Source organism: Danio rerio, chromosome 10, assembly GCF_052040795.2.
Source record: "Danio rerio strain M-AB ecotype USA chromosome 10, GRCz13ab, whole genome shotgun sequence".
NCBI lineage: Eukaryota > Metazoa > Chordata > Actinopteri > Cypriniformes > Danionidae > Danio > Danio rerio.
In genome coordinates, this window is record NC_141030.1 from 11,154,575 (window position 1) to 11,226,663 (window position 72,089).

At 37.4% G+C, this 72,089-nt stretch overlaps 2 protein-coding genes and 1 long non-coding RNA gene across 3 annotated transcripts; all 3 read left to right on the plus strand.

Moving 5' to 3' along the window:
- Positions 1-314: 314 nt before the first annotated feature.
- ptgdsa (prostaglandin D2 synthase a) lies at positions 315-7,659 on the plus strand. Its single transcript, NM_001199991.1, has 6 exons — positions 315-506; positions 3,714-3,853; positions 4,857-4,933; positions 5,020-5,130; positions 6,977-7,078; positions 7,441-7,659. Exons 1-6 carry the CDS (start codon positions 423-425, stop codon positions 7,497-7,499), a joined length of 573 nt encoding a protein of 190 aa, NP_001186920.1. The 5' UTR covers positions 315-422; the 3' UTR covers positions 7,500-7,659.
- A 5,569-nt stretch (positions 7,660-13,228) lies between these two features.
- ambp (alpha-1-microglobulin/bikunin precursor) lies at positions 13,229-35,298 on the plus strand. The gene is made up of 10 exons (NM_201118.2): positions 13,229-13,488; positions 14,789-14,931; positions 27,251-27,327; positions 27,410-27,526; positions 28,614-28,715; positions 29,154-29,200; positions 31,918-31,993; positions 34,648-34,815; positions 34,905-35,081; positions 35,169-35,298. Exons 1-10 carry the CDS (start codon positions 13,384-13,386, stop codon positions 35,195-35,197), a joined length of 1,041 nt encoding a protein of 346 aa, NP_957412.2. The 5' UTR covers positions 13,229-13,383; the 3' UTR covers positions 35,198-35,298.
- Positions 35,299-56,963: 21,665 nt separating this feature from the next.
- Positions 56,964-66,269, plus strand: LOC110438845 (uncharacterized). The gene is made up of 3 exons (XR_015500843.1): positions 56,964-57,093; positions 65,955-66,014; positions 66,136-66,269. It is a non-coding gene; the product is annotated as an uncharacterized LOC110438845 (long non-coding RNA).
- Positions 66,270-72,089: the final 5,820 nt, after the last annotated feature.

Here is a 72,089-nt window from a genome sequence, read left to right on the forward strand (position 1 = left end):
GAAGGGTGTGTGTGTGTGTGTGTGTGTGTGTGTGCGTGCGTGTACTTGTGTGTGTTTATGTAGAGGAGGTGTGTGAGGTGTGCCGCGTCACACTGAAGTCCTCTTGTATGAAAGACTAGCTGTAAATCATGCTCTTTCAAAACAATGGTATCCATGAATCAATATTAATAAAAAAATAAATAAAAATCTTTGATTTCTCGGATCTTCATTCCTCTTTACTGCATCTTGAATCAAACATAATGTTGTGGACAAGCAAGAAACTGAGCTGGAAATTGTGATGAGTTTTAGTACCTTGAATGGTCTCTCTGTTAGATGTGTTCTTGCAGGCGATTGGCTGGATTGCTAAGGAGGCGGAGTCGACGTGGCTGGCAGACCCTGAGTAGTCCACAATCCCTGGCTGTGTTGGTCTCTACAACGTAACTATGAAGGTCACCATCTTTTTGCTGATGATTCTGAAAGAAGTCCATGCCAATGTCCAACCGCAGAAAAACTTTGATCTTCAGAGGGTAAGAACAGTATTTTGGAGACTACAGCTTTATAAAAAGATCTTCAGATGTTTTTATTTATAAGACTGGTAGTAAAAACACATGTAGTTTGAAAAGTGAGTATATATTTTGTCTGATTATAAGAAGTAGTTTTCCCAAAGTCAAAGATCTGTCAGCGTTTACTAAAACTATTTCTGTCATCTGTTGAACGCAAAAGAAGATATTTTGAAGAATGTTGGAAACTGTTAAGTTACTGTTTCCTAATTTTTTTTAAATATCTTCCTACTTTTTCAACAGGAAGAAAATAAACCACTTGATGTGAATAAATGTTTAGTACAGTTTCATGTTTGTGTGAACTGTCCCTTTAAACTAAAAGCTGAATGGTGTTTTATATGACATTAGTTAGATGTTAAAGATGTTTGTGATTTCAACACTAACATTGACACACTGTTAGTTTGCGTTGAGATTATACTATGTAAAAAATATCCATAGTTATTTTGGGGACTCAATGTTTATATTTGTTATTTTTCCTTGACTAATTATACTTTTGAATTGCATTATGGGACCTTGATCTTTATTCTGACAACTTTTAATCTCGAAAAGATTAAAATTACAGTTATATATTGTCAGTGTTGGTGTTGTATGTATGTAGTAATAAACGTCCTGTACGTTTTCTGTTTACTAACTTATTTCTCTATAATTGAACAGTTCAGTTGCAATTTATTTATTATTTTTTGTCATTATAGTCCAATAACTCAAGAATTAGAATTTTTAGCATCAAAATTCGACATTGCAGAGATTAAGGTCCCATAATGTAATTTAAAATCGTTAATAAATGGACAACACTTGTGAATTACAAAATACAAACAAAATATAACAGATATTTTTACAGTGTAGTAATGGACTAGATAGCAGCTTGAGGGAACGACATCAGAGATTACATTAACAGTAGAGACAGAGCCAACAAACAGAGCTCAGGCCAAGGGTCACTCATTCAGTGTTGCAACAAGAAACGCCTGATTTCTGGATATTGAGACATTTTATAAAGGGGTCTTGTTATGCCCTTTCTAAAATAGTAAAATTCATAGTATGTGTCTAAAAATAGGCTAATGGGCTACTTCTCCCCAACCACTTTAAAGGAGGTAGCAGAGCATTCACAGTTTGTACTTTGGTTAGTTCAGGAACTTTCATGTATATATTTTTTCATGTAAACAGAAAATGTAGATGTATTTTAGAGCCTGATATGCTGTTTGTTTTATGAGCACACGTTGGATTCAAAAACAGATATAAAACTAGGGGGATAATTAAACAACTAAATATTGATATGAAAAAAAACTGTTGAAAAGGCATTTCAAAGTGCATTTTTTAAAATTACAGCATATCGTTATTGACTCTGCATGAACTACAAAAAAGGACATTTGTGAAAACAGTGACATCACGGATGTCTACTACTATGTTTAATCTAAAATCCTGCATGGGAAAACAATGAATTTAATATTTAATTTATCCAAAATTAAATTCAATTTATTGTTGGAAGAACAAAAATATCTTGGTTGGAATAGTTGTAAAACTTTTATATTGACTAGAAGGTATGTGTTGTTTAATTGTATTTTATAGTAAAGTTTAGAATTTGTAGATATCTTGCTATTTCAGTTTATTTATATAGATTTTTTTGTTTCTGTGCCCGACGATTGGGTTGTCGTGGTCATAACATTCCACCACCACCCTTTCCACAATGCACTGGCCCCTTATGGCTCCCCCTGCAGGTGGTGGGCCTGTCAATGTATCAGTCCGTTGTGGTAAAGAAGCAGCTGAGTCGAAAGGCAAAGCTCTTGATTTACCAGTCAATTTATGTTCCTACTCTCACCTATGGTCATGAGATTTGGGTCATGACCAAAAGGACAAGATCTTGAATACAAGCAGCCAAGATTAGTTTTCTTCGCAGGGTGGCAGGGAACACCCTTATAGATAGGGTGAGGAGCTCTGTCACCTGGGAGGAGCTTGGAGTAGAGCCGTTGTTCCTCCACATCGAGAGAAGTCCGCTAAAATGGCTCAGGCATCTGTTTCAGATGCCTCCTGGACGCCTACCTAGAGAAGTTTTTCAGGCATGCCACCAGGAGGAGGCCTCGAGAAAGACCCAAGACACACAGGAGGGACTATGTCTCTTGGCTGGCCTGGGAACACCTCGGGATCTCCCCAGAGGAGCTGGAGGAAGTGTTTGGGGAGAGGGAAGTCTGGGGTTCTCTCCTAAGACCGCTGCCCCCCTGACCCGGCCCGAGAGAAGCAGACGAAAATGAGATGAGATGAGATATTTATTTATTTAAGCCCAATAACATGGAACTACAAAATGAAAATTATCCATTGAAAATTTCTGGACCTTGTGCCTTTTCTACATAAACTAATATACTTTGGGCTTAATTAAAGGGCCCCTATACCCTTTTTACGAGATGTACAATAAGTCTATGGTACAGTATCTGCAGAATGTGTCAGTGAAGATTCAGCTCAAAATATCCATAAGACCACATATAAAATGTTGATTTGTTTGAGTCAGATGGAATCTTAGCTGTTTTAGCACCTGTGCCTTTAAATGCAAATGAGCCTGATCTCCCAACCCACTCATCAAGCATGTCAGGTAAACACAGCACACATGGATAGCAATGCACCAAATGTGGAAAGATGCAATTGGAGCAAACTTCCACACATTCGTCACATATTTCGGGTCATTCGCACACGGGACGGTAATCCCCTCTCTGTTCTCACAATTGCATTAACCTACTCTATATGCTATTTACTCGTGCAAATACTTAACACCCCATTTGGTGTGGACCCAGCATCAATGTGTGATTAACGCCACCTGTTAGGCATGTGGACTGAGATTATTTTTAAAGGAAAGTTTGTAAAAAATACCCATGTACGTGTGGACATGCTCATCTACTTGTGGCAAATGGGACAAAAACTGTTGTTTTGCAGTGACACCAACAACCAAAAGCCTTGAAGTGACTGTGTTGTGTAACACTGAAGATATTTTTAATTCTCAAGCAACAAAGTTATGCTCTAAATGAAGCTGTATGTATAAAAAAGCATAAAAGGACTCGTGAATAAGGAGAACAGAACATAACCAGCTTCTTTATCTGATACTGTTTGGACATTGTCATCCAAAACATTCTTGTCAAACATAGTCTTGAGATGTGACATCGGTGTGCAGTAAGCTGTGATGTGTTTGTTCAGTTTGCAGGGAGGTGGTATCGGATCGGTCTGGCCTACGATTCTCCAGGTTTTGTGCCACACAGAAGCAAAGTCACCATCTCTATGGGCACAGTGGAGCCACAGGACAACGGGAACGTCAACATGACCATGTGGAGTTTAACGTGAGCAAGACTCATTCACATTTAGGAGTGTTTTCTATCAATTCCACCCTCGTACCTCATAGTTTGTGTTTTATTAGCCATCATATTGTATTATATTACATTATGTAAAGAATAATTGACATGGCTGTTGAATTATTCGGAAAAAATCCATACCCGAGGTGGTGGAAAGGTCATTTAGGGTGCAAGTCATTTATAATATATGAATAAAGGTCAACAGTGACTTCATTTTCGGTAAACAGCAGACTTCATTTTCGGTAACACTTTAGCTTAGGTCACAATTCATGCTATGAACTATTAATAACTGAAGATTATTAGGATTTTAACAGTTCATTAGTGGTTATAAAGTATGATTTGCATTAATAATCCTACCAATAACCTACACCCAACTTCTACCTTTTTATTAATAAATTGCTAAGTAATAGTTTTTTAAGCTAGTAGCTAATGGTTTGTAAATACCGTGAATTGTGACAAACCAAAGAGTTACCCTTTATATATATATATATATATATATATATATATATATATATATATATATATAACATGGCAATTTATCAGGAAGTGACGATTTTGTTCCTTGCAAATGTTTTATGTTATGTGATGTTCCCGTTTTGCGCATCAGTCTAATTCTCATATTTTGATGTAAACATTTTGTTTAGATGTTCCATTTCAAAACATTGCTCAGGTTCTTATCCTCATACCATACTATACTAGTTTCTCACACATCTTAGCAATAGCCTTTTGTTTTTTATTTTTGATTTATTTATTTATTTTTATTTTTTTTTGGGGGGGGGGGGTGCTGTCAAAAAATAAACTAAATTATTCAGTGTAATGATATGGAACTGAAATGAACCACGTGGCTGTGCATTTATTTTATACGCACATTAGAATGTTAATCAGCCAATCAGAATCATGCATTTGTCATTCACGTAGTATACGTTATAAAATATTATATTCTGATATTATATGATGATAATGATTATTTCATTTGTGTTATTTTATGCAGTTCGTCTGGTTGTAAGCAAAAGATCTACATTTATGAGAAGACGTCTGTGTCCGGCGTATTTAACTACTACAGCACTCGTGAGTCCACAGAACATATGAGACATTGTAACACAAATACGCATGAAAACAGAACAATACAGTTTAGTTTCTGTTGTAATTTGAAGGTCATAGAAGGATGAAAGATGTTACTGTGGTGGAGACAAACTACAGTGAATATGCCATGGTCGTCAAACACAAGAAGATGAACAAGGAATACACACAAGTGTCCCTTTATGGTGAGACTGTAATAAATACCATGGTGCACCACTATGGAGCATCACACTTTACATCAATGATTTAGTGGCTCACTCAATAAATCTTTACTTGTTTCATTATTGGATGAATCAGCATTTTTAACTTATCTCTTGAACTCATGTGAAGTGTACTCAAGTGTATTAATGAACTGTTCTACAGTAGCCTTGGGTGTATTTCTGAACTGTGTTTTACACAACCCTAAATCAGAAAAAGTTGGGACAGTATGACAAAAAAGAAAGTAGCGATTTTCAAATTTAATTTGGCTTGTATTTCATTGCAGACAATATGAACAAAACATATTAAATATTTTGTCCGGTCAACTTCATTTCATTTATAAATATACATTCTATCCTGTCATTCAGACCTGCAAAACTGAACCGGAGCAGTTTTAGGGCTAGTAATTAGGTTAATTGGTTAAATAATGATGTGATTTGAAACAGGTGATGTCAACATGTGATTGTATGTATGTTTTTGTACAAAAACAGCATCCAAGAAAGGCCTAGTCCTTTAGGAGCAAAGATGGGTGAGGATTGCCGATTTCCCAACAACTACATGAGAAAATGAGAAATTTTAAAAAGAATGCTCCTCAAAGAAAGATAGGAAGGCACTTGGATATTTCACCAACACCGTATAACATCATTAATAGATTCAAGGAATCTGGAGGAATTTCAGTTTGCAAAGGACAAGGGTGCAAGCCTAAGCTGAACTATCAGGATCTCCGATCCCTCAGGTGGCATTGCATCCTCATTTATCTATAATATAAGCGATTTCACCACATGTGCTAAGGACTATTTTTGGCAAACCTTTGTCATGTACCACAATATATAGCTACATCCACAAATGCCAGTGTAAAATGTATTGTGCCAAAAAGAAGCCCTATGTTAACAGTGTCCAGAAGCAGCATTAAATTATCTGGGCTCAAAGGCATGAGGGATGGACCATCAAACAGTGGAAGCATACTGTGGTCAGATGAATCAGTATTTCAGTTTTTTGGGGGGAGAAATTGATGCTCTGTGAACACTGGGCAAAAGAAGAAAATGATCATCCAGACTTTCACCCGCAACAAGTCTAAAAGCCAGGGTCTGTCATGCTATTTGGGTTTGTTTCAGTGCCCTTGGTAATTTGCACAAAGGTAATTTGCACTTTCGGGATGACACTGTTAATGCTGAAAAGTACATAGAGATTTTTGTGCACAGTATGCTGCCTTTTCAGGAATGCCCATGAATATGTCAACAAGACAATGCAAAACCGCATTCTGCACACATTATAGAGTCCTGGCTGCGGATACAGGTACTTGACTGGCCTACCTGCAGTCCTGAACTGTCTCCGATAGAGAATGTCTGGCGCATTTTGAAGCACAAAATGTGACAACAAAAACCCCGTACTGTTGCCCACCTCAAGAAGGAAGAATGGGAAAAAATTTACACCTGAAACACTTCATCACTTGGTGTCTTCAGTCCCTAAATGAGTGTTGTGAAAAGGGGTGACAGCGTTACAAAGTGGTAAATGTTTTACTGTTTAACTTTATTTAAAATGTGTTGGAAATTGGAACATGTGTTCATTTAGAAAGAAAATCATGAGAAACAAATGTACTGTTTTATTGTGTGCAATGAAATAGAAGTCAAAGTAACTTTAGAAATCACTTCTTCCTTTTTTTTTCTTTTTTTTTGTTGCGTTTTCATCAAAACTTTTTCTGATTTGGGGTTGTAGTAAACTTAAGCATATTTCTGAACTGTGTTTTTTAGTACATTTAGGTGTGTTTCTGAACTGTTTTATAGTAAACTCAAGTGTACTTCTGACTTTGCTCTGTCTTTAATATGATTTTAGGTCGTGCTAAGAAGCTGAAGGCTGATTTGATGGAGAAGTTCAGAGCGTATGCAACAGCTCTTGGATTCTCCAAAGAGTCCATACTGACTCCACCAACTGCCAGTAAACCAGCCAAGGCTATTTGTTTTACTTTTATCTGAACCAATTACAATGTATATATATATATATATATATATATATATATATATATATATATATATATATATATATATATATATATATATATATATATATATATATATATATATATACTTTTTGTTCATACAGTGTTTTGTGTTTAACAAGAAAGCAAAAATGTTTAGAACTTGAATGTGAGTAAATGGTGAGAAATCTTTAATTTTAGGGTGATCTGTTCCTTCAAATTGAGATCACAAACATTTGAATGCTTGTTTATTGATTAGCGCTGTTGTAATTTCAACAAACTTCTCACTGAATTTCTAAAGTTTGTTTATTTTCTTTTTTAGGAAACTGTCCTCCTAAAGAAGCAAGCCAGAGTTTCATTCAAGTAAAAGCCGGTTATTAATCACATGGTTTTTATCGACCATCCTTTTTTTTAACTTGTTTTGTCTTTATTCTTTATCTCCTGAAAAGCATGAGAAATACAAGTTCATTTGTAAATATGTGCAAAAGTTAATGTGCAGTACATTGATCGTTTTTGAAAGCAGACTCTGGGCTTTTTCAGAAAAAAATGGCAACTGATTTTTAATTGATTGTACCTGAAAAATAATCCTCATTCTGTGTGCTTTTTTGTGTCATATGTTCAATAACTGTAGATAAAAAATACTTTAATGTATGGCATTTGTTACAGAACTGCATTTATTTGTGTATTAAAAAATGTCACTTATCAAAAAATGAAATTTTTTAGTTTTTAGTAGTTGTAAATAAAACTAACTTTATGAGGGTATAGTTTTATGGTATTGCTTAGCTTTGTCAAAAAGTTTATTTTATATTCATTCACTTAAATAAAGAGAGAAAAGGATACTTGGGGTTGTTAAAAAGGTACATTCACTAAAGAGCATATAAAAATGTACTAAAGTTTCAATGTTTGATTAAATGCAAACAAATCTTTGTGCTTATATTCTGATTTTGCATGATGATTTTGGCAGCTCCTGATGTCACGGCATTGACTTACTTTTCAAAATGACTTCTAAAGCATAAGTGCTCTTGGAAACAGGGCTGGCTGGTTTATCTGTTTTTCATAGCATCAAAATATGACCATTTATGAAGACTAATAATTATAAAATTCGTACAGAGTTAAATACTGTGATGACAATTTGCAATTAGCATTGCATTATGAAAACATAATTTTCATGAAAATTCTCAAGAGAGCTCAAAGGAAATATAAAATAAATGACATATTAAGTAATTATGTGTCAACATAATCAGCTAATGTCTGCATGCCTTTCTCCATATTAGTTATTTCTATTAATGTTGTGCATTTTTTTTGTTTTTTTACTCTCATTTCAGAAATAAGCACCATCCGGCTCATTAAAATACTATAGTAGTAATTTATAGTATTTTACTTTTTGAACTATAGTGAAGTCCTTTTAGAAATAATGTGTTAGGTACTTCTGTATTTGCTTTGGTAATACAACTATAATACAAACCAATAAACCTATAGGTTTCATTCATTTATTCATTTTCTTTTTTGCTTAGTCTCTTTATCAATGTGGGATCGCTACACAGGGGAATAAACCGCCAACTTATTCAGCATCTGTTCTACACAGCCGATGCCCTTCCAGCTGCAACCCATCACTGGGAAACATCCATACACACTCATTCACACTCATACACTATGGATGATTTAGCTTACCTAATTCACCTATAGTGCATATCTTTGGACTGTGGGGGAAACCGGAGCACCCGGAGAAAACCCACACCAACACGGGGAGAACATGCAAACTCCACAAAGAAACACCTACTGACCCAGCCAAAGCTCGAACCAGTGACCTTTTTGCTGTGAGGCGAACGTGATACCCACTGCACCACCGTGCACACCTGTTCTAAGTTTACTATATATATATTATATATTACACTATTATATAATTATTATATATGAATATATAATACACTACAATACACCAGAGCTTACTGTATTTAAAAGATAAAGCAACTTTACAATTATTTATTACAGTTTGTCAGTTCACTAGGTATTACTCCCTTATATTCATTAACAAAGTGTTGTTTATGCTATAATATACATTGTACAGTATAATAAACGTTACTTTGGCTCATAAACAATATTGAATTTACTGCAAAGTACTGTTGCATTCTTTCATTTGGGTATAAAAGAAACAAATAGCAAAAGAGTGTAGTAACTTAGGGTCATATTACACTATTTGAACTTGAGAAAATTATATTATAGCAATACTTTTACTAAAGCACAAATTTAGTTTTACTTCTGATAAGATAGAACAAATTTAAATGCAAAACAAGTAATTTTCATTTCAAGATGAGTGAGTAAAAAGTATTGTAAAAGTCGAAATCAGGTTTAATTGCGCACAAATCCCAGAAAATAATGCTTAAATCCGCTAATCAGGCAAAATTGCTGAAGTATTTAACAGCCTGTGTTCAACATTTTCTATAATTCTGAATTTGTCAGAGTCTCACCCAAAACAATAGTGTGTGTGTGTGCGTGTGCGTGTGCGTGTGTGTGTGCGTGTGTGTGTGTGTGTGTGTGTGTGCAGACTGATTATGACTCAGTTATTCTTTCATTCATTCATTCATTCAATCTTTCCTTCATTTATTCATTCATTTTCTTTTCGGCTTAGTCCCTTTATTAATCTGGGGTCACCACAGTAAAAAAAAAAAATTGTACTAAATCATCTTCTAAAATACAAATCATATATCAGATAAGAGTCCCACCTATACTACCCCACCAAGAAAAAAAATTTGGATTGCATTTCTTAACTTTTAATGTCGCTAGTTAACACACTCAATGCATTTTTTTTCAACACATCCCATAATTACTAAAGTATCAGCCTCTGTTAAATGGTTGATATGTCAGTTTATGGTAAAAGTACCTGGCTCAATACATGTACCATGAAACATATGAAAATATGAATTGTAAAACCAACTTATTTTTAAAAATATTTAAAATAAAACATTTTTGAATACTAAACCATCTTTATTTTTTGAAGTATGACATGAAAAAATATGTCAGATTCTCATTAAACGTGTCTTCTTGTTTATTTTTTTTACAATAAAACCAAAGTCAAGTGTAGCAGTGCAACAGGATTATGTTAGTTTGATTTTTTTGTTTTGTTTTTTTTATAAATAAACAATGCTGTGTGTGTAAACCATCAATTGAAACTTTAACAGTCATTTATTAAAACTGTAAAAACATGGTTAACAATTTGGTAGAGCGGGCAGTCAAAGGGTTATATTAAGTGGCCTTAAAAACAATGTACTTACATGTAAATTAATTGCTAGGTATATTGCAATCATGCACTGTAAAAAAAAAACAAATTTTTCAGAAAATATCCCTAAATTTGATACAGTAATTTTTTGTCATTTAAAATTATATGTAGAACTTAGTTAAATGACTAACAATCTCTCTAAATTAACAGTTTGACTTTCATTTTAGGTACTTTATTATTAAAGAAAAATTACTGACATTTTTGTTTTTTTTATACAGGGAAATTACAGTATTATTTATACAGTATTTTTTCTGTTATTTTAAATTATATTCAAAAATCCGTAAAAATTACAAACAATATCTGTAAATTAACAGCTTGACTGTTATTTTATGTACTATATAATTAATGACAAATTACAGCAGTTTGTCTGTTTTATACAATAAAATTGCCATATTATTTACAGTGTTTTTTCCTGTTTTTTTTTTTTTTGAAGTACATTTAAAATTACGTAAAATTAAAGTAATAAATTGTAATTACTTGCTCTGTAAAAACAAAAAAAAAAAAAAAAGGTCAAATGACTGGCAGCTATGGCTTCCAAGCAAAAACCATAAAATTATGGTAAAATTTCTTTGTTGAAATAAAGTGCAAAAAATAATAGATATTTTCATTAAAATGTTTACAGAAAAACACTGTTATTTTACAGACTTTTCCTAGATTATTACAGTCAAATCTGTTTAATAAAGTTACACACTATAAGAGCGCTCACATGCACCTGTTCCGGATTCCGCTGATTGCACACACACAGTCGGAGGATCGTTATGAACTGATTACATGCGCTTTAAAAGCAGCATAAACCAATTGCTTAGTCTTGTTATACGGTTACTGTGAACATTATGATGCAGTTCTCTTCCTTTGCCTTGCTTTGTTTGTTAATTGTTTGCTGCCGGGACTGACCATTTGCCTGTTATTTGACCATGACTCTGGATTCCCTGCATAATGTTACATCTGTTTGCCCCTGTGCAAACTGCATGTTTGCCTAACCATCTCTGTGTAACAAACTTGCATTTGAATCTGCACTCCTTTGTCAAAGTCCCCTTCACATTACAGTTCCATTTCATTTAAGATTTGGAACTGAATCATTCCAAATAACTTAAACCTCTATGGTTTTACATAAACACTATTCAATAAAATTTAACAACTGTAATTTTAAAGTTGTGAGAATTTTAATCAGTTTGATCTCGTTTGTTGTTTTTTCCAAAAATTTTTGATCCAAAATAAAACTGTTAAATTACGATCATGAGCATGTCTTGGCATTTTATTAAAGGTGTTTAATCGTAATGATTTAGGGAAAATTCTTTTAAATAACATTGTTATCTCTTGAACTTTTAGTGCAGTCACTTTATTGATGGTGTTTGATCAAAATAATCTAGGAAAAGTCTATATAATAACAGTGTTTCTTTGTAAAACTCTTAGTGTGTAACTTTATTGAACGGATTTGATCGTAATAATCTAGGAAAAGTCTTTAAAATAACAGTGTTTTTCTGTAAACATTTTAATGAAAATATCTGTAGATTTATTATTTTTTGCACTTTATTTCAACAAAGAAATTTTACCGTAATTTTATGGTTTTTGTTTGGCAGCCGTAGCTGCCAGTCATTTGACCTTTTTTTTACGATTTTTTTTTTCTTACAGTGCACCTCAATAGCACCTTGAGTGTTAAGAAACATAATAAGAACACAATAAGTACATAGTACACTGAAGTTTTTTTTTTTTTTTTTTTTTTTTGCAAAATTGTTCCAAACAATTAATATGGGTTAAAATTAAATTAACAAATTAAATTTAGTAATGTTCAACCTGACTTGTTTAAATTTAGTCCAAATAAATTGTTTACAACTTATACCTCAAAAAAGTGTAATAATCCAAGCAATCTCCTTTGAATATTTTTTTTTTTCAGTGTACAATGTAAGTACCTCATGTAAGTAGTTAAACTCACTTAATATAAATATGTGCACTAATTATTGAATGGGTGTTAGTAGCTAATCATTTAATACTAGTAAGCAGTAGAATCTATTTAACAGTTATGAGTGTAATAAATACATATAGTATGTAATATTGAATTGCTACTTTATAGGCAGGGGGGGATTTAGTGATTTGGGGGCCAGCCAATTCCAGCCATGGGGCCCAATAGTTCTAAAATGCACCCTTTCTACTTTAATTTATTTGTATTTATTTAACTGTTTGTTTTTTTCTCATTTTCCTTTGCTGCATTTTATCTTAATGCACAATAATAACAACATGTAAAGCATTGTGTAACATCTTGTAAAACATTTCAAATGATTTGTTTTCTTAAAATTACTTCAAAAATTAATAAATTAACTGTTTCATTATTAAAACTAAATCTTCACTGATTTGACTGCTGGACTGGTCCGTGATTGAGGGTGGGGGACACATTTGTGCAGATGTAATAATTACATTAAACTTAAAAAATTTAGACCCTCACCATACAAAATACAATAAAAAACAATGTTATTTATAATTTATAGTTATAACTCTAGGTATTTATTTGGGGGCCCTGTAAGCGAGTGCTTATCTTGTTTACTGGTTAAATCCGCCTCTGAGTATAGGCCTATAAAAACATGCTCTAATCTTGAATGCTTACAGTACTAGTCACAACTGAACAGTTTCCATTTAGTAATTGCAATTACTATTGTGCTATTTGTTGTGTTGCAATAATAATTTTTAGATTAATTTAATTTTACATAGTCACTCAAAAACAAAACAAAAACTGCTGATTAAGCTAAACCTTTAAAACTCTTAGAGACTAAGTATTATCCAATTATATAATGAAATCATGCGATTTGTCAGAGTTTTAGGCAAATTGTGAGCAGCGTTCGGCACAGATTGGTTTGAGTCAACAGGCAGATAAAAGGACCTTTGCTCTGTTTGTTGTCTGGCCTGGTTTTGGGGGTGTTGTTCAGTAGGTCAGTGTCCTGTGGACAGTCCGGCATCTCCTTCAGAGCTTGATTGGGACCTCAGACGAACAGAAGGATGCGTGTGTTTTTGCTGTTTCTGCCTCTGCTGGGGCTCCTGGAGGCTGGACCTCTGCCGGATGAGCCCGTCCTGCAGACACAGGAGAACTTCAATGTCAATCGGGTAAGTTTGGGATTTTTAGGGATTAAAGTAAATGTTCAGCCAAAAATGAATATTTTGTCATCATTTACTCAATCTTCACTTCTTACAAACCAAGTTTATTTCTTCAGCTGAACAGAAAATAGGAAATGCTGAAGACAGCCTTTGACTTTGATAATATGTTTGTCCTACTATGGATGTCAAAGGTTTCCAAAATATCTTCATTTGTGTGTTTCTTCCTTTTTGAGACACTGCTTGTTTGCTGAACAGACCAGGATTAGTGCTACCAGATATAACCAGAAACTGTTGCACATTTCCACTGTTATTGTCAAGAAAAAGAGAGTTCTTTGAACATTTATTGATTTTTTTTTCACTGATTAAACATGCCGCAGAGGTCATTCTTCTCACTTGTTGTTTATTGACTCAAACTTTTGAACACATATAATTTCAATATATTTATTTAGACATCTTATTTATAGTTTACATTGTAATAATTTATATTAAGAATTTAATGTGAAATACAAAGCAAAAATTATAACAATAAAGTCTTTTAAAAGCAGTTAACGAAATTAGTAGTTTTACAGTGTAGCCTATTTATTGTCATTTGTGCAGAATTTCATATTTTAATATTTAATACAAATATTTTAAGAAAATATATATAAAATTGAATAGAGTAACTATATATTTAACATTTAACAAATACTAAACAAAAAGCACACTAATAGTAATTTTCAACTGAGACAATCATACAGCATTTATAATAAACTAATGTATAACTGAATAATACTTAATGAAATAAAAAAACATTTTAAACAATTATGCAATTAATTTTTTTATAATAAACAAAACATAAAATAGCATATGCGGCTAGAAGGGTATATGCTGCGTAGGGACTACGCTGAAGAAAAATGAATGAATGAATGAATGAATGAATGAATGAATGAATGAATGAATGAATGAATGAATGAATGAATGAATGAATAGCATAATAATAAATATGAAATAAAACAACTAAAAAATAGGTAAAAGGCTAACTTTATTTAAAAGGCTATGATTTTTGTGTATTAAATGCACTTTATTACTATTCTTTGGCCTGAAAATTACAACAGCTATTATAAAAAAAAGTAAGTAAATAATTGCGCAATATAGTGTTTCACCATATTTTGTTGAGTTTTTATTCTTATTATGAGAAATGAAGATATTTGTGTTTCTATTTTCATAATTATTAGTATCAGGCCAGTGATGTGATTTTTCTAACATGATTTAAGACTCTCATAGCCTTTATTTGTCATGATCTGACCTTTCCACCTTTGTCCTCTTGCAGTTCATGGGGAAATGGTATGATATTGCGGTGGCGTCCACATGTCCTTGGATGAAGCGTCATAAAGGAGACGCAGCCATTGGTTCTCTGGAACTGCAGTCCAGCGGGTCACCACAAAGCCTCAGCATGACCCGCATCGGCCTCAGGTACAAACACAAACATCAACAGCAAATTAATAATCAATCACAAACACACTCAAATGGCTCTCAATGCAATTAGAGCTAAAATGTCAATTCAATCCCCATTTCCTCAACCTCTTCATTCTTCTGCTAAACACAAAAGAAGATATTTTGACAAATGTTAGAAACTTGTGGCCATTACCATCTACATTAACTTGATGGCTACTGATTTCCATCAATCTTCAAATTATATTCGTCTTTTGTGTTCAACAGAAGAAAGAAACTCATAAAGTTTAACAAAAAGTGAGGGGTAAATATATGATTATCATGTTTGGGTGAACTTTCCCTTTATTCCCTAGGTAGCCTAAAACCCACTTTTAACTTTGAGTAAAGGAACTTTTCAGTCTTGTAATCTAGGTCTTGTTGGCACCTGTTATTAAAGGAAGTTAATTTTATTTCAATCCCCAGAGACCTTTGTTCATCTGTGCAACACAAATTAAGATATTTTAAATGAAATTCAGGAGCTCTCTTCCTCCATGGACAGCAATGGTCCTGAGACATTCAATGTGCTAAAATGGAACCAAAAACATTGTCACAAAATCCCATCTGACTTTACTACTTCAACTGTTATTATTCAAAGCTCCAAGAACATCTTTGTGCACCAAAAAATCTTTAAAAGCTATTTTGTTCCTTAAAATATGCTGACTCTAATAGCATATCTCATGATTATTATAATGATTATATAAAAGTATAATGCAAATAGGCATAAACAATTTCAAGGTTCTTTCCTAAAGCAACACTTTCTTATGCAACTTTTTTGTTCAATCCCTGTGGTTGATAAGCACATTTGCCTGCTAGGGATGGGGGGTGTCTTACTGTTTGCAGTATACTGTACTCGTAAAAATGTTCCCTGTGATGAAAAAAATCTACTTATTGTAATAACAATAATACCCATAACTAGTCTGTGCAATATGTTATTATTATAGTAGTGCGTTTGATAGTTTTTATGTGATTGAGCCTGTTTACAAGTAGAGATTAACTGACATACTTTCACTCTGAATTTATTTCCTAACACCAGTCGAGGTTAAAGTCTAGAGGGGATACAGCTGCTTATACGCACATCACTTAGTAATTACAGCCCAGGGGCCTCATGTACGAAGACTTGTGTTGAATTAATATTAACATTCGTACAGACAAAGCTGTAAATGTGCGTACCCAGTAAAAAAATCTGATTTATGAAACACTGCGTGTGCGGAATCCCACGCATATTCTCTTTGTACATTCGAACTAACATTAAACTGAGAGCACGTGATCAAACCAAATGAAAAAGTAATGGCAAAAGTAAGAGAAGAGAAACTTCACAAAATGTGAATTGTTGGTGCTTCTTTCGGAAGTAGACCAGAGAAAAACACTTATTTGCAAGTTTGTCTTCCGGAATTAATAACAAAAGAAAAAAAATAGAGTAAGAGAGTTTAGCTGACACGATTAACGCAGTGAGGTAAAAACATCGCACTTTGAGTGTATTAAAAAAGAAATGGTCTGATGTGAAGGTGCAGGTTAAGAAGAGAACAGCAGCGGGCCGTCAAAGTGTGGACCGAACAGGTGGGGAAACAGGGGATGCTGAACTAACACCCTTTAAGAAGAGAGTTGCCTTAATTGTGGGCGACACTTTACTGTCTGGAGTAGTATCCATGTCTGTGGGAGACACAGATGTATTAGAGGAACACTTTGTTAGGGTGGTATAGCAGCACCCCTCTGTTCTTAAGGCAGCACCAGCAGCATTTTAGCTGCCCAGTCACCCACTCTACAACTGAGGAGTGCGAGAATGGGCATCATTGTATCTGCGCTCTTGATCAGTTTATGGGTTGTTGAGGGGGGTTAACAGCCACATAATTAATGAATAACCCCGGTCTCCAGATATGCAGTTAAATAATTACGCTCAATAAAAAATAATAATAAAAAAAAACTTAGCTGGAATAATATCTTTAAATACATCATTCACCGAAAAGCATCCCATTGCGCACCCTGCCACCTTGGAGCCTTTGGATTCGACTATTGACAATGTCCTCTAATAAGGCCAACACTGCCATTGCCATAGACTAAGGGTTGTATACATTGCAAACGCTTTTATATGTTCTATATCACATAATTGGTATATATATATATATATATATATATATATATATATATATATATATATATATATATATATATTGTGTCGATTAACCCATTTTATTAATTATAAATGAATAGCAAGTTTTTTCACGTGTTGGTGCAATACTTTGTTGTGTGCAATTTAACATAATTGCATCTAGGAGTCACCAATGGAAATAAAACAAACACGCACAAGAAATACACGTACGCCAGACATGAAGTTGGCACAGACCAATGCACATTCTTGCGTTAATTTCATCGTTGGTAAATCCAAATGTTAGCGTGAAACCTGGCGTTGATACATGAGGCCCCTGGTCCTGAAATGGACCCTTTCTACCTTTACTTAATTTTACTTATATTGTTGTTTTTCTTTCATCACTCAATCTTGTTTTCTACATTTTAAATGAATGCAATCTCTACATTTTAAATGATTCGTTTTCTTAAAATAAATGTACAACTGAAAATAACATTTAATTCAATTTAACTCACCTTTGTTTGTATAGCGCTTTTACAATGTAGATTGTGTCAAAACAGCTAAACATAAAAGATTATAGAAAATTGAAATAGTGTAGTTCAGTTTTTAAAGTTTAAGTTCAGTTCAGTTTAGCTCAGTTCGGTGTGGATTAATAATATATAATATTAATATATTAATAATATATATATATTAATAATAACACTGAGGAGCAAATCCATCATGGCGCAGCTCTACAGGTCTCGAACCATGCAAGCTAGTGGCGACAGCGGCGAGGAAAAAACTTCACCAATTGGCGAAAGTGAAGAAGAAAAAAAACTCGAGATAACCAGGCCCAGATTGGTAGGACCATTTCTCCTCTGGCCAAACGTCTTGTGCAGAGCTGCAGACAAAGCACTGGAGACTGGAAGCTGGGCCTCAGCGACTCGTCTGACCCTAATAAATTTCATCTTATGGTTAGTTTTTGCTACAAGCAAAATATGTGATTTACGTCATAATGCAGATTGTACTGTGCCACTCATAGACTACTTTGATAGCAATGGCAGAAAAATTCATCTTGTTCAGTATTGTTTTAGCACTTTAGAGTCATTGGGCCCTGTCATACACCCGGTGCTATGTGGCGCAAGGCGCGACGCAATTGTTGTTTGCTAGTTTCAGCTTGGCACAAGAGTCGTTTTGATGTGTTGCACCACACTGTTTGAATTCTGGGGCGTTCTGGGGCTGTTCCAGAAAGCAGGTTATGTGACATACCCGGGTAAGTTTGAGATTAAGTAGGTGGATAACCTCAGCTTTGGATCCAAAATCGGAGGTAACTTCTGGGTATGTTAAGTGGCCATAGCAACTTACTCTCTGAAGATAACAACTTACTCTCTGAAGATAACCTGCTCCGGAGCAGGTTATGTTCAGAGAGTAAGTTGCTATGTTCCAGAGTTTGTCTGTTTCAGAGAGTTTACTGAGCATTGGGTGCTCTTTTGATACAAGATACAAGTTTTTTTGTTGTGAGAGGGTTATAAGTGCATAGTTTTTTTCATAACAAAATTTATAATGTTAATGTATTAAACAAACCTTTTTAAAATCAAATGTGACAAACCGCGGGTCTGTGCTTACCATAAAAAACATTCAGTGCAGCTCTTTGTATTCGCGTCAGGGCATTTTAGGCAACTGTACAATGCGGCAGCATGACCACCTGTACAGTATGCCTGGCACTGAACGTTCGAGGTTTCTAAAGTAACCCTTCGTTCCCCGAGGAGGGGAACGGAAGCACTATAAGTGGATTTGATTGTAAAATCCACGCATTGGGAGGTTCGGTTCAGAAGCTACTCGTCTGAAAGAGTATTGAACGGGCCAATTAAGAATGAATTGGCAGCGCAAGCCTGCGCAGGTGAGCGGCATAAGCAATCAACTGAGTATATAAGCTCACCTGGCGCTAGAAGACGCTATCCTTTTTAAGCTGAAGAGACTTTCAACAGCTAAGGGACAGTCATTATGGCGACGGAGTATAGTGCTTCCGTTCCCCTCCTCGGGGAACGAAGGGTTACTTTAGTAACCTTGAACGTTCCCCTTCGGGGGGAACTTCAGCACTATAAGTGGATTTGATTGTAAAATCCACGCATTGGGAGCCCATTGAAAGCGCCATAATGACTGCACCTTACCAACACCCCCGATGAGGAGATAGTCAAGCAAGCGTGACGCACCCACATCATGGGGGGCGCGGTCCTCCAACGTGTCCCTGGCCCAAAATTATCCTACTTCAACAGAAGTTTTACGGATTTATATATATTTTTTGGGAAGTCGTGAGCATCTAGATAATTCTAGGAAAATACGACAGGGAGGATAGGGAGGACGCTGCTCCTCCGATAGGGAGGACGCTGCGGAGGCCATCCGTTACCCAAGGGGGGATAGATGGCAGAATTTACATATGGACTAGCCCTAAAAAGGGGGAGTACGCATAGCAAAAGAGTGGTTAGCGGGGAGGGAAGACACGGGTCCGCCCAGGGGGGGGACTTAACCGTGGCGGAATAAGCATATGGGATTGCCTAGTGGGGATCACGCATAGCAGGCACCTTTACCCAAAACGCGGGCTGACCAGCGGGCAGACCTACAACATAGTGGGCCAGCAAGTGACTCCTCCGCTGAGTCAGTGCTGGGGGCCACGGAGGAATCTGCAGGGCTCACCTGACGGGGAACTTTACTGACAGATAAAAAGGCGCACGTATCTCCGTGTTAGGGAAAATGGCGCAGCAAGCGTGTTTCAACACCCTACCGAATTGTTTCCTCAATCACCAAGGGTTACCTAATACCCTTGAGGAAACCGGCTCCACTCGCAGATTGTAAAACCTTGCAAATGTGTTGGGTGTCACCCAGCCCGCAGCTCTACAGATGTCTGTTAGAGGGGCGCCGCGTGCGCTCGCTCGAGAGGATGCGAAGCTCCGAGTGGAGTGCGCACGCGCTCTCGGGGGACGCGGCTCATCTCGGCTTGTGAAAGAAAGGCATCCACAATCTAGTGGGAACTTATTTCGGTACGGCACTTCCCTGCTGCCGACCGCTATAACAGACGAAGAGCTGCTCAGATGATCTAAACTCTGAGTGCGGTCCGGATAATACGCAAAACGCGAACTGGACAATAAAGAAGGGCTGGGTCTGCCTCCTCCGAGGGCAGCGCTTGCAGGCTCACTACCTCGTATTAATAGGAGTGGTAGGAACCTTGGGCACATATCGCTGGCGGGGTCTCAGGACGTGAGAGAAGCCAGCCCAATTACAGGCACGAGTCACTGACCGAAAAATGCCTCCGGGTCCCCGACCCTCTAATCGATATCAACGCCACCAGCAGAGCTGTGTTCAGGGACAGAAAGATACTGAGTCGAGGATCGAAGGGATCTGACGCAGCTTGTAGCGAGGGCGAGATCCTAAGAGGGCATGAGAGGGGGCGGGGTGGATTAATTCGCTTAACGCCCCTGAGGAACCGGATGATGAGGTTATGCGTTCCCATGGTGCTGCCAGCCACCGCGTTATGAGAGCGGAGATGGCAGCCACGTAACCTTGAGTGTGGAGGGCGACAGCCTGCTCTCCAACTTCTCTCGGCGTAAAGAAAGCACAACGCTGATCTGGCAAATTACGGGGGTCTTCTCAGCGAGAGACACACCATTCAGTGAATAGACTCCACGTCAGGGCATAGGCGCGCTCGGGGAGGGGGCTCTAGCCCGAGTGACGGTATTAGCCACCGCAATCGGAGGTTACCTAAGTCTTCCTCGCGTCTAAAAATCTCTTCAAAGATCGGCGAGGGTGCCAGGTGGTGCCCTGTCCCTGAGAGAGTAGGTGCTCTCTCGAAGGGACTGCCAGGGGAGGGCTATCGCGAGGGAGAGCTCTGACATCCAGGTCCGGTTGAGCCAGAGGGGCGCAACCAGCAACCTGTTCCTCGTCCTCCCTGACCTTGCACAGTAACTGCGCGAGCAGGCTCACTGGGGGAAACGCGTATTTGCGCGTGCCCCGAGGCCAGCTGTAAGCCAGTGCATCCGTGCCGAGAGCACTCGGTCAGGGAAAGAACAACTGGCAATGAGCGATCTCGGGGGAAGCAACAGATCGATCTGGGCTTCCCCGAATCGCGCCCATATCAGCTGAACAGACTCGGGGTGGAGTCTCCATTCTCCAGGACGCAAGGCTGCCGTGAGAGCGCATCGGCTGCACGGTTGAGCTTGCCTGAATATGAATGGCGTGCAGCGATTTCAGCCGCGGATGACTCCAGAGGAGCAGACGGCGGGCGAGCTGAGACGTGCGGCGAGAGCGCATACCCCCTATACGGCTGATATACGCCACCGCCGCCGTACTGTCCGTCCTGACCAGCACGTGTTGCCGCTCCAGCACCGGAAAAAAACGGTGGAGAGCGAGGAACACTGCCAACAGCTCCAGGCGATATGCCAATGCAACTGGGTACCTTTCCACAGGTCCGTAGCCGCATACCCGCAACGCACAGCCCCCCAGCCCGTGTTGGAAGCGTCTGCTGAAACGACAACAAGACTGGACGCCTGTTCTAGAGACACCCAGGCCTGTAGGAACGAGGGGTCGCTCCAAGGGCTGAGGGCGCGGCGACACAGCGCAGTAACAGAGACTCGGTGTGCGCGCGCGTGCCATGCGCGTCTGGGGACTCGATCGTGATCAGCCAGTGCTGAAGTGGTCTCATATAGAATAATCCGAGCGGCATGAAGCGGCTGCGGATGCCATATGCCCCAGGAGCCTCTGAAATAGTTTCAGTGGGACCACTGTTTTACTGTCGAGCTCTCTCAGACAGTACAGCATCAGCTGAGCGCGCTCTCCGGAGAGGCGCGCTGCCATGGTGACCGAGTCCAACTCCAGCCCGAGAGAAGAGATCCTCTGCACGGGGGCGAGTTTGCTCTTTTCTCGGTTGACCTGAAACCCCCACAGGTGGAAGTGCCAGAGCACTTTGTCTCTGTGCATAATCAACTGCTCCGAGAGAGGGCAAAAATCAGCCAGTCGTAAAGAAATCGAGTATGCAGATGCCCGCGAGCCGAAGGGGCGCTGAGGCACCCTCCGCGGGCTTGGTGAGGACCCGCGGAGACAGAGAGAGCCCGAAGGGGAGGGCTTTGTATTGCCAAGCTCGACCTTCAGAAACTGTCGGTGGCGAGGAAGAGTGGAGACATGGAAATACGCGTCCATTAGGTCTAATGCTGCAGACCAACCCAGAGGACGAACGCACCGGAGGATGCGCTTCTGCGTGAGCATTCTGAACGGCAGCTTATGCAGGCAGCGGTTCAAAACGCGCAGATCTAGGATTGGCCGTGACTCACCGCTCTTTTTGGGCACGATGAAGTGTGGGCTGTAAAACCCGCTCTCCATCTCGGCTGGAAGGAGCGGCTCGATTGCATCCTTCGCCAGGAGGACAGCAATCTCCTCTCGCAAGACAGGGGCGGACAGGGGGCTGACCCTGGTGAATACACACCCATGACTTGGGGGGCCGTTTCGCGAACTGAATCGCATAGCCGAGTCTGATTGTGCGTATGAGCCACCGCGAAGAGCTGGCCCGCGCTAACCAGGCAGGCAGAGCTCTCTCTAATGGACTCATCGCTACAATCGCTGACGTACCAGCAGTGGGGCAGCGCGGAGTGGGTGTGCTGATCCGGGAAGCTCGCGGGTCCCACGGAAAAGCTGGAGGTGAGATATTTGTTCTCACTCCAAACCCGAACTCCGGAGGGGAGGCTCGAGGGGTGGGAGAAAGGAGACCGTCCTCCCAGCGCTCGTGAGCCACTGGCGAAACGCACCGAATCTGCAAGCTAGAAAGCATAGCGTCCCAGACTGGCAGATTTCGGGCTGTCACATCTGGGGAAGTGAAAAGTGCCCTTTCATAATGTTTTCATGGCAGTAAAAAGTGCCGTTGGAAATGGGGCCCCGCCCTCCAGCGGGGAAAGAGCAAGTTCCCTCTTCTCCAGATGGCCTGTCCCAGGGGCGCTTCGCGGTCCGTTGCCGGACTTAGCGCCGTTCTGGGCAGGGGGGCTGCCTGCTTCCGAGGTGCCCGACGCGCTCGCTTCGCCGGAGGCGTGTGCGGGGGCGGAGCAGCTCTCGTAGGCGGGTTAGGGTGGAGGAACACGCAGCACGAGCAGAAAAAGGTGCTTTACAAGACCGCGTGAGCCTACTGTGCACCTCCGGGAAGAAGGGAACGCCCCTCTAGTCGGTCCGGCCGCGGAGCTGGGGGATAAACCATCTCCAACCCACGGCCGAAGCAGCCCGGGAAAGCACGGCTAACATGTCCGTTTCAGGATCCGTAGTGACAGCGCTCACCAGCTCGAAGGGGGCGAGCGGGTCTGGATCATCATCGGACAATGAAAGCCCACCCTCCGATGCCGCGGTGGACATCTGGTCTCCGGTGTCATCGGGCGTAAGGGCTACCATCTGTTAGACGGTTCGCTTCCCCCGCCCGAAGCTTGGATGGAGCGCTTAGAGGAGCGGGAGGTCCGCGGGCCCGTGGGCGACGGATTATCTCTCGCTGAAACCCTCAGATCTGCCCGAGTGCCCGCTGCAGAGCAGGGGACAACTGGGGTGGTTCGCCCTTTTGCAAAGGCTAACCGCGATCTTGCGCAACAGTCATGGCATCGCAATGACGACATGAACTGCCCGCGAGCAGCGCATTAACATGCTGGACCCCCAGACATGTAACGCAGTGCCCGCGCCCATCATCCGAGGACAGGAAACCACCGCATCCAGAAACGCACAGTCGGAGCGCCGTCCTGATAAGGACGTGCTGCACGACAGTGTTGCTCTTTCTGTGAAGTTTGCAACTTTATACGCACCGCTCTGGAGGACCGGACCCAAAGAACGCCAGGCAAGGGAGAAACCCAGCTCGACCGTCTGCCACTGCGTGTACACACTCTGGACCGGGAGAATGCTCTCGTTCGCTCAGAATCGCTGGTCACAGCAGGAGGAACCCTCATCGACTCGATCAGAAGTCTCTGAAGCGAAAAGGATAGCGTCTGCTGGCGCCAGGTGAGCTTATATACTCAGTTGATTGCTTATGCCGCTCACCTGCGCAGGCTTGCGCTGCCAATTCATTCTTAATTGGCCCGTTCAATACTCTTTCAGACGAGTAGCTTCTGAACCGAACCTCCCAATGCGTGGATTTTACAATCAAATCCACTTATAGTGCTGAAGTTCCCCCCGAAGGGGAACTGTTTTTTACTTGGTCATAAATCACTGCGTATCATTACACAGTTGATTCAGAGCACGGCAATAGTGTAGTGGACAGTGCATCGTTAATGATCAACGGAGCTTACAGCAGAGCGAGTTCGAATCTAGTAGGAAAATATATCTATAATTTAAGATGTAGGACGTCGTTTATATGTATACATTCATGCACATACACCTACATTTTTAAATATAATATTTTTTTCAGGGTTTCCAAATGCTTGTGTGCATTAATTGCAGTCAATTTTAAAGCTCCATCAGTCACTAAAGGTCACTGATAATATGAAATCTGTCCATAGTATAAATGTGCAGGTACAACTTAATTTTCTGTCCTTAATCTTTTGGTGTTTCAACTATTAAACTCATTACTGCTTCCACCTACCAGTTCATATGTGATGACCCCACCTTTTCACCTTATGTTGAGGCTAAATGGCTGATTTTCAGGATGTAATGATTCAAGTGTATAATACAAATATAGTAAAAAAAAAAAAACATAAAGCAAATGTTGCTTTACACAATGTTTATTTTTATTATATTTGTATTACATAATATAATCATTACTGGGCACTACATTGTTACTTGCTGGAGGACAAAAGATACCCTTTTTCTGCCTTATACGATGACACCCTACCTGCAGCCTGACCCAGAGGAAATCTCAGTGACCCAAGCTGACAAAAGAGATGGAAGAGTGCTGAGAAATGTAATTTGTCAAAAAACTATGTTTAACTAGGTCTGTTAATTTCTTAATTTCCTGAAATAAAATGAATGATTTTTTACACTGCTTTATACACGCACCTTTCAACATGTAACATATTTTTTCATATACATTGCTCACCTTAAGGTGATGCTCATGTGACTTTATTTATATTTAAAGATGAACCTTATACAGCTACTTTAGAATTTATATATATATATATATATATATATATATATATATATATATATATATATATATATATATATATATATATATATGTATATATATATATATATATATATATATATATATATATATATATATATATATATATATATATATATCAAGATTTTGTGATTCAAGAGTAATATTCAAATATGGAAAAGTGCAGACAAATTCTTACACTGCTTGTTAGTTGAAGCAGAAGGAACTTCGTCTGCATGCAAAATAAAAAGCATAAAAAGAACCTAAAGCTACCTGACAACAATCACCTACAACAGTGACAGATTGTGTGGTTTAAGTCAAAAACTCAACCACTGATGAGCCTTTATTAAAGGACACAGCAGCTCCTCTAACTGGTGGCCCACAGCAGTAAGACAGGCCTCTTTCTATTAGCTGCATGACAGAAAGAATATTCTAGAGTGTTAAATACAGAGCTCCAGTAATTCAATATTACCTTTTAGGAGAACGTTTCTGTGTTTAATGACTTTAGACAGAGTTCTAGCTCCAGAAAGATTACAATTTCTATAAGCCTTATTAGTCAATACACATATTGTGACCTTAAGAAATTAATGGCAAGAAAAATAAATGCATGAATGGTTACACAACATACTCAAAAGGATGTTAAAGAGAAGTTTAATTGTTCATTAAAGTGAATAATATGGAGGGTGGCATGTGTAATTTAATGAACTAACAAACTTTCTTATTATTTATTTTTTCTTTTCTTATCTATTTCCTATTCTGTATTTCTTTCCTTTGTTGAAGCAGATGTGTAATCTCTGTTTAAAACCTCCAGCTCTGCCTCTGTAAAGTGTGTTGCCCTTTTTTTCTTACCGTACCGTATACGCAAATATCTTTACAAATGAAAAAGAATTAAAATATTAAGGATATATATAGGATATAATAAGAATATATATAGGATATAAATATAAAGGATTAAAATATTACAAATTGTTATTTTCTAGCCTGCATAAATATAAAAACCACTGCCTTCATGCCTTATTCATCTTAAGGGACTTTTTCAGTTTATTCATAATTTGCTTTTGTATAATATTATTATTATTAGCAGTATTATTTATTATATCCATATGTATATGTATATATATATAGCAAAAGTGGATTCTGACACGCCCCTAATACGTTTGTGCCCTGCGCTTTGCACTTTGGGCATGGACCGTCAAAATAAACCCCATTATTTTAGTCGTTGCTTTAAGGTTATTTTAAATTCTGTTATTTAATGTTTGAAAATGTAAAAAGACTGAAAATAAACTTTTACATCAGTGATGAATGACGTAAATGTCCTTGTACAATGGCTTTAATTTTATTTGTAAGTGCCATTTTTTGACTTATTTAGGGAAGTGGACTGCAGCTTTGAAGCAGAGCTCATTTGGAATTTTTTTATTAAACCGTCAGTAGTTTTTAGAAAAATATGAAAATTCAGCTATTCTTCACCTGTCAGTAATCATTTCTAAAGGAGTTCCCTGAACTCGCTGACACCTCCAAAAGAGATTAGAGGTAACGACAGAGACCGTAATCAGCTAAAATATTGCAGACATAGTTTTTATGTAAACATTCATTTTCTTTTCAGCTTAGTCCCTTTATTAATGTGGATTCGCCACAGCGGGATTTTCGGGCACATGTCTTACACATGTCTTGCACATGTCGGGATGCCCTTCCAGCTGCAATCCATCTCTGGGAAACATCCATACACTTTTACATTACGGACAATTTGCCCTTCCCATTTAGCCTGTACCACATGTCTTTGGACTGTGTGGGAAACCGGAGCACCCGGAGAAAACCCACATGAACGCAGGGTGAACATGCAAACTTCAGACAGAAACGCTAACTGACCCAGCTGGGGCTCGAACCAGCGACCTTCTTGCTGTGAGGCAACAGCACTACCTACTGCACCACTGTGTTGCCCCTTATGTAAACAAAATAGGTGATATATATTGCGCCACCAAAAATGATTAAGGTCATGTCCATGGATAAGCCGATATATTGATTATTGCAACAGGCCAATGGACAATTCAGTTAACCGTATTTTGAATGACTCAAGGTTAACTAGATCTTTTACAAAAGCATATGAACAGCATCATTGATTTATTTTGCAGACGTGGGACCTGTAAGTCCATCAGTGGAGAATATCAGCTGACCAAAACACCTGGAAGATTCCACTACCACAGTGCCAGTGTGTACAACACCACAGCTGTCAGATTGCGCTTCATTCATTTCACTGTTGTTTCACTGTATGTGTGTCTTTCAACCTGTAGAGTGGAATTCTGATGTGGACGCCTACGTAGTGCATACTAACTATAATGAGTACGCTCTGGTGGTGATGTTAAAACAAAAACCAGGAGGTGAAAAATCAACATCTGTCAAACTCTACGGTAAAACATTTGTTTTCTTCTGGATGGCATTTCTTTCTTTCTTTCTTTCTAATTAGTAATTTAAGTAGGAAAGCAATGAAATGAAAGTTTTGTAAGACTTTTTAAATTGTTTCAATAAATGAATTATTCAGATAAAAAAAAAAAAACAGACAATAAAATAACCAGTAAAATTCAAGACAGACAATAAAATGTTTTGTTTACAGTGAACGAATCAATGAAGCTGATTTTATTTATATTTATGCCTTTATTTACAAAACAGTAGCTAGACAGAAAGTTGAGTGGGAGAGATAGCGGGAATAAGATCGGTAAAGTTTCACAAGCTGGGAGTCAAATTTAGGTCGCCCGAATAGTTTAATGCACTATGCAACTTCTACTAGGCTAGAATCCCTGACGATTGACTCTTTATACCAGCATTGCCATGACAGGACATGAGCACTATTGCAAGCAGCAGGAACAAATATACTAAACAATGTCTTGTCAACATGTTATTTGGGCAGACTTTGCTTTCCCAATGAGTATGTGGTTCATGCATATATAAATATATGTGTACATTAGAGGAATATCTTCCTGAGACCCCGCCCATTGACTTGTGTGGAGATTGTGTTTTCATTAATTATCTTTGAATTTTTTGAGCTACTCTGTCAAGGCCTGTTGTACTGTTCAGAGGACATCCTGGGCTTTCTAGTGATAAGTCATTTGATTGGCTGACATGCTAGGAACCACTTCTTACACTGCATCCAAAATGGCCGACATACAAAAATAAAAATAAAATGTAAAAATTTTCGAATTTTTTTAACCCAAAAGATGTAGGAAATCACAGAAAATAATTATTTGGGTCTCAGAAGGATATCCACAGTCAAATATTGAGCTAATTTGGATTTAAACAGCAAGAGGAAGAGTAAAACCTGCACAATGTAGACTTGCAACATGGCACAGGCATTTTTCAGCTCATATTTTTGATCGATTTTTCTCTCTGGGCCAAAATCTGAAAATGACATTATCAGACAATCATTTTTAGTAGGCGAAAATTTAGTGCATTGTTTTTGTGCTTGTCATCAATAAGTAACTTGTTGTGCTCCCCCTGCAGGACGTACTATGGAACTGCGGCCCACACTTATTGAAGACTTCAAGACTCTGGTGGCAGAACAAGGAATGAGTGAAGACACTATCATAATTAAAAAGAACAAAGGTATCCTCACAAAAACATTCATTCATTAATTCATTTTCTTTTTTAGCTTTGTCCCTTTATAAATCAGGGGTGGCAACAGTGGAATGAACCGCCAACTTATCCAGCACGTTTTACGCAGCGGATGCCCTTCCAGCTGCAACCCATCACTGGGAAACACTCATACACTGTGATTCACACACATACACTGCAGACAATTTAGCTCACCCAATTCACCTATAGCGCATGTATTTAGACTCCCATGTATCCAACACAAACATGAGAATATGCAAACTCCACACAGAAATGCCAACTGACCCAGCCGAGGTTTGAACCAGCGACCTTCTTGCTGTGAGGCGACAGCACTACCCACTGTTTCATCATCACAAAAACAAACTGTAATTCCCACTATGTGCCATTATTTCAACATTCATGTCTTTTTCTCCTTCTTCATGTCATCAGGTGAATGTGTTCCAGGTGAAGAGACCACACCAGAGCCACAGATTCAGGTCAAGGCTTTATGATCCCTGACAAACACACATGATAGACACCACACAACAATACTTTACAAAAATAAAGAGTATTTTATAGAGGTCTTTGATTATGATTTAATTTTTTTGTTTGTTTTTGTTTACTGTGTAATGATGCAGTTTGAGCATAAAGAACATCTGCAAATTTACAACACTCAAAGTTCAGTGCAAGAGGAGATCTTTTCTTTTTCGGAATAAATTATACAGAGAGATTGATTTGTGACAATTTGCAAAATCCGACCCTTGACATGACGTTTCCTGCATTTAATCAGAAAACATTGTGCCAATGGAACAATCAGAGCCCATTCTGTATTTCTGAAAGGGCTTCATAGAACTACATAGTCAAGTATACTTTAGGAGAACAGAAACAGCCTATCCAGGCTCATTCTAAAAACATACCGCTATATATATTTCTGAAGAGTGCCAAATACATCCCAGGAGCTACTGAACGCTTTTTTGACGTTTTTGTTTTCGCAAATCCACAAGAGGTTGCAATGTACGCTTTTTGATATCTCAGATTTCTTTTGCGAGGGCTATTTGTTTCTGCTGTTCTTGTGGAATCCCACGAGAAGCTGTTGTCGACTGACTGAATGATGGACTGACTGAATGACTGACCGATCAACTGAACCACTCTCCTCCTTCTGCAAAAACTCCCAATTGTATGGATTAACCCGCTCACATACTTCCCTAAACCCAACCAACAGTTTTCAGAAGCAAACCAGAAAAAGAAAAGCCCTCATCTGATTTTTGCCACAATTTCAGATTTACCACATTCTAACCCTGTTATTTACTTGTTTATTTTTTTGGCCTCTGTTTTTGTCTTACTCGATTTTGAAACCGTTCTTGACCAAACTCGAACCCCATCATCTTAGTCATCTCCTCTCTGCATCTCAAGTCTGTCAACGTACATGACGAACTAATGAGACAAACTGGTAACAGCGGAAAACGTAGGGCTATGTTTTCAGAATGAGCCTATGTTGGAAATAGCATTGTGGAATAAAGTATGTGTTTGAAAAAAAAGAGATTAAAAAAGAAACAAGCATGAAAAAATTTTTCTATGCAACCCAAAAACACAATCAAGCCTTTGAAATTGATGATTGGCCTTACTTTTTAGGTTGAAGTAGTACTTTTAAGGGATAGTTCAGCTAGTTCAACTCCTTTCATCAAGGGCCTGTTTACACCTGGTCACTTCATGTGTTTTCTCTGATTGGATACCAATCTAATTTGAAGGCTAAACAGATAGAAATCCGATCTTCAAATCCTGTGCTATTTGCAAATTTAACTATGTGACTTTGACAAAAGCTTTAGATATACAGCATTTATTATTATTATTATTATTATTATTATTATTATTATTATTATTATTATTATTATTATTAACTTTTACATAAACATAAGCAATAAATTATGCCATATAATGGTTTTATATAGCGAACAAGGCAGGGTCCAAGGTTAATTTATGAATTATAAAATATATTTTTGTCATTCAGATACATGCAAGACATCATTTAAAACTGTAAGGGCTTTACGTTAATTTCTGTATAACCTACTCTTTCAAAAATAAAACACTGTGCCTTTGTAAATAAAATAAATTATATTTTTCTATATTGTATATTACCGCAGGTACACGATATGTATCTTTTGCTAAGTGAAGTTATTTATAAACTCATTTCGAGAGGATCACCTGCTTATGATTGCTTGCAGCTGGTCCCGCATTATCCAATTCATGATTCACCAATCAGACGATTCCTAAGCCACTATAGACTATAAGTTCCATATAACAGCCATATTATTTTTGAAGAATCCCCACTTCAACCCTTACTCCTCCTCCTTTCCTAGATGGGTGGCACGGTGTCCCATGATTAGCACTGTTGCCTCACAGTAAGAACATCACTGGTTCTAGTCCTTACTAGAGATCTACCTGAGCTCAAACTCCCCTCTCGCCTTGCAAACGGGAGGGAGCCCCAGGCTCAAAGATCTTATGAGCTCAGGGCTCTCTCCTGGGACAGCATGCCAAACAAGCTTTACAATCAATCATCAGCTAAGTGTGAACTCTTAAATGCTGCCATTTGATATTATTTTAACAATCTAATTTTATTACTTAATGCTTAAAAACCGATCAAAAATTAAATTAAATGAAAAGCCAAACAAACATCCTAAACAGCCATCTGTGGTTTTGTGTGTTGCATATTAGCAGATTGTTATATCTGACTGTGTCTCATACCCTATAACAGGCTGTTACAATATAGTTTTTCTTACATTTTCGGATGAATTAAATTTGCATATGTGATTTCAACAACCAGATGCGTTTATACATAACCAGATGCATTTATACATGTCCAGCTTTCTCTGAAACGCATCCAAGACCACCTCCTGAAGTGGTCTGTGCAATCATTTAAATCTCGAATGTGTTTCAAAGAGCATTTACACCTGTCCTTTTTTATAACCAGTTTGCTATCCAATCATAAACAACGAATAAAGTGACAATGTGTAAACAGGCTCTTGCTCACCCTCACATCACTCCAAATCGGCATTTGATGATAAAATCTTAATATAATTTGTTAAAAAAAAAAAGAAAAGCTATTGCATCTGAAGCCATGTGTGACAAACAGATGAGGGTGGGTAACTAATGATAGAAGTGTAACCCTTACTGAATTATTCATTAATAATCCTGTCATGTGTTTCAATCTCAATAGCGGGCGAGGAGGAATGTGGTTGTGCCGCCTGCTGAGGAAGGATCAGGTGACGACATGCCTATGTTCAGAGGACCTGGTGAGAAAAAGGCCCACTAATGTGCTTACATACTGTTTTGAAGGGTGTGAAATGTGACTACACTGTAAAAAAATCCTGGTTGCCTTATATTTTTAAGCTGAATCAAATAACCTTGTGAGTCCATTGAACTTATATTTTGTTGAACTGACTTAAAACAGCTTGCATAACTAATAAAATTAAGTTAGAACATGATTATTTAGTTTGATAAGTTACAATAAACTAAAAATGTGCTGTCAGGACTAATTGATCATAGATCAGAGTTTTTTACAGTGTAGTTGACAAAATAAAAAATTTTCATGTTAAAATATATTTTACATTTTGATTCTATAAAGGAAATTGTATATTTCTAAAGTCTGTTTGTTTTTTTTTTTTGTGTGTATTTTTGTTGATTTTTTAAATATATTATGATTATTTGTCCTGTGGTGTGACAGACACTCTAAATGTGCAAATATGTCAGGAGGTCATCAAAGGAATTTATGATAATTACACAAAAATGTGAAAAATGCTGTTTAAAAATATGTTTCACAATATACAACCAGTTTTCCCTGACTGGCTGCTTAACTGCAGTTAAACTGGTTTGATATTTCTTTATATATCTTAATTCATTCATATTATTTGAAATAAATGTAAACATTGACTTTTCATCTGTTAACATATTTAACATATTTGTAAGATTTAAATGTTTTACAGTCACTTTTTGATCAGTTTATTGCATCCATACTCAGTAAAAGTAAACATTTATTTGTAACCATTTAAATCGTACTGACCCTAAACTTATAATTACCCACATAGCAAAATTACTTTAGCCCAGCACTGGCAAAGCTTTTGCTTGGCCCAAATACCACAGTAAATTAGGATACAAGACTGGAGCAAGTCTGGCTTCCAGACAAGGGTCAAACATGGACCACATCTGGGCCAAGTCTCAGCCAAGTTAATAACTCATAACTATGATATGGCACATTTGCCCATTGTCTGGAGGTCAGACTTGGTGTGTCACGACTGCAATGAACTTGATAAACCCATGAAGAGTTGCATTTTTATTTGTATTATTTTAAATTTGTGCTTATAGAAAATAAGACAATCACAATAATATATACAGTTGAAGACAGAATTATTAGCCCCCCTTTAAATTTGTTTTTCTTTTTCAAATATTTTCCAAATTATGTTTAACAGAGAAAGGAAATTTTCACAGTATGTCTGATAATATTTTTTCTTCTGGAGAAAGTCTTAATTTTTTATTTCGGCTAGATTAAAAGCAGTTTTAAATTTTTTAAAAACTATTTTAGGGACAAAATCATTAGCCCTTTTAAGCTAATTTCTTTTTTGATAGTCAACAGAACAAACCATCGTTATACAATAACTTGCCTAATTACCCTAACCTGCCTGGTTAACCTAATTAACCTAGTTAAGCCTTTAAATGTCCCTTTAAGCTGTATAGAAGTGTCTTGAAAAATATCTAGTCAAATATTATTTACTGTCATCATGACAAAGATAAAATAAAACTTTCTTTACACAATTCACCTTGTCTCTGTTTAAATTATTGGTTGCGCTTAAAATTCTGCCTTGACAACTGTGCTAATTGGTCTAAATTGAGTTGACCAAACGTGGTCTCTTCGTTGAATCGAGGAAACCCACGCAAACACAGGGAGAACATTCAAACTCCACACAGAATTGCCAGCTGACCTAGCCGAGGCTCGAACCAGAGACCATTTTGCTGTGATGGTCACCGTGTCACCCCTGCGTGTTTAAATATCTACTTACTAATTTAACTATTTTCTTTTGTCAGATGGGTTCAGGTAGTGCCTCTGTCCTGCTGCGTTTAAGCAAAATTCAGCATCACAAGCAAAATGACCACCCTGTGTCATAAAATAAATTGTCGATTTAGTCGATTTCCCATTACTCAAACGAACTGAGGAAATCACTTTCCTCAAATCATTTGAGTAGTTTCAACTTATTAGGGTTTACAGTGTAAAATATGTATAATGTAGGTTACATTCAGTTTTTTTGCAACATACAAGAAGTAGTTTAGTGATTCAAATAATTAAATCTTGATTGTTTCCTAGATAAAATGAAGGCATTAGAAGATGCAAACAGGAAGATGGAAATGACTTTGTATTAAAATACGCTTTAAAAATCTTTTAATGTATTTTTAATGTGGGTCAATCTTATGTGGCCCACATATAAATCTTTAACATCTGGGTCAAATACTACATTTGACATCTGGTCTATGTCTTGTGTGCCACCTTAAAGAGAGTGCCACTTCTGTCAAACCAGGGCCATGTTTGGCCCACATGCTGTATGCCAGTGCCGGATGAATGCCTGTTGTGCCAGCTTTATGCCAAATCTGGGCCAGAATTCTTTGCTACCTGGGTACTTTTCATTTAATTCACATTAGTGTACGCTGTGTTACTTTTTTTACCTAATTTTATTATAAATGAAAAAAAGAGAGGGCTTAGTTTAGAGGCTTAAAAATCTTTGGAGAAAACAATTACTGCTTTGAAATTATAGAAGATTATGATTATGATTATAGTACAGTGTGTGTGTGTGTGTGTGTGTGTGTGTGTGTGTGTGTGTGTGTGTGTGTGTGTGTGTGTGTGTGTGTGTGTGTGTGTGTGTGTGTGTGTGTGTGTGTGTGTGTGTGTGTGTGTGTGTAGATGCATGTAAGTCGGAGCCAGATTCGGGTCCATGTTTCGGGATGTTAACACGCTTTCATTATAACTCGTCCATCATGAGCTGTCAGATGTTCACCTTTGGAGGCTGCATGGGCAACCAGAACAACTTCCCCACTGAGAAAGACTGTCTGCAGAGCTGCCGCACTGAGGGTGAGTCTGAGTGTGTGTTTATCTGTGTGTGTGGTCCAGCTGAGTGGCTGATAGTGAACTGTTTATCTGTCTGTATTTTGTCTATCCAGCTGCCTGTAGGCTGCCTATGGACGCCGGCCCCTGTAAAGCATTTGTAGACCTGTGGGCCTTTGATTCGTCCTCTGGAAAGTGCTTGTCCCTTAAGTATGGAGGCTGTAAGGGCAATGGTAACAGGTTTTACAGCAAGAAGGAGTGTGACGAGTACTGTGGGGCCATGATGAGGAACGGTATGACTGAGCATGTTTTTAATGGTCAGATTTTTTCTTAGTGCCATCTTTAATATTAGAAACTTACATTTTGTTATGGGTTTGCAGGAGACGATGAGTTTCTTTCTGTGAACTGAGAAGCTTGTGAAGCATTTACTTCAGTTTAAACAAAAGAGTAACGTGGATCCATTTGCAAAAGGCATTAACTTAAGTCCACAATAAATAGAGTCCTGATTCATTGTTTGGTTGTTACTTTTTTAAAACATTATTACGATACTCTGCTACATTTATACAACAGTTTTGTCTGGTTCTTGAATCTGATTGGCTGATAGCTGTGCAATGTTCTGCAAGTAACAGAACTCATCTTGCCTCTTCACCCTTGTGGATAACTCTGCCCACATACAGCAACAAGCAGAGGACACTCTTCAGCATACCTGTGAACATTGGGATGTAAAAATAAGAGATACCCCCACCCCCCACCCCCCAACTTAGTGTTTGCGTTGCTTTGGCTTTTTTGGGGTTAATTATTTTGATCTCCTGATTGCAACAGAGAAATACTGGGAAATCTCTGTAAACTGATGGCATGTCATGCTGTTCAGCCTTATAATCTTAAAATGTGAGCAAATCACCTGTATTGTCATCACTTCAGACATTATGCTAGAGAATCATTCAATTACTAGCTCTAAGGTGATGTTGGTGAAGTAGCAACGATTTCTGCTGTTCTGGCATCAGCTGCAGATGTGTATGAATGGCGGAAGAAAGTAGTTTCTAATACAAAAGGATTATGAGACTCTCCGTGTTTTCAAATTTACGATAATGCCATCAAATTGTTGTAAAACGCAATATCACACGAGTAGCAGTACAGTGTGGCTGTATATCGTCACTGGTGGGACACTAAGGCACTCTGGTCTAACACTAAGGCTTTATGCCAACGCATGCCTCCCACCAATGTCAATGTACAGCCAGTGCTACTCGTGTGATATTGCTCAAATATATATATATATATATATATATATATATATATATATATATATATATATATATATATATATATATATATATATATATATATATATATATATATATTTATAATAATATATATAATTATTACATTCAATAAATCAAAAACATTTATTTTTTAAGCATGTTCAGTATTTTCCTCTTATTTTAATATTTTGTTCTTTTTAGTCTTTTTTTATTTAAACTAATTAGTTAGTTATATTTTATTTTGGTAATTCATTTATTTAGTTATGATTTTCTATTATTTAAATTTCGAAAGCCTAATAGTTCTTCTAAATAAAATATTTTATTTGTTTTTCCCTTTTATATTATTAGATTTTTTTATTAATATTTGGTGATGAGCTTTATTTTTTTTTATTAGTTTATTTAGTTTTTTCGTTTATGTTGTATTTTATATATTTGTTAAAATATCTTATTTATTAATGGATGCCCAGTATTTCCTTAATAAGCTATGTCATTTTTATTTTTTTTTTGATTATTTGGGATGTTGAGAACTTTTTTATATATTTTTCATTCTAGTTATTTAGTTCAACATAGTTTATAACTATCTATATATCATCTATTTTTCTATTAATGATCTTTTACAAATTAATCTATAACAATTGAAAAAAACTTTATTGATGCAAATTTTTTATTTGAAACATTGAAGATTAATTGTTCAGTAATATCCTATGTTTTTTTATATATATATATATATAACTCCATTTTAATTATTATTTTGTTGTTATTATTTTTAAAATACCACTGGTCTCCACACTGACAGTGGCCACGAGAGGTCAGTGTTGTCTACTGAAGAACATCTACTCTGGTCTCTGCTATTGTGTGGAACAGCCTGTTGATCTGATTCCACTGCTGATCCAAGGCCAGTTTAGGGCTCTTGTGATAACACTAAAGCATTGCATTTAGCCTTATGAAGCTGATCCTGTGTGCTGGCTAAAAGAGTGGACTCAGAGCGGCCGAGCCAGGCTTCCTGCCGCTGTTTCTCAGCATTCAGCCTGCTGATGGAGTGGAGAATGCTGGGAATATCCGGAGAGGAAAAAGGAACTGACGGCTTTCAGTGACCTTCCGGCCAGGGCCACATCACCTGCTCACACACACAACAAACACAAAACACACAGCAAATCCATGCTAAAACATCTGAATGTCATTGCTTTAGTTAGAGAATATCTTAACAGACTTCAGACAAAGACAAGCATAACAATGGACAAAACGCATGCCTGAATAACTAAAAATGTCTAATTGTGCTCAAGTGTTAAGAGTTTTTTCTCATATCTGCTGAAAAAATGGTACTAATTTAGACTCAGTGTGCTGTAATTTCACTGAAAATCATGATCATAATGTTTCTATCCACAATCTCAGATGATCAGACAGTATTCATCTTTTATAAATAATTAAACACTGGAGTCTGGGATGCAGCAAGTCCAGAGACTGTGAACACCATGCTTTTAGAAAAAATTGGCTTTAATATGTGATATGACTAAACCTTGTTTATAAACTGCTATTGAGTTTTCTCAGTTCAAATGAGTAGAGGAAACAGTATTTCACGTCACAACTTAAAGTGTCAGTTCAGCCCAAAAATGAAAAGTCTGTCATTAATTATTCTGCCCCATGTCATTCTAATCCCCTCAGACTTTCATTCATCTTCTAAACGCAAATTAAGATAGTTTAGGTGAAATCTGAGAGCTCTCTCATCCTTCATAGACAGCAACAGACCAGAGATGGCCAGAGTTTCTTCTCCTCAGGGGTACGAAGGTGTATACATCACTGCACAGCGCTTAATAACACGTACTGACACTTGAATAAAGAAGAGCTGTTTAATAAAGAAGAATCTGTTGAATAAAGTAATTCATTTCGTTTTATTTGCGCATAAATATTCTCCTGCTTGATAATATTGAACTGTGGGCATATAGTCTGTTTTGAGGATGTTGTATTGGTATTTTTTCTAAAATGTTGAATGAGGGGGAGGGATGGGGTGTTGAGTATGGGTTATTTTACATTATAAATATATTCTAAATACATATTACAAATAAAAATGCATAACTCAATTAGCATGAGACATTTTATTGCATCATTTCTCTTGAAATACCTTTCTACCTAACTGTCTGTCAGTCAATCAACTCCTCAAAATTAATTCAATTTAACTGCATAAGACTTAACAATGAAAAGGAGACTGCCCAGAACACCTTAGCAACAGTATAACAACACCCTAAATACCACCCGAAGCATCACAGCAAGTGCATAGCAATGCCTTAAAAACCTCTGGGTGCTTTTTGAACATTGTGGCCTTAGCCATCAGAAAGCATTGCCCTAGATATTATCCAGAACATCTTAACAACTGCAACATCCAGAAAAATACTCATAAATGCATACTATTAATAAAAACCTTTATGAGAAACTCCAGAATCCTAATACAATGCAATTGTTCAAAATGTCTAGCAATGCCCAGCAAACTATCCAGAACCCCTTATCAACAGCATAACAACAGCCTGGAAACCACCCAAAACACAACTGCATAATAATCCCCTGGAAACATTCATTTTCTTTTCAGCTTAATCCCTTTATTAATTAAGGGTTGCCACAGCGGAATGAGCCACCAACTTATCCAGCATATGTTTTACACAGCGGATGCCCTTCCAGCCAACAAACACTCATACACACACAAACACACACACACACACACACACACACACACACACACACACACACACACACACACACACACACACACAACGGCTAATTCAATTCACCTATAGCCCATGTCTTTGGACTGTGGGGGGAAATGGAGCACCCGGAGGAAACTGCAAATACAGGGAGAACATTCAAACTCCACACAGTAATGCCAACTGACCCAGCTAGGGCTTGAACCAGCGACGTTCTACCCACTAAGTGCTACCCACTAAGCCACCGTGACCCCTGGAAACAATTCAGTATAAAAAAGCATAGCAGTGTCCTAGAAGCCCAAGCCACTTAAAGGTGCAATAATAATAATAATAATAATAATAATAAATTTTATTTATTCAATGTCACTTTACAACATATATACAATTATACAATAAAAAACAGTATAAAATAGAAAGGATGATAAAATTCAAAACATTTTATATAAATGAAAGAGTGACACTTAGTGGTTGAACTAGGTATTGCAATCAAAAATCAAAGCACTTTTTCACCCCTCCTCTGACAACTCTATGAAAGCACAAATTGCCAGATTGACAATACCAACGTGGAACTAACTATAGAGAATGTACCATAACTAAACGCAAGAAAAGGAATCTATTCCTTGTTACTTCTTATGTGCCTTTTTAATTGTTAAATGCTACCAGTGTGAGCTGGAATAACATTTTATGTGACATCTATTGCCGTTTTAAAAACAGCAGCAAATATAGTTTACCTCAAATCTTGAAAATTAAATAAATACATTTAATAAATACATACACATAATAAATACATTGGAAAATGTATGTTAGAACTGTGCAAACCAACAAATATCAGTCACTCAGCCTGTAGGCCACTTTTTACAATGTACTAATTATATTCTAAACCTTACCATGTCATTGAAGTGCAAATGAGTGCACTATTCTGTGATTCTGAATGTCTGTGTTTTATGTTTCTATCATGCTGCATCTGGGGCAGTCAAATTACTGCCAGTCAACAGTCAAATTACTTGTCGTGGTGCATGTTGTTAGGACATGGTGTTATAACCTATGCTGCTCGGCTAATGTTAACATTTGTAATATTAATGTTATTTGCTAATTTAAATCCACCTAATGTGGATTTTGTAACTGAATTTGTGTCTCATTTCAGAGGCTGCTACTATCCACCGGAGGTCAAATTTTTGGCCGCAGTCATATACATTGAGGCAGTCTTCATTACTGAAATGAAAAACAATGAGGTTGCATCCAAAATCGCCTACTACTCAGTAGTTACTACATTTGAATTTAAACATACTACTCGCCAGTTAGAAACAAACGTTCTATAGTGTATTACATCCGCCATTTTGTTATGATCACGTGACCTACCCACGTGAGTTGCGTCTCTTCACTCCCATTCACAAATTCTTTTACAGGGAATAATGGGAAAGCGCAACATTCATGGGATGCACACTTCAGAATCTCGCCCGAAGTAGTAGGTCATCCAGGTACTTCTTGCATGCTGATTTTTGAATTCAATGGCTGTGTCCGAAACCGCCTCAGTAGGTACTGCATTTGAATTTGAACTTACAACTGGGTTGTTAGAAAAAAATGTTCTATACAGTATGAATGTGAAAAGTATGAAAGAAATTCGGACGTACTACATCTGCCATTTTGTTTTGGTCGCATGACCTACCCGCTTCAGTTGCTTCGCTTCACTCCCATTCATCAATTCTCTCGCGGGGCATCATGGCATAGCGCAGCATTCATGGGATGCGCACTTCAGAATCTCACCAGAGGAATTAAATCATCCAGGTACTTCTTGCATACTGATTTTCGAATTTTATGAAGTCAGACATGCTACTCTGCTCAAATACTTATTTTAGCGTTTTATATAGAATGAAAGTATGCAATTTCAGACACAGCTAATGAATTTGGACATACTATTCGGTTTGCATACTGTTTTAAGAGTACTATAATAAGGAAGTATGCGATTTCGGGCACAGCCTGAGTCTTCCACCAAGTCAGCCCTGAGTGCTGAAATATAATTGGGTAAACTGGCAGTGGCCGAGAACAAAACAAAGACAGAAATTCCTTCATGGAAAACACATTTTCAAACTGACTTTAGATATAGAAGAAATAGTTAGAAATATAGAAAAACCTACATTCAGCCCCTGCATTAGTTTTACACCAGCAAGTGCCACTCACATGTTCCTCAAAAAATGTATAAATCAACATTATATGGTATGTCTCGTTGGTGAAATGCTTTAGCACAGCTGAAAGGTGTTACACATAATTGAGCCTTCTTATTTTATACATGTTGAGTCATGAACTCAGATGAGTCTACCAGCTGTAGAGTTCCTGCAAAGCTTTGAAGTGCAATGTTTCCCACAGTGGTCTGGGCAAAGGAAGGATACATAAGACATCTTCTATGTATGTGTGTGTGTATGCGACTGGGGCCAGTTAGTGGTGTGTCTTTGCTGTGGGAAGACTTCTAGTGTGCAAATATGAAAAGACTGTGTGAGCGTCTCCGTGTGTACATGTGTCATGTCTGTTGGCAACTCAGGAAAACAGTTTCAGACCGCTGAACAGGATCAAAGCGAGTCCGCACAGACACAAGGGTTCACTTCTTCTTACAGATACACACATGGTCACACACATATACATTTTCACACGCGCATTCAATCACACCCAGACTTTCCCACAGAGGCCATGAGCACACAGCTATGCAGAATTTAAAACACATGCACACACCCTTCAAGGTATAATTCACACACGGCAAATAGTCATTATTTAACCTCATGTCATTCCAAACCTGTGTGACACGAAAGATGATATTTTGTCTCGCTGGATTAATATGCAGGGGCATGTTTTACCTTGATAAAAGCCATTTCTATAATTACCTTCACAACTAAATGTACTTGTTTTGTCATATCAAACACATATTTTCAAACAATTACTTAAATGACCTATTGTGGCTGTAGTTAAACCATAGTAAGCACAAATTTACAGCGCTTTTACTGTATTAACCACAGTTTTACCATGGTGCTTGCAATCAACTGTGATTACAAATTACAGTCAATATCAAAAAAAATTCACGGTTGCTACACTTCTACTGTAATAAAACGATAAACATTTACTACAATTACCAATTAACAACTGTTTAAAACTGTATACAAATTATAGAGTTAAAAGCAAAGATAGGCCTGTAAAGATTATTATTGCACTGATTTTGCTCTGGTCAATGTTTATTTCTGATGTTCATTAATCCATATGCATTGCACTGAGTACACAGTAAAACAGTATGTTATGTTTTGTAGGATACTCTGAAAAAATATATTACTTTTACAGGCCTGTAGCCAGAGGGGATTCAGGTTGTTCGAGATGAGCTCATTTGTGCCATTTTTGACAGTACAAAGTTAACAGATATTTAATTGTTTATTTTTTGTATTGATGGATATTATACTTGCATTTTAAAAATAGGCCCTTTTTTCAGATTTTCTTAATTCTAAATTTTGAATTGAAAATTCTCATAACATTATTAATAAAAATGTTATAACTTACAGTATAAAATGCACATTTGCAAATGAACATATGTGGTAAAATGGTATGGTAAGCACCATAAAATTGTAGTTATAATATTTTTGTTGCATCAAAAGTGTTGTTATGATCACCTAATCCAGCAAAGATTAGTGCTTAATATGTTCCTAAAATGCAGTATTTAAACATCATGATTTAATAGAAAATGAGACGAAAAAGGGTCTGCAAAAAGGTCCACTTTTTAAAGAAAATGAACCACCCCTTTTAATAGGCTGGCTACGACACAAAATCTGCGAAATTACACTCTTTCTAAATTATTTCACCAAAACACTAGTAAATCTTTTGAACAATTCTCTTAAGTCATAACTACAGTTTGTTGTTATGAATATTTTGCGCGCATGCTGCATCCTTTCAGTTAAGCGTGCACTAATTTACAGGCCTCTAATTGGCCATTGACTTTATAATTTCATGCTGTGTTCACACCAGACGCGGCATAAGCGAATAAATAATGCTATTCGTGCATAAATAGATACGTAAACATTTTGAGTTCCCTCACTCCATCCGCGCTTCAAATACACTTCATTTGACATCAAATTCACTTCACAATAAACGCAGATTCCCATCATGGGCAGAGCTTCTGTCTGCCCGTGACTCTAGCTTTGGTGCTAAATGGCTAACATGGATTTTATTGCGAGAATAGCTGTGTTTATGTGCTTTATGAAGGCTGAAAAATAGCATATATTTGTTTGGCGCCGTGTCTTAATCCACTTTCAGAGGTGCATCAAGCTCAGTGAGTTCATCAACTCCTTCAGAAACTACACCTGGATGATGGAAGCTTTCACCACTGCTTCAGACTTAGCCAAGCTCAGTTTGATGAACTGTTGCCTGGTGTCGACAGGAGGGTTTTTCTTTGAGACACCAACAACAGGCACTGTCACAATCACTCCCCCAACAAGAGCAAGCTCCTGATTGGTTAATGTGGCGCGAATGTCCGGTGAAGTTCAGATTCATGTGATAAATACGTCAAAGGAGAAAAACTCGCGCCACGTCATTCGCAATGCAGGATGTCTATTCGTGTCTTTGCATTGACAACATGTAAATCACTCGCGCTTGACATTACAGAATCGTGTACGATTAGTTAGAATGCTGAGAAAATTCAACATCGAAAATCAGATGTAAGGTGATAAATTGATAAATGCCTGACAATGGGATGACAAGGTTTATTTAAACTTAAATTAAACCCTTGAAATGAACTATTGTTTGATTAAAGTAAAAGTGTAGTAATTCTTTTTGCAGATTGATTATTTGTATAACAACAGTTTTAGGCAACATAGGCTCATTCTGAAAATGTTGCTCTATATATATTTCTGGATTACGTATTTTCTAAAACGATACGAGGCAGTATGACAACATTACTTTTCGCACTTACCAGCTGATCGCTTACTTCCCTGTGGATGGCTTTTACACTGTAAGCATGATCAAACACCCAATGAGAGGGGAGAGCATGCTCAGAGCCCGGCGGCTAATCAGCAGGCCAATCAGAAATAATAAATAACACCTGTTTATCCTAGTGATTGAGCCGGAGAGACACCCTTCTTAAGGAGAAGAGAAGGAGCAGCCAAGAGAGGAGAGAGCACACACACCTCAACTGCTACACGTGTTGTGCATTTAAAAAAATAAAAGTATATTACTTACCTGATATCACCGACCCTGTCTTCTTCTTCCCAAACAGCAACGAACAATATTACAACGGGTTTGGAGTCTGAAGAAGAACGGTCCCAGAAAACAGGTAAGACAAAAACAAAAGCCAAAAAATAAAATAAACAAGTAAATGACAGGGTGAGGATGTGGTTAAATCTGAAAACGTGACAAAAAACAGGCAAGGGCTTTTCTTTTTCTGGGTTGCTTTTGAAAACACTGTCGGTTGAGTTTAGGGAAGTGGGTGGGTGGGTCAATCAATCAGTCAGTCAGCCGACATTGGCCTCTGATGGATTCACGCAAGAGCAGGTAAATATTCTCAGTGAAACAAACTGTGATTACCACTGATTAATAGTTGAAATAAAACTGGTTAATTGTGCATTTCTTGCCCCCTATGCATTGGTGACATTTCAGTTTCAGAACGTAGTTGTTTTTATATTGTTATTTAGTTCAAATATCTTCTTTTTCTTTATGTTCCATGGCAGAAATCATAAAGCTTGGGAACTACCCCTTTGTCCCCATCCATTAAAACTTCATGGAAAAACTATTTACAATTTCTTGTGCTCAACAGATGAAAAAAGTCATGTGGGTTTGGAACAACATGAGGGTGATTAAATGATGAAAGACTTTAATTTTGTTTGAACTAATTCTTTAAGCCAGTTTCACTATGTCAATACACGCATCACCACAAACACTCATAAACCACACAGGCCATGATTGACTTGAGATGAAATGCGGCGCTCTTTTTTTCTTTGGCAATTAAACGTAAATTCAACTAAAAACACATATCCCGGGTGCTTGGATTCCTTTCTTCGTGTCCCCTTACAGGCTCTGTGCTCGACCGTGACCACAGGAAGAGCAAAGGCACTGATTGGTCATTATTGAGTCTCCACTGGAGCACATTTGTCAGATCTCTTGTGTACATAATAAAGCCCTCAGCAGGTTAGAATTAACATTGTCAAACACTTCCCTCACATATGATCAAAGCTATGCCCTCCTTACTGCCTTCCTGTGAAGATTTGACCTTACTTTCATTTGGAACTGCCTCTTTTATTAAACATAATAAAGCAGCAATGATGTTGACAGATATGGTGCCTTAATTCTTAACATTAAAGTGTTTAAAGAATCTCTACAGTCAAAAATAAAGTTATTTTATTGCCATTTATGGTTCGATGAGGAATCATTAATTCCACTTTAATTCCCTAGTTTGTTTGTAATGGAAGGTTCTTGAGGGTATGTTTGCATGACAACATACATAGTACAACATTTGTTATGTTAAGATATGCAAATGACAATATTTTAACAGACTTTTGCATGCCAGGCCAGTAGATGGCGGTGTTACTTTGTAAAGAAACACCTGCACACATACAGTCCTGTAGTCCAGATGTCCTCAACCACCAAGCCGTGAACCAGTACTGGGCCCTGGATCAATTGAAGCCGGGATGCACAAAGAATCATTAATTATTTTCTGTTTTATGTATCTGAACAATCTTTTATTATGAAAAATCTTCTATTTTGAAAAATGACCGCATTCTCTCGCTTACATTTCGATCACTTGAGCATCCAAATTTAACCCACAAGCAGCAAAATGAGTAAGAAACAGACGGCTTTGGAAAGTTTCTTTGTGAAAGGGGGAAAAGGCCCAGAGAAGGACTCGCAAACTGCCAAGAAATAGATCTCAAACCCATTTGTCAATAAATCAGTTGAATCCATAGAAGATCAACAGCTGGAGATCACAAATGATGGCAGCTTTAGGAGCCATTCGCATATCGCATCTTTTCTAGAGTTTGCACAAGTTATTTTCAGTGGAGTTGCGCGACTCGTGCCTTCCAGACGCACCCAGTTGAATGAATGCCGTGAGTCATGTGACCAAAACTGACTGATCAATCAGCTTCAGCTTGTATGGAATATACACATTTCAGTAGACTAATTATCTCTGACAAGCACAGAACAACCAAACACTGCAGTGCTGTGTAATTCTCTCTATAAAACTTTTATCAGAGTAACAGCAATGTTTTGTCAGCTTGTTATCCTTTAAAAAAAGGGTTGATGGTCAGCTAACATCCTTTGAACCACCGCCCAGACCCCCCAGTCCGCAGAAAAATTGTCAAGCATTGACCGGTCCAAGTTCATAAAAAGGTTGGGGACTATGACTGTAGTCCAATGCTGTGGTTTTGGTCGTCAAATACTTGCGCATACATTCAATTTGTGTCACAGTTTACAAAATTACACTTTGTAGTTTATGCGAAGCTTGCACTTTGAAACTAGTTTGCAAAAGCTTGCATTTTCAGGCTTTTATTATGTAAATGGGGACGCAGTGGCGCAGTAGGTAGTGCTGTCGCCTCACAGCAAGAAGGTCGCTGGGTGGCTGGTTCATACCTCGGCTCAGTTGAAGTTTCTGTGAGGAGTTTGCATGTTCTCCCTGTGTTTGTGTGGGTTTTCTCCGGGTGCTCCGGTTTCCCTTACAGTCCAAAGACTTGCAGTAGAGGTTAATTGGGTAGGCTAAATTGTCCGTAGTGTATGAGTGTGTGTGTGTGTGTGGATGTTTCCCAGAGATGGGTTGCAGCTGGAAGGGCATCAAAAAAACGTGCTGGATGAGTTGGCGGTTCATTTCGCTGTGGCGACCCCGGACTAATAAAGGGACTAAGCCTACAAGAAAATGAATGAATGAATATTATGTAAATAAAGACCAAAACACATTAAAATATCTGTTAAACATATATATATATATATATATATATATATATATATATATATATATATATATATATATATATATATATATATATATATATATATACATATATAGTAAAATATTTAGTTGAAAATGGTTTTATGTAATTCACATTGTTTAGTTTAGTTAATTTGTTTACAGGGTCAATGCACATTAATAAACATTACTGTAAAATGTGCCAGAATTAGCCAAGAATGGCTAATTTTCATCTGTCGACCCCTTACAGTATGTCAAAATGGCACACTTAAAAATAGAGGCACAGCAAAACACAGAATACACTATCATATACAAAATACAATAAAAAGTAAAAAAAAACAAAAAAAAACAGGCCGATAGCAGCAGAAGAGGACAAAAAAGCCAAACAGTACAAATAAGTGTCAAGAATACAGTACTAATGCTGACGTTGCTGATTTGTCAATAACCAATTTTTAACATGAGACTGAAAAGAACGAAAAGTAAGTATCTTCTAATTGTTGGTGGGATGGAGTTTTATTCCCTAGCAGCTTTCACTGAAAATACAGAATGACTGAATTTACTTTTTTGAGAGGAATAATACAGTCCCCTCTTTCACCACCTCTAGTAGTTCAGTGAGCAGTCGTTCCAACTTTCACAAACTGATTTTAGTGGTGAAGTTGGGTTATGTAGGGTCTTAAACATTAAACAAATATGTACAGTTTTAATGACATTTTTCCAACTAAGCAGCTTGTATTTCTTTAATATTGAACAATGGTGAAATTGAACTGATTTCTTATCAAGGGTTTTTAAGGATTGTTTGTATAATGATTCAAGTGGCTTCAAAGTAGTAATGCTAGCTTGGGACCAAGAGGTTAAACAATAAATGATATGAGAAATGATCATGGGAGTACTAATTGATTAAGATTGGTAAATTCCTCAGACCATGACAGATGGTGTTCTTTTAATAACTGTCCACTGAAAGGTATTTTGAAAAGCCAGACTTAAGAATTGTGTGTTAAAGTATTTTCACTTATTCTAAATTAATAAAGATTTAAATGGTATGGTCATTAATAAGCAGTAAGGATATGGTCATATTAGGAGTCATTTTACCCTTGCACACATTGCATTTTAAACTCTGATGATGATGTCTTAAACTCTATTACAATTATGAAATTATCTACATTGCCATACTCGTGTAGAGTATATTTCAACACAAGAAAATTGTTTGCACAAAGCTGAAAATTCATTCATTCATTCATTTTTTTGTCGGCTTAGTCCCTTTATTAATATGGGCTCACCACAGCGGAATGAACCGCCAACTTATCCAGCAAGTTTTTACGCAGCGGATGCCCTTCCAGCCGCAACCCATCTCTGGGAAACATCAACACATACACACACACAGTCATACACTACGGACAATTTAGCCTACCCAATTCACCTGTACCACATGTCTTTGGACTGTGGGGGAAACCGGAGCACCCGGAGGAAGCCCACGCGAACGCAGGGAGAACATGCAAACTCCACACAGAAACGCCAACTGAGCAGAGGATCGAACCAGTGACCCAGCGACCTGCTTGCTGTGAGGCGAACATGCTACCCACTGGGCCACTGCGTCGCCATAAGCTGAAAATTCATAATGATAATTATTTAGTTCCACTCAAGTTGATTTAAGCTATATGGCATCTGTTTATTCATTCATTTTCCTTCGGCTTAGTCTGTTTCAGAGGTCTCCACACCAGAATGAACCACCAACTATTCCAGCATGTTTTATGCAGCGGATGCCCTTCCAGCCACAATCCAGTAATGGGAAACACCCAAACAAACTTACACAAACACATTTTCTACAGCCAATTTAGTTCATCCAATTCACTTAAAGCTCACGTCTTTGGACTGTGGGAGAAACTGGAGCACCCAGAAGAAGAGACCTGTTTCACCATATAAAATCTTTTCCATGGTTTTATGTTGATATCATAAAAGTAATTCATATGCATCAAGCTATTTATTATAATTCTTTTGAAAATAAACTATTGATTTGTGATGAACTGATTTAAGTTTATTTACATTGAATCATTGATCATTGCCAATCAGATATGATTACATGCAGCTCAGTGGTACTTGCTTGACTTGCAGGACCAAATCTAGTTGCTTCCTGCATATCATCTAAGCATGTTTAGGCTTGTTTCCTTTGTATGCATTGTTTTTTATACGTCAACAATATATTTGGGTGGAACAGACTTTAAATGGAGAAATAATTGTAGTTTAAAATGAGAGGAAGTCTTTGTTTTGAAACATGTAAATGACAGAATTACAATTTTGGATGAACTGTCACTGTAACAATTTGCATGGTTACAGATTGCCACCACAGGCAAGTTTACAGTATAAAATAAATGCAATAAAGTTGAAACTTTGCCTGAAGGGTGAAAAAAATGATGTTTTAGGTCAGCTAAAACGGACACAAAAACGGCACTATGACAAAAACTTTGGGTACGCTGAAAACCTACAAATACATAAGTTCAGCAACTAACAACAACCAAAAGAGAAAGATAGACCCAAAATAAGTAAGACATAGACGTTTGTGCTGTTTTTACCCCTCTCTGTCCCCATTTGGTCTGCTCTGGCTGATCCCAACCCCCACTTCTCTCTCCCACCCAGACATCCCTCTCTCTCTCTCTCTTGCTCTATCTTGGGCTGTATGGGGCAGCAGAGAGAAGGGGAGATGACAATGGAGAGAAAAGAGGGTTGCAGTTTGGGGGTCTACTGAATAGTCCCATTCAGCCTGCCCAGTCAAACAGAAACGCATCTCCCCACTCACTTACAACCTATAGTTTCACTGCAAACAACCAGGGCTTTATTCCCCACAATCACTCGCAAGCGCACACACTCACACTTGTGTATCCCAAAAGGAGTGATGGCATGGCCAGACATACGTCCGTACACATACTCACTGGCAATCAATAGGAGGAGCACTGGTGTGACATACATAGCGTATACACAGCTACAATGTGGAGCAGTAGAGGAGTTGGTGAGCAAGATCTAAAGTGCACTCCTGCGCTCTAGTGCCGTGTCGACATGTACATGGTCGCACAAAATGATCACACAATCAATAGAAGACATGAGAGTGTCGATGGGGTGGTCAAGAGGTTTGTGGTGAGCTGTTGTTTTTGGATGCTTTCAATCCCTAAGAACTCACTGAGTTGTCAACAACAAACGGTTATTTAAAAAAAAAATTTCACTGATGGGTTACACAGTTAGAATCACCGCAAGTTCTTTAAACTTGAATTTGAAATAATTTATCTTATGTTTTTTGTCTTATATGATATTTGTGTAAACAATTCATCCATGTTTATGCTTAGTTTTATTCACTTTTGGCATTGTCATTTTTAAGCTCATTTTTAAATAATAATTAAAATAATTAAAAATAATTAAAAAGATCCTGTTTAGACAATACCTGTCAACATTGTAATGTAAACATACGGGATCCCAAGTCATAAAATTTCATTCACCTTTATTCGCTGTACTTAAATATTGATTAAAGTTAACGTAGCTATTTAGCGAAGCGCATCGAATCTCTTGTTTTGATCCACTGTTGTGTTTAATAACAGCGGTGTCCCTTTAAGGATCGACTGATCTATGATGAAAGCATTCGATTACGTTAGATGTCACTAAGAAAATAAAAAAAAATAAAAATGTGCCTTGTTTACATATTAATAAGTGTATATGTCTGTTTACAAACACTTACATCCAAAAGTGTCTTCTTTAGCTCCTTTTTAAAAACACACAGAAGCTGATCTGGGAACAGTGTCTTGGGGCCTTATCATACAACCGGCACAATGCAGCACAGGCTGCGTTGCAATTGTTTTTTGCTAGTTTCAGCTTGGCGAAAGAGTCGCTTTAACATGTTGCACCACGCTGTTTAAATAGCAAATGCATTTGCGCTCATATGTGCACCCATCTGGTCTAAAAAAGGACGTGTGTTGAGGCGCATTGCTGGCGCGTTGCTATTTTGAGAAACTATAATAGTCTGTTCAACAGACCGAAACAAAACTGGTCTAAAGTCCAGCGCAGAGCACGTTAGTTGTGCGCCTCGCTTACACATTGCTTAATACAGACAGGATGTACAGCAATACGCAAATATCTTTACATATGAAAAAGAATTAAAATATTAAAGATATATATAGGATATAATATGGATATATATAGGATATAAATATAATGGATTAAAATGTTACAAAACATATTATTTTCTAGCCTACATAAACATAAAAACCATACTTTCATGCTTCTTCATCTCGGGGGCTTTTTCAGTTTAATCATGACAATTTGTTTTTTTTAATAATGTTATTATTATTAGCAGTATTATATGCATAATTGTATGCATATTTATAATTGTTTTATTAAAAACAAGCTTAGATTTTCCACCTGTTTTAGACTATATGGGCAGGTGTATTTGGATATAACTCAATTTTTTGACCACACTTTGTTATTATTGTTTATTCATTCGTTTGCTGTTAATTAGAACGAATTTAATAATAGTTTTGAAACAAATCTTTGCGCTTAAAAAACTAAATTAATTATGCATAGGCTAATGGATGTCTGTGCGCACAACACGTTTCTCTATCCACAAAAGTGAAAGCGAAAGTAAACACTGAGGAGGCTCTTCTCTTATTCTCAAGCTGTAGAACTGTTTTCTCTCTAGTAAAGTGTTTAGTTTTTCCACTTACAAAGTCTGCCATGTAAATAGCAAGTGCGCTATGGCAAGACGCAACTGACTCAAAGGGAATGAGAGTTGAGACTCTGATTGGTTTAGTCTCAAAACACACCTATAACTCATTAAGAGAATAAGCTCAACACTTTTAGACCATGCGCCACAGCGCAAAGCAGATTTTTTTCATCCTTAAAAAGTGGATTCTGACGCGCCCTTATTGCTTTTGCACCCTGCGGTTGGCGCTTTGCACTTTGCACATGGATTGTCAAAATAGAGCCCTTTATCTCTATGAAGCGCATCCATCAGTCAGCATTGATACACAACTCTACTGTTTCAGAGATTGCATAGGAAGGGCGACAGTTGATGCACAGCTTTAATGGAAATTAAGCGAATACGGCTGTTTTTTAATATTTCAACATGCTTTCAAGCCAATAAAAAACACAGCTCTTATATATATATATATATATATATATATATATATATATATATATATAGCAATTATATAACTTTTGAGATCAGTGCTCTTTGATGCTACTTTCACTTTTCATAGAAATAAATAAAAGTACAGGAGAAATAGAGGAAAATACTTAAACAGGATGATAGCGGGATAGAATGGTAAAATACGGGAGAAAAAGTTAATAAATAATTAATGTTGATTAAAGTTACTGTAATTATTTAGTGAAGAGCAGCAAATCACTCATTTTAATCCACTGTTTGACAACAGCCCTGCAGGCACAGGATGTCAACATGATGTCATATTGACGGTTTACCCCAACATGGATTTTATTTGGAAATGAAAATCGGGTTGATGTCAAAACACAACGTCAGGCCGATGTCAATGTCTAATGTCCAACTTAAAATCAACCAAATATCAATGTCGAATCATGTTACATATTGATAATGTATGGACATTACCAGGTATGACATCTATCAGATGCTGGATTTTGGTCACTATCCAACACAACCCAAAATCAACCCACAATTTGAAGTCGATATTGTTTGAAAAAAAAAAAAAACGTGCTAAAACGCTGGCTAGACATTGAATTTTGGTCACCTGACTTTATGGCCTAAATCTAACCTAATATTAACGTCTTATGATGTTGTGTGCCTACTAGGAGAGGTGTCACTTTAAGGATCCAGAGATCTATAATGAAAGCATTCAGTGACTCTTGTAACTGTTTATGTTTATTTAAGACCCTTTTTTAAAAATAAAAACATGCCAATTTTAAATATTAATAAGTGTATTAGTCTGTTTATAAACAACTAAATCCAAAAGTGTCCACTTTCACTCCTCTTCAAACCACATGTACACAGTAGGTTTATTACTACTTAGTGCATACTTCAGTCAGTATTGATACATGACTGGACTGATTCAGAGATTGCATGGGAAGGCCGACGGTCGATGCATAGCTTTAATAGAAATGAAGTGAATGTGGCCTTTTTAATTTAATTTCAATGTGCTTTCAAGCCAAAATAAACGAAAGCAAAATTCTCAGTAATACTTTATTTTGATGGTCCATTTAAGTATTAGTAGACTGTCTGTTTAATGTTGATACTGCTCCATCAACAGACAATAAACTGACTTTAAGAAACTTTGCAGGTACTGTCAACTAACCCTAACCCCAGCCTAACAGTCTACTTATAATCTAATGAGAATTTGTTGGCATGTGGATGCAATGTAACTTAAATTCTTACAAAATGACCATCAAAATAAAGTGTGACCAAATTCTCTTTTGAACACCTCTTGCAATTACATAATTTTTTAGATTTACTATCCACTTTTTGATGCTACTTTCACCTTTCATATAAAGATTAAAAATACGGAAGAATTAAAGGGAAAAATGGGGGGGGGGGTGTCACAGGTATGGTTTACACTTGGTATGAACATATTTTCCATGATTCTACTAAGACACAATACTATTTACACCTGGTATTTACATTCGTTCAAATGTGTTCCTAGTGACCACTTGTGTTCAGATTTCAATGAGAAATGTTGATAAATTCTACATCACTTTTGTAAGAGCAATGAGCACTTTTGAACGAAATTAAAAAAACAAGTAGAAATACCTGATTTTGGTGCACTTGCATGTATGTTACATAATTATCATGTGTTAGGTTATTAGATGTACAGTGAATGCTCTTTTGTGATCATCCAATCAAATGTATTTTTAACTACCTCTGTGTCATGGCCACACAAGGAAGACAAGGAAGGTAAAACTTCAAGAATGTTTATTAAGAATTAGCAACAACAAAAGTAGGTGAAGCAAATGAATGGCATTGTAGAAGGTGAGCGATCTCACACACAAACAGTCCCATCATATTGTGGATTGAGACGGTAGTTACTGGGTTAACATGGGAGTGAATAGTGAACGGTCCATTGTAGCAGGGATCACTCTCTCGGAACCAGTGATCTACCCTGGGCACCTTGGAGGCTTCGCCAGTCCATGGGAACAAGGATAGTTGGTAACTTAGGATACATTGAAAAGGTGTTAAACCAGTGGAATTTTGGCAAAGAGAATTTTGAGCATGCTTAGCCCATGGTGAGTACTGGCTCCAGGTGTCCTGGTGGCGGGTGCAGTACGTCCAGAGGTAACGGGAGATCTCTTGAATTTTCTACTCAGTCTGTCCATTACTTTGAGGGTGATAGCCAGACGACAAGCTGATCGTGATGCCCAGGAGTTGGAAAAACGCCCACCAGACCCTGGAGATAAATTGAGGCCCTCTGTTGGACACAATGTCGTCTGGAAGGCCAAAATAGGAAAGACATTGTGAAATAGTGCTTCTGCTGTTCTGTGGAAAAGCATTTTAGAGGAATTAACTTGCAGGCTTTAGAGAAGCGATCTACTACCACAAGAATCATGATGTAACCTTGTGGAAAGGTAGGTCCATGGTGAAGTCTACCCCGATGTGGGTCCAGGGTCGGCAGGGAATGGGTAGTGGTTGTAACTTCCCTTCAGGTAGGTGGTGAGGAGTGGTAGTCATGGCACAGACCGATCAACCTTGGACGTACTGGGCAACGTTTTTGATCATGAGCCACCAGTACTTCTGTCGAAGGAGTGAGAGAGTTTGCTTGCTGCCAGGGTGTCTTGAAGCAAGGGAAGTGTGCGTACTATCACAGAGCTGAATGCAGTATGTAGTGGGTACATAGGTGAGACCCAGAGGTAGCTCTGGGGGTGCTGGTTCTTCAAGTGTGGCAGTGCGAACATAAGGTGCTAGAAACACAGAGGAGGGTAGGACTGGTTCGAGTGTGTCGACATGGGGATCTGAAGAGTACTTGTGGGAGAGTGCATCAGCTTTAAGGTTTTTATGATCAGGTTGGTAAGTAATCTGGGGATTGAAACGTGCAAAGCATAGTGACCAGCAGGCTTGTCGGGCATTAAGGCGTTTTGCAGCAATATTGGAGATTTTTGTGGTCCGTAATCACGGTGAAGGGGAATTAAGCTCCCTCGAGCCATTGGCACCACTCTTCAAGGGTGAGTTTCATAGCTAGTAGTTCATGATCACCAAATCACGATTCACGATCACAATTCAACCTCAATATAGAGTGAACATTGTAAAAGGAACACATTACAGGTACTTGGGTCACCAGAGTAGCTCAAAGTTTAATAGAAATCAGTCAAGTTTGGTGAAAGAAAAATCATGGTTTGCAGTTACATTTAGTATAAGGGTGTGCTAGAGATCTGAGAGTGGATGGCAACATCAACAGCCTGAGATATCGAGACATCAAGACAAACCAGAGGAGAGGGCAAATTCTTCAGCAGGATAGCCCTCCTCATACTTCAGCTTTCACATCAAAGTTCCTAAAAGCAAAGAAGGTCAAGGTGCTCCAGGATTGGCCAGCCCAGTCACCAGAAATGAATATTATTGAGCATGTCTGGGGTAGGATGACAGAAGAAGCATTGAAGATGAATCTGAAGAGTCTTGATGAACTCTAGGAGTCCTGCTAGCATGCTTTCTTTGCCATTCCAGAAGACTTTATTAATAAGTTATTTGAGTCATTGCAGAGATGTATGGATGCAGTCGTCCAAACTCATGGGAGTCATACACAATATTAATTCTTTTTCCACTGCACCATGACTTTATATTCTATTTTGTATACTATTTCTGTTAGCAAAGTCAGACCTTACTGTCCTAATTAAATATTTAAAAATGAAGAAATTATCATATTTTATTTTGGTAAAATAAGCGTAATCTAGAGGCATTTGCCTTTCGTAAAAGCCACTTCTGATGCCAAATGATCAACTAGAAGTCAAAACTTGGATAGGCAACAAGACTTTTGTCAGGTAGTGTAGATGGTGGATTTTTGCTCATTTTGTCATTCCCCATATGAACTGTAATTTATACTACTTAGAAAAAGCTAATAAACAAATGAGCAGGAAGTTTAAACAGTCTGATTATCACACCAATTCTAATTCATCCAGTTTTTTTTTCTGTAACAAATTCATTCACTAAGAAATATACTTTTGTAAAATTTAAATATCTTCCCTTCACCATTACAAACCCACAGACAGTCACATCAGGGCGTCCAGCTGGGTGAGGTCAGTGGCCTCTGGTTTCAGAGAACCGAACATGTGTAGAGAGGAGAAAGTCTGACCTCTCTGCTCGCACCCTACTCCTTAACCTCAACTCTCTCTCTATGTGTGTGTGTAGTGAAGCGCCCTGCCCTTGAAGCCTGTTGCACGAATGCGTCGCTGACCAGACATGCCCTCCTAAACACACACTCACACACCCACACCCTCCCTCTTTATGGTCTGTTCAGGAATGAGGCAAACAGCAGCGAACGAGACGCACAATAGCAGAACAAAAGGTGCAGGCAGCAGGAGGGTACAGCGATGTGACAGGGCGAGGGCTGTGTGTACGTATGCATGTGCGCGTGAGTGTTAATGCGCGTATGCTCCATATGGGCCTTCCCTCGCCCAAAAAGGCAGATGTCACATGGGTGGCCCCGCCCTGCAGGCCATTGGGTCACGGCGCTCTGGGACACGTCTAAATAGCAGAGCAGGAGCGAGGAGGACAGGGCCTCACCCCAGCTGCCTGCTCCATATACACACATAAGCATATTCATGCACCAAAAGCACCCGGGTTCCCCCCTCCTGCTTTTGATAGTGCTCCTTTTTTTGGTCTGTTTGTTTACTTCTCCACGCTGATTTCTGCCCCATTGTGCTCAGCCTTTAGTGGTTATCATGCACACGTTCCTCCATTTCGTGGAGGATGAGCATCATTTGTTGAATGTATACTGTAATGAGTGCTTACTAAAGGGTTGCTTTAACCTAAATTAATATTCTGCTATCATTTACTCACCCTTATGTCATTCTACAAACAGAAGACTTTTGTTTATCTTCAGGATGCAAATGAAGGTCACCCTGATTAAATTTAAGAGAATTACTCTACACTCTCAGAAAAAAATGTAAACAGTGGCTCAGAAAAGACCTCTTATGACACTGTTCTGCACCTTTTATGGTACAATTGAAAGAAAGTTACAAAATAGTTCTCATAAAAGGTACATGTGTGTTGGACAACTCTTTTATTACAATGGCTGTTTCTCAATATGCCTTCCTCAGTGATCTTTAGTTCTCGTGTTCTTGTGTAACGTCCTCATCAGCTGCCAAAGTTCAGTTCCAATACTCAAGACCGCAAGAACAGAGGACGCGTGAAACTTCCTGGATGTGTTCTTGATATCGAGGACGCACCAATGCAGACTTGAGCACCGATCTCGCTCTAGAAGTCCCAGAGAAGTCATTGCAACTGGAGGTGGGAAGCACAGCATTTTATTTAGATATATTATTAAAGTTTAGAGATCACTTATTTACCTTAGGAGTTTCCCTAAATGAAACAGTGAATATTAACATTTCCATAAACATCTTAATAAAGAAATAAACACATAAAGGGTGTTTGTTTGCAGAAATTCGTATTAAAATCGGTTTTATTTATATTGTGCAAAGCATATTTATAATGTTTTTATGCATAGTATATATTTAGAAAATGGGGATAAAAAAATAAATCGTTATACGAATGCTGTAATGTTTAAATAATCTTCCATTTAATACCCGTGAAGGTCACGTGACTATCAGAAAGAACGCAGCATCTCAGAGGACGCATTCTCTTTTCTCTTGATCATCCGAGTTCATTCTTCTGAGGACACCTGGCATGACCGGTCTCCACAAGAACGCAAGTCTGTTCGCTGCCAATATCTGAACAGCCAATATCTGAAAATAAATATCACTGATAAAGCAAAGTGATTCATGAATAGTTTCCATATTAAATCATCATTTAAAAGTATATTTTTAGAGAAACTCATAAACATTAATTATTAAGTTCTATAACACAAAGCAACTGGTAAAACAAAACTATAAGTATTGTAAACTTTAACATTTAACTTTAATGATATCTGCGCCTTTTGGCGTTTGCTTTCCACTGCGCACGTGAACATTTTAGTATAGTAAAACTAATCAAACATTGTGCATATCTCATTACAATACTTTTGCATAATTCTATTTCTATTTTAAAATTAAGAAAATAAATGAACTTTTAGGTGATTACAAAGGTATTGTGTGAAAATTGAAGAAAAATGTTTTATATTGTAAATGGGAGAATGTATTTCTGTAACATTTTTGTGAGAAGTATTGTGAAATGTTTAGCAAAAATAGATTAAAGTATTTTTTTCTCTTTATGGTAAAGGGAAAAGGTGGATTTAAACAAAGAAACGTTTTTTAAAAACATTGTTTAAAATGTATTTGACGTTTTATATTTACTGAAAATAAATTAACGTATTTTGGATAAAGCAAAATGCCATTAAATAGTTCTTGAGGGTACACATTTGACACTGTTAAGGTACCAAGTGTCTAGTTACTGTAATGGTACTTTCATGGATCAGATTTGCACCTTTTATAAAGGTACAGTATTGTATCTGCAGGTTTTAAAAACCAAAGGCACATTTTGGATCCCATGGAACAAATCATGTCTTTAAAAGGTACAAATTACAGATTTGTTTCTTTGTCTTAATGTACAATTCTGTTCTATAAAGAGGTACTGCTCCAGTGACAAGGGTTTGTACCTTATTTGGTGCAACATTGTACCACTTTTTCTGAGTGTATTAACAGACTGTTCACCTAATGTTTCTTAAAATGCTCACAATTTCTTTAATCCAATACACCTAAAGCGCATGTCTTTGGACTGTGGGGGAAACCCCCGCAAACACAAGGAAAAACATGCAAACTCCACACAGGAATAGCAACTTGCCAAGCCGGGACACGAACCAGCAACCTTCTTGCTGTGAGGCAACAGTGCGAACCACTGAGCCACTGTGCTGCCCCCATGTTAGCTACCTCTTTGCAAATATTTTTGAGCATATCTGTGAGTTAGTGACTCCCTACATCGCTGTCCTCGAGATCACTCATAGGAATGAAGGCTCTGGTAACTGTTTAAACAATTCTTTTGCACACCTTCCAACCAATCAGAATCTAGAAGTTCAACAGGAATAACATGCTTTAAATTGTTAGCTTTCAGTGTATATACATTATGTTTTTCACTGTTGAAAGTAATTTGTTAAAGGATCTGAATTCACTGAAAGATCAATGAACATCAATTCATTTTCACAACATATTAAGTCTATCTGCAACCTTCTGCAATTGTTAATGGTTGAAAGCAACTTTAATTGGCCGTACACTCATTTTTAAATGGAATAAAGAACCCTGCAAACAGTTAAGGAACAGTAGTGGATGATTAACTGCGGTTTCTAGCCAGAATCAATATGTGGCTTGGATGATAGTCAACCCTTGGATTGGGAAATCCTGTTTTAGTAGTTACAGTAAAATGGGAGACTCATTTTCTGAGGAATAGCTGTGTTAAAACTCCAGGCCAACATATTAAGACTCTGTAAACGCTTATTTTGTGCATATATTGTGCATATACAAAAATAAAGAAACAACTAATATAAAGCTTAACCTTTTTTCCTTCACCTTTTTTCCTTCACCTTTCCACTTTCCATTTTCCTTCACCTTTATTTATCTGGGGTCACCACAATGGAATGAACTGCCATCTTTTCCAGCAGATGTTTAATGCAGCAGATGCCCTTCAAGCCGCAACCCAGTACTGGGAAACACCCATTCACTCTCATTCACACATACACTACGGCCAATTAAGCTTATTTAATTCATCATGTGTTTGGACTGTGGGGAAAACTAGAGCACCCAGAGGAAAACTCTACACAGAAACACCAACTGGCCAGCCGCGCTGGAACCAGTGACCTTCTTGCTGTGAGGTGACAGTGCTAATGGAGCCACCATGTTGTGCCAATATAAAGATTAATTACGTTAATATGATCAAAAATTGAATAAGTTTAATACATTTATGAACTATGGGAAAACATTTGATCACATAAAATAAATGTGGTTGAATGCATGTTTAAACAGTTATATTACAGGACTGTTGAATGCTTGATTTTGATGTTCTAAGGTATAGTATAATATAATTTTAGCACTGGGGCATTACGGTGGCACAGTGGGTAGCACAATCGCCTCACAGCAAGAAGGACGTTGGTTCGCAACCCAGGCTCACTCTGAAAACGTAGTCCAGCAGACGTTTCTGTAGACTGTGAAATACGTCCCAAGAGGTACGTATTTGTGCAGTTTTTGTTTTCGCGAATGCGCGAGAGGCCGCTGTGTGCGCTTTTCCGTATCTCGAACGTCTCTTGCGAGTGCCGTTTGCGCCCGCGCTGTTCTCACATCAACCCACCAGAGGCCGCTGTCTGACTGACCGAATGATTGACTGCGCGACCGGCCAATCGGCTGACCCACCCTTCTGCTTCCCTGAACCCAACCAGTTTTACCGATTGACCCGCCCGCCCGCCCGCTCACTTCCCTAAACCCGAGCAACTATTTAGAAAAGCCGTCTAGAAAAAGAAAAACACTTGTCTGTTTTTTTTTTTTTTTTTTAACCACGTTTTCGGATTTCACCACGCTCTCACCCTGTTATGAACTTGTTCGCTTTATTTTTTTTGTATTCTGTTTTTGTCTAACCTGGTTTCTGGAACCGCTCTTCCCCGGACGTCAACTCCTCCTCTCTGCATCTGAAGTCCGCTGACGTACACGATGAGCTGACCGGACAAACTGACTGCGGTGGGAAAGCCCTCCACACAGAGGTAAGCAGTCAGCCGGCAAGCGCGAAAGGGAACAGCGTCACACCACCCCGTAGCGTTCGCTTAAAAAAATTAAATGCAGCAATACGTACCTCCCGGGACATATTTCGCGGTCTCCAGAAACGTCCATGGGACTACGTTTTCAGAATTAGCTTGGGTTGTTGGTTCAAGCCTCGGCTGGCTCAGTTGGCATTTCCGTGTGGAGTTTGCATGTACTCTCCATGTTCATGTGGGTTTCCTCCGGGTGCTCTGGTCCAAAGACATGCGCTATAGGTGAATTGGGTAAGCTAAATTGTCCGTAGTGTATGAATGTGAACAAGTATGCATAGATGTTTCCCAGTGATGGATTGCAGCTGGAAGGGCATCTAAGTTGGCGGTTCATTACGCTGATTAATAAAGGGACTAAGCCCAAAAGAAAGTGAATAAATGATTTAGGACTGTATATAAGCAACAATGCTTTTAGTCATGGTTAATTCACAGACTTGATTGTGTGTTATTGTGTCATAACTCAACAGAACAGTGTTAGTTATTTTACAGTTTTGTTATTTTTCAATGTGTGAGAAACATTTATAGTATAAGTTTTTACCAAATTATTTAAAGTGCAATTTTTAGATTTCTATCGAATCCAACTTGGGTCAGTTTGATCTGCAACATTAAAATCCAAAATTTAAACATAATAAAACGATTGAATAATCTTGATGGTTAAGTCAATTTTGCTACTCTTAACATTTTGTATTCTACAAACAGCAGAGAAAATAAGTATTGAACGCATCACCATTTTTCTCAGAAAACATATTTCTAAAGGTGTTGTTGACTTGAGATTTTTACCGGATGTTGGTAAAACCAAAGAAATCCATATATGCAAAGAAAACTAAACTAATTAGATTACAAATGAAGTTATGTGTAATAAAATAAAATGACACAGGGAAAAGTATTGAACACATGAAAAAAGAGAGGTTTAGAAAGACAGTGAAAACACAGACAGCAGCTGATATTTCTCAGTAGTTCTTCAACAATCCTCTGCCCTTCGTCATTGTAAATTTTTATTGGCTGCTTCAGTCCAACATCTACATTATCAGATAAAGATGAAACCAGGGTGAACATTTCAGCAAGATAATGATCCAAAACACTGCTAAGGAAACTCTCAAATGCTTTCAGAGAAAGAAAATAAAGCTGTAGTATGGCCCAGCCAATCGACTGACTTAAATCCAATACAAAATACAAAATAAAGATCAGATTTGATAGTCCCAATGAACCATCAAGATTTGTACACTCTGTTGAAGTGTGAAAAAGTCTCACCTGAGAAATTCATGAGACTTTATTCTCCATGAGAGGAGTCTGCCATCACCAACAAGCCTTTTTATATAAAGTATTAAATTCTCTTCAGTAGTTCAGTACTTTCTCCTTTTGTCATTTCATTGTTATTACACATTACAAATTTTTCAGTTTTAGTTTTGTTTTATTTTTATGTCAACATGGGAACCCTAATCTGGTTCAATTCCATGTCAAGAGCTCTTTTAGAAATATTATTCCCAAAAAAAACATGACATTTTTAATACTTATTTTTCTCGCTGTATATGAGATTTATGTTTATGTTATGGTATATTAGTTTGCTGTTTCTCAGCTCTGCCAAGTCAGTTTGTTATGAAGATACATTGTCATCTCTCTATGATTCCCTGTCATTTCCCCATCTCTCTATTCTTGGTCTTCATTAGCATAGCAGCTGCTGAGTGCAGGGTGTGTGTGAAGTGGAGACGGCTGGTGTGTATATGTGTGTGTGTGTGTGTTTCGGAGGGGGTGAGCAGGGGGCTCTAATCAATGGTGGTCCGTCTGGGAGCTGAATAGCGATGAAGCAGAATCCAGCAGGCCGGACAAAAAAAAAGAGGAGAGCACAGAATAGAGTGAGAGAATGAATGCGCTTGTCACTGTGTGCTTGGAAAAAAAAAGTGCAGAGCGGAGCGAAAGAATGAAAGAGAGTTCAAACAGGAGAGGAGGGTAAGGAAGGACAGGCAGAGCCACCTGTCTCATTCTCTCCACATCTCTCCTCTCGCTTTTCACTATGACGGATCTTTACTTTACATGTTGAACAACACACACTGCTCAAACTGAACAGGAGAGAGCAGATAGCAATTGCGTTTGCAGTAGCTGTTTCAATCCAAAGATGTAAATTTATTTATAGGTGCAAAATTGAAATAGGGCAAAATAATGGCTCAGTGGTTAGCACTGTTGCCTCACAGCAAGAAGGTCGCTGGTTCAAGTCTCGGCTGGGTCAGTTGGCATTTCTGTATGGAGTTTGCATGTTCTCCCCATGTTCACTTAGGTTTTGCTCCGGGTGCTCCAGTTTCCCCTACAGTCTAAACACATGCGCTATAGGTGAATTGAATGAACTAAATTATCCGTAGTGTATGCGTGTGAGCTAATGTGTACGGATGTTTCCCAGTACTGGGTTGCAGCTGGGTGTGTGAAACCAAAGACTATAGAATACACAAGACATGTACATATAAAAGTGGGGAAAAGTGTAACTGTCAATATGGCGAAATAAGCCCCACCTTCTAGTACAGGAGCCAATCGTCGATCAATATAGAATGACAATTCTATATTGACAATTCACAGCAATTCAAACATGGCTCCCGAGTGAAATGACTTGCCTTAAAGGGACTTTGGTAAAAAAAATATGCTGAATAAGTTGGCGGTTCATCCTGCTGTGGCGACCCCTGACTAATAAAGGGACTAAGCCGAACAAATGAATGAATGAATGAATGAAATTGAAATGCTGCATAAAACGTGCCAATAAATCAAAGTTGTTTCTTGAGTTTTTGAAGGCTGATGTTTGTCAAAATGATCATGCAAGGCAGTATTATTTGACTATTTTACAAAATCATTTTGAGGATTGACTCAGATGCTTGAAGAATTATAAAAAGGACAGCGAACACAAAAATGAAAAGTTCCTCACCACTTGCATTTAACTTTTGCTACGTGTTTAAACTACTTATTTAAAATGAGCTGCAACAACACAATTCTTGGGTTTTCGGGGGGACAACTTAATTGTTTTATGTTCAAACAACCTAAAATTTAAAACAAAACATTAAGTTAACTTAAACGATTTGTGTTGGGACAACATTAAGGGATATTAGGGAACCCAACATTTTTTACAGGTTCTAAACTTAATAATTTAACCTAATAATAAATGTTGGGGGAAAAACAGCCAGTATTTATGTTTCCATGCAAAGATGCAAACTAAATTTATACGCAAAACAGGAATATCGCATGAAGATGTGGGAATAAAGCAGCGTCTCCATCCAACGAGTCAAAGAGAACAAAATCGTCAATTCCTGATTAACTGGTGCCAAATATCAACAGTAAAAATGGCATTTATTAAGGTAGGAGAGGCTGCGTGAATCCTGTCTTCATTTAATAAACTACTTGCGCCTCAGACAATGAATACATGAAATTGTTTGAAGGCGTGAGACGAGGAGCACAGATGCCCCCGACAGTTCTAGAGGTAATTAATAGTATAATACACTAATACTGAAATGGTTAAGGTGTTGTAGAATGACCAAAACAACATTTCAGATGTTTTACAAAATGTGTAACATAACATTGATACTACATTGATATTTGGAACAAAAATAATTCTATGGAAGTCCAGCAACAGTTTTTCATCCTTTTTGTTTAACAGATGAAAGAAACTCAAACAGTTTTGGAGGAAGATAAGTACATTTTAATTTCTGGGTGAACTATCCAGTTAAAAGAACATTAGAGAAGGTGAAAGATTAGATTTCACTGGTTAGTCTACTTATCGAATCATATCATCTTTTTGGACGTATGACTGTCATATGACTTTTTTGATGCGCATCAAGGAATTTGCTGATGTTTTAAACCAACATTTCTGCATTTTTTTAAATGACAAAGGCAATCATAAAGAAATAGACTTCAAGCGAAATGAAAGGAGGAACTGGTGGAACGTCATTTGAACAAAATCAGGCCAATTTGATTTTGATTTTATGTGCTTTCTACTGCATGGAATGATATGATATAAAATGTTTTGGTTCGATACAACTTTAGGGGTTTTCATGCTTGCCACTCCTAGGACCTAGTACTTTTTTAGTACCACCTCAGATGATGTTCCAAGCGATACAACACAGGCTCATTCTGAAAATGTAGCCCACATAAATTTCTGGAGATCGCGAATTATGTAGCCAAAGCTACGTATGACTGCATTTAATTTTTAAAACAAATGCTACAGGGCAAATTGGTGTCACTTCTTTTCTCGATTACCAGCTAAGCGCTTACTTCCGTGTGGACGGCTTTTCCGCTTTCACCAGTTTGACCTGAGACGCAGAGTGGAGTGACCGCTCCAATAGGGTTCAAGTGCGGTGAAAAACATTTCCAGAATGCAAGACAAAAGCCAAAAATTTAAATAAACAAGTAAATAACAGGGTGAGAATGTAATAAAAATTTGTAAAAAAGGTAAAAATTAGGCGAGGGCTTTTCTTTTATTGGATTGCTTTTGAAAACACAGTTCAATCTGTGCTTTTTAAAACACTATTGGTTGCGTTCAGGGAGGGGGGGGGGGGGGTTATAATTGGCCAGTTGGTCAGTCAGTAAGTCATTCGACAGTGGCCTCCGGTGGATTTACGCGAGAACAGCAGGCAAGAATTGCACCTGCTCCTGGCACCTATTTTGCTCTCTCCAGAATTATGTATGCATATAGAGGTACGTAATCAGAATGAGCCTGGGTTGGAGCGATATCATAACCAAATCATTATTTGTACAGACTGCTAAACCCCTGCTGGTCCAAGAAAATACCAAACTCACTATTATTTTATTAGTACAATATTGTATTATACAATATTCCTTTATTAATTAGCAACAGCCATTGCTTTATAGTTGGTTCACAAGACAAAAGAGCTTTTTTTTTAACCACCGTCAGAAGAATACTTCTTTAATAGCAGTACAGTGGTCAGTAGAAGAATTTCAGGTGTTCTTCTTGTTGAGGGGTGAGCAAACTCCGTCCTGGAGGGCTGGTGTCCTGCAGATTTTAACTCGAAGTTGCCTCAGCAGATAGAGACAAGCTAAATTAAATATCACGTTTAACATCTATAGTAAGACGCGGTTTAGCGGTACATCCTTAATAAACTGCCCAATGTGCACTGCTCTCTGGGGTTTGGTGCTCAATGCACCTGCTGACTGCTGGAGCTCAGACTCGCACATTTTGGCAAATCTTCACCCTGGCCAGAGTTTTCAAAAATATCCATTTCAGTCACCTCACACTGCATTTTCACAAGGACAAACAAACAAATCACATAGAAAAAAAGTGCAATTTTGAAAATACCTGTGTTTGTGTGGACAGACGCTGAAGAGCAAAGTCCAGTCATGTCAAAGACTGACAGCCAGATGCTTTCATAAGGACGTTAAGACTATTAATTTTCCAAAACAAATGATTTGACATTGTGTTTCGTTTTGTTTCATACAGTCGGCCATACAATGCTCACCCTGACATTGCTGGTAACATGGACAATTAAGCTGAAAGAAGGTAAAACTGACAAAACGGAACCCCTTTAAATGGTGTTTCTTTTACAATTTAAATGTGCAGTTATGTGATATATGTGGAAAGGGACTCTCAAGAACAAGTATATCTTTGATCCCCCTTTTAGAAAAAAAAGTGGGCTCCCTAATGGGCCACAGTATTCGAACACTGGTTTGAAACCTACAGGTAAGTGTGTTGAAGCAGGATTGGAACTAAACTCAGCAGGACTATGGTCCTCCAGGAACTAAGCTTGTAGGTGAGTTTCTACCTACTGTATCCTTTATTCTATTGGTTTTCATAGTTTTGTTTATGCATAGTTATTTAATATTGTGTAACCATATATTTTATTACTAGCTTGATATAATAATTTAATAACTCTCAATAATAATGTTTATTATAAATTATATGTTTGATTGGACAGTGGAGAAGAAAAAGAAAACAAAGCATATTATATGTTTCGTGTTAATTTATTATAATTATTTATTGTTATAGCCTTACTATTACATGTATTTTTATGTTACTCTGATGTAACTTCAAAAAAACATGTCAAACCATCACATCTTTAACACCATAGCTCATTTCCCACCAGCAGATGAGTGCATTTATTGGATTATGCAGCGTTTGAAAGGAACTTTTCCTGGTAATAGTTGTGGTCATGACTAAGCCATTGCAACAATCATTCATCTTCATTCCCCTCTGGCTATAATGTTCATCTCCCGCTGAGAATTCGCAACAATTTTCAAGGCCACAAACATGTTTTGCTCTGCATGTGTGTACTTGCAACCAGGGCAAGCGATGTTGTTGGGCCTTTTCGCAGAATCACATGTGAAGGTATGTGAAACTGCTGACAACAATCTGTCCGTGCGAAGAGCTCGTTTTGATCTCTGGAACACTTGCGGTGGATTTCCAGAGCTCTGAAGGTGTACGGTAGGAAACGAAGCATTCCTGTGCACTTAACTACAAAACAAAAGAGGAAAACAAAGTCCAACTCAAAGCCTCCACTTCACATTCTCCATACTAGACGAGGAGCATGTTTCCTTCTCGCTCTCAAGTACATTCACAAAATTCTTTTTCACATTGTTGGGTTTGCACGTCCCTCCCTCTCGAGCTGGCGGTGGGGGGAAGGCTAGAGCGACGGGACTCTGTTAAAATCATTTCCAAATTCCTGCAATGATGTGTGTCGGGACTGAGGCACATGAAGAATCTATTAGGGGGCCTCTCTATTGCACTCTGGGAAGGTGGCCAACTCAGCCGCCGGACAATGGAAATCCAGCTCAACAATAACATCCTGCCTGGGGAATGGAGGGGGGTGGAAACAGAGAAGGATGCCATTGAGGTCACAGTCATCTAGTGAGGGTTTTCTTCAGAAAAGCATGCAGTAAACTCTGTCTACCTGCAGAAAACACCATGCATTAGAGTAGTTTGCTCACGGTTCGGATTACCGCTGGAATAAACTAGCCTCCACACAATGTCGGATAGTTTTTTGTGAACTTCCTTCAAAACTTTGCAGTTATAAATCGGAAAAGGAACAAAATCAGCATGCCATTCATCTCTCAGTGCTTGAATTTCACTTGTTGTACAACTCATGTTTCACGAGAGCATGAAATGCCGCATTCGTGACTAAGGGTGTGTTCATAATTGGCAGCTTTGGATTGATTGAAATGAACTCAATTGCTCGGTTAGTGCAGTTCATTTCAGTAAGGCTATGACCATGCGGCAATTATCAAGCTATATTTCATACTGCAGATTCTGAAAGTCTAAATCCATAACCAAATCATTTGAAGAAAGGTCTGCGTACAGATGGAAACAAAAAACCTGGTTTAAAATATTGTGAGCATGAAGACCAGCTGGCTGACTATGGACAATAACACAAGAAGATGTCTGAGAATGCACAAATATTGAAAAATAGCTGATGCAGCTAACTTGAAATGCGTCTAGCCATCTAGTTGATACAGTTTTGTTGTAACAGTGCTAATAAACTTAACAGCATCTGCAGCACAAGCAGACCTCTGTAATCCACCATCGTTATTGTTACCGGTTGTTACATGTGGGGTTTTTCCTTCTTCTTATGGTCACCACAAAGTGGCGTTTTGGCTATCCACGCTGCTTAGTGGAAAGTGGACTTTTCACCCTTTTTCATTAAATGAATTATTTCAGGTCACCAACAATTAGTGGTGGAAGGAGTACTGAAAAATCTTACTTAAGTAAAAGTACCATTACTTGCCTAAAAATGTAGTGCGAATAAAAGTATGTTATGAATATTACTCAAAGTATGAGTAAAAAGTAGACCTTTCAAAAGTACTCAACAGCAGTGATTAGTGAGTATTATGCTATAAAAAGCTGATGCGATTACATGAAATTTGTGGATGTGTGTAAACGTAACATTCTGTAGTGCATTTAGTTATGGTCCAGCTGGCACACAACATCATAAGGCGTTAATATTAGGTTAGATTTAGGTTGTGATGTCAGGTGACCAAAATTCAATGTCTAGCCAGCATCTAAGGACAACATTAATTTGAAGTCCAATAACGATGTCAAATGATGTTGATATTTTGTTGATTTTAGGTTGTTAGAAAGTGACCAAAATTCAGCATCAAGCCAACATCTTAAACCAACCTCATATTGACATCAAATACTGACATGTATTCGTGGTGCGTCTATAGAGGCAACCTAGGTGGTCACCTAGGGTGGCAAAATAGTGAGGGCGGCAAACGCACCTCTGCAGGTTAAAGGAAAGTAGCGAAGTAAAAATACAGATACTGCACTCAAGGGAAAAGTAAAAGAACACATTTTTAAAACTACTTAGTAAATTACAATTCCTGAAAAACAACCCAATTACAGCAATTTGAGTGTTTGTAATTTGTTACTTTACACCAACTGTTGACAATTCCTGTGTTAAATGGAAAGGCCAAACTGATATTAAACTTTCACGGATTGACCTAAATCCGTAGCCTTGTGGACGGGGTCTAAGTGTGAACACTGGCATCACCATCTCAATATTGGTGTTCACCAATATAAAAAATGTCTCTCAGTCCGCTCACAAACTTCAGGCATGGAAAAATGAATGCAACCTGGACCAAAACATCTTTAATAGATGAATTGCAATTAAAAGATGTGATCATTTAAAAGAAAGACTTAGGTATTTAGGTCTCTTAAGATTGGCCAAAAAACTAGGTGTACAAAAGTCAAAATTTTTTTTTTTTTTTTTTTTTTGGTTTAAACCAAAACTTAGCAATCAAAGCTGGAAATGCCAGTCCATTCTGTGTCTATGTTTCAAAGCTGGTGTCCAGTAGTTCCCAATAGAACAAGATCTGCACACTTTAGCTGGAACCCTGGTTTCTGCCGGTTTCATCAAGTCAAATTTAAGAGTTTTTAACACCGTTTTAAAACCATAAAGAATGAAATTTTAGACTAATACAGGGCTAAAGACTAAGGATTTTTTTTACACAAGGAATTGTGTAATTGTTTTTAAGGAATTTCGTTGGGGGAATTTGCTGTAAAAAAAAAATGTCTAACAGCTGTTGTGAACTGTATCTCTTTGCAACAAAAAGCTTGAATATAAAAAATAAGGTTTCATTGAGATGTGTTGTTGGTCAGTGGATGGATGTTGGCCCGACTGAGTATAGCTTCATTTATGCAACGCAAAATTAATACCCGTTTAATATTATTTAAGAGCTAATATTTCAGTGAATGTAAGTCTTTTTAAGGCCAAAAAATTTCATTTAGGAAATTTAAGACATTTTAAGACTTTTTAAGACCCAGTGGAATCCCTGCCAACCCTAATTAAACACAGCTGATAAAACTAATTAAGTGATTTAGGCTTGTTTGAAACCTACAGATACACTCAAATAAATGATTACTGCTGCTTGTTCAAACAACCCGTTTAAAATGAGATGAAACAACACAATTCTTGTATTTATTTGTTTTATGTTCAGTCCATTTAAATTTGTAAACCATTAAGTTAACTTAAGAGTTTTGTGTTGGTAATTCTCAATTAAATTGAGTTCATCCAAAAAGATATTTTTTGAGTGTCGGTATGTTGAAGCAGGGCTGGAACTAAATTCTGCAGGACTGTGGCCCTGCAGCAAGTGAATTTGACACCCCTGTTCTAGAACATAGACATTTACTTGCTGGTGAAAGGATCTTCACAGGGCCACTGGCATTATTATAATATTTATCTCTAAAAGAAAAAAAATGTCTCATTTCACTTTTCCTAAAACTTCTTCCTTCTACTACTATAAAATAAGTCTAAAAATTCAATTAAAAGCACTTTATCATTGTTTGTGATTCATTTATGTTGTCAATCCACTAATGCGTTATGGGATCTTGCTCTCTAATCTATTAACTTAATCTATTAATTTTCTATAAGATGCTATACAATATTAAATCTGTGCATAAACATTAGATTAGTCAGTACTGAAGCTATATCTAAAGCTAATCTAACAAGACAACTTATGATAACAGTCCAAAAATTAGAAGCCCAAATTTATGTTAGGGAAATATATTAAATATATTTTTTAAAAAGAGCAAAATCAAGATCAATTCATTCTAATATTTTGTTGAAATTTACATAGTTTGTAATTATTTCCCTGGTATTTGGCATGAAATTAATTGTATTATCTTTCATTTTCTAAATATGTTTGTTGACTAAAATACAATTTTAATAAATATATCTGTTTAATAAATAATTTTTTTAATGCACCAAAATACATTGCCTATATTCACTGAGAAATATACAAATACAAATATTCGTTTTTCAAATGGGGTGTACTGTTATATTGAGCACTGTATAAAATCTAAAGTTTTTCTAAAGACTAAATCTAAAGACTAAAGTTTTTCTAAATTTCTAAATCTAAAATCTAAAGACTTTTAACAATTGTAGTTACAAGATGTGATCATTAAAAACAGATTGCATTTTAGGATCTTTAGATTGGCCAAAAAAAAAACAATCTTTTTTTTTATTTTATTTTTTTGGTTTGGACCAAATAAAGAAAGCAATCCAAGCTAAAAATGCCAACCCATTCTTTATAACTTATAGTGTCAATGTTTCAAAGCTGACGTCCAGTAGACGAACATAGACCTTTACTTGCTGGTGGAAGGATCTTCACAAGGCCACTGGCATTATTATAACATTTATCTCTAAAAAAAAAAATAATGTCCGATTTCTTTTCCTAAAACTGCAGTTTTAGCTATTACTGCTGTAAAATATGTCTAAAAACTCTATTAAAAGCATTTTATGGTAGTTTTTTTTTTTTTGTGAGTGTGTGTGTTTTTAATGCACCAATGCATTATGGTATTTTGCTCTCTAACCTATTAACTTTTGAGTGAGTTTCAATGACATTTTTAGTTTTAAACAATATATTACCTGAGCTGGTCACATTCAATGCTCAGTATATTTAAGTACACCCCAAACAATTATCTCATTTAAATTCATATTTTCTATAGGATGCTTAACAATATTATATTTGTGCATAAACATTAGATTAGACAGCAACAAATTTAATTCTAGAGCTAATCTAACAAAATAGTTTACAATAACAGTTCAAAGATTAGGAGCTCAAATTTATGTTAGAATAAAATACATACACACAAATATATATATATATATATATATATATATATATATATATATATATATATATATATATATATATATATATACATATATATATATATATATATATATATATAATTTTTTATATATATAATTATATATATATATATATATATATATATATATATATATATATATATATATATATAATTTTTTAAAGAGCAAAACTCAAGAAAAACAAAAAACCTAACATTTTGTTGAAATTTTGTATTTTGAATTTTTTTCAATATTTTGCTTGAGTTTAATTTTATTATCTTTTTAAATATCTAAATATGTTTGGTGACTACATTATTATTTTAATAAATATATCTGTTTAATAAATCTGTTTTCTTTAAATGCACCAAAATACATATCCTATTTTCACTGAGAAATGGATAAAAATATCCATTTTCCACATGTTACTCAGTTATGATGAACACTGTAAATTACAATACAAATGGCCTATCAGTTCTTTTTCTGTACCTATA

What these genes read in the sequence shown, in the direction of transcription:
- ptgdsa (NM_001199991.1), top strand. Translation starts at nt 423, where the DNA reads ATGAAGGTCACCATCTTTTTGCTGATGATTCTGAAAGAAGTCCATGCC. An exon ending in ATGACCATGTGGAGTTTAAC is followed by an intron (nt 3,854 to 4,856) that starts GTGAGCAAGACT and finishes TATTTTATGCAG; the next exon opens with TTCGTCTGGTTGTAAGCAAA. An exon ending in ATTTAACTACTACAGCACTC is followed by an intron (nt 4,934 to 5,019) that starts GTGAGTCCACAG and finishes TGTAATTTGAAG; the next exon opens with GTCATAGAAGGATGAAAGAT.
- ambp (NM_201118.2), top strand. Translation starts at nt 13,384, where the DNA reads ATGCGTGTGTTTTTGCTGTTTCTGCCTCTGCTGGGGCTCCTGGAGGCT. An exon ending in ATGACCCGCATCGGCCTCAG is followed by an intron (nt 14,932 to 27,250) that starts GTACAAACACAA and finishes TTTATTTTGCAG; the next exon opens with ACGTGGGACCTGTAAGTCCA. An exon ending in TGGGGCCATGATGAGGAACG is followed by an intron (nt 35,082 to 35,168) that starts GTATGACTGAGC and finishes ATGGGTTTGCAG; the next exon opens with GAGACGATGAGTTTCTTTCT.